The 67,321-nt window shown below is 42.8% G+C and overlaps 2 protein-coding genes across 2 annotated transcripts; one reads left to right on the top strand and one right to left on the bottom strand.

The window, feature by feature from the left end:
• Nucleotides 1-10,042: 10,042 nt before the first annotated feature.
• MAL (mal, T cell differentiation protein) lies at nt 10,043-15,351 on the top strand. Its single transcript, XM_051793118.1, has 4 exons — nt 10,043-10,493; nt 13,795-13,962; nt 14,145-14,270; nt 14,471-15,351. Exons 1-4 carry the CDS (start codon nt 10,407-10,409, stop codon nt 14,543-14,545), a joined length of 456 nt encoding a protein of 151 aa, XP_051649078.1. The 5' UTR covers nt 10,043-10,406; the 3' UTR covers nt 14,546-15,351.
• A 5,924-nt stretch (nt 15,352-21,275) lies between these two features.
• On the bottom strand, nt 21,276-64,712 carry MRPS5 (mitochondrial ribosomal protein S5). Its single transcript, XM_051793116.1, has 11 exons — nt 64,604-64,712; nt 58,684-58,821; nt 50,954-51,079; nt 50,434-50,667; nt 45,445-45,479; nt 35,203-35,293; nt 32,473-32,519; nt 31,511-31,568; nt 29,644-29,706; nt 23,000-23,136; nt 21,276-21,871 (listed from the first exon to the last, which is right to left on the bottom strand). Exons 1-11 carry the CDS (start codon nt 64,668-64,670, stop codon nt 21,647-21,649), a joined length of 1,221 nt encoding a protein of 406 aa, XP_051649076.1. The 5' UTR covers nt 64,671-64,712; the 3' UTR covers nt 21,276-21,646.
• Nucleotides 64,713-67,321: the final 2,609 nt, after the last annotated feature.

Below are 67,321 nucleotides of genomic sequence, written 5' to 3'. Positions count from 1 at the left end.
CCTGGAGGAGAGGTTCAGCAGCTGCAGCCCAAGGCTCATGTCCCATGCCAGTCTCTAAGGATGGCCCTAGTGCCAGTGCCTTGGGATGCCTGAGTGTGGAAGGTGAGTCTGCCCTCAGGCACGGCCGTGGAAGTCAGTCGGGATGATAGACTGGCCCTGGAGCTGCCCAGTGTTGCTGTGAGGCTGGGCAGTCAATAGAAAGCCGCTGTGGCCACTTTTCCTGAAGCCTTTGGCCAACCCACGTGCAGTTGTGCCCACAGCATCCCCGCTTTTAGCACCCTGGCCGGTGCGGGAGCCTCGCTGAGGAGGCCCAGGCGTTGTGGTGCTGCTGCTCCTGTGCACAGCCTGCTGCTGTTGTCTGTGGCGCGGAGCCGCTTGGGCAGCAGCGACTGCGCAGCCCTGCCCGAGGAGCCCCGCGTCCTCTCCGTGCTGGCAGCAGCTCTGCGGGCCCAGAGCTCTGGGTCAGCGGGCTCTGGGCCACAGCTCTGTGGCCTGGGCAGGCGCGGGGGCCCGGGCTGACCCAGAGCCCTGCCTGTGCCCCTGCCCCTCGCCGGCAGCACCCAGCGGACGTGCCCCAGCAGGGCCCCCTTGCCCTCCTTGTCCCCAGCCAGGGATATTTGCTGTTATTATTCATTTTCTTATCGCTCTTTCCAGTAAATTGTTCTTATCAGTCTCTGATCTTTGGCTTTTGTGCCTCCTCTCTGGCAGGGAGGGCAGGAAATGGAGGGAGGGAGAGAGAATGCAACAGTGTGGTTTGGAGTCCTGGTGAGAGAACTGAATTGGGGAGTGCCATTCCTAAACCACGACACTGCTTTCCTCCCCTTCTCTGCTCTGTTCTGCCCAAAGAAGTGAGGGCAAGACCTTCCCTATCCAGAGGACCCTTTGCTGCCCATGGTTCCTCCAGGGTCCTGGTGTGATGGGGCAGCTCTGCCAGGAGCTGATGGTGGGGAGAAGGAAGAGTTAAGCGAATCCCAGCCTCATCCATATCCAAGGTAAACCCTGCAGGTACCCTGGTCCCAGGAAAAATACAGAGCACAGGGGCCTGTTCCGTTCTTCCGTCTTGTGCTAGCGTGGCATAAGGATGAAGGCAGTCCCCCAGCATTGTGGTTTAGGAATTGTATTCCCCAATTCAGTGTTCCTACTGAACCACTCCTAACCGTGAGCCGCATGCTCACTCTCCCTTCCCACTCACCCTGTGGAGGGATGGAGAGGAGAATTGGAGGCACAAAGATCAGGAGCTGAGATAAGAACAATTTACTGGAAACAGCAGTAGAATAGGAAAAACAAGTAACAGTTAAAATATCAATAAGAGAGGGAACCAGCGCTATCTGCTATCTGGCTGCTCCAACTGCCACACTCAATGAACTGGAAGAGAGCCCTTCCCCCATCCCTGGAAAATGATGTGAGGTGGTTATATACCACCTGTATCCTAGCCATGCCCCTTCCTGGCTCCTGCAAAAATTAACCCTGTCCTGATCACAACTATGAAATTATACACCTCTTATTCTATACCATTTATGTCATGCCCAGATCCTACACCTTTCAGCTATATATGTGTGTTTGTGTATATATATATATATATATATATGTATATATAAAAGCACAGGTATCATTTCCATATTTCCATAGTCAATATCTGTCCCTCCAGGATGTCTCTTGGGTTCACCAAATCCGTAACTGTGGGTTCTATCCATCCTAGATGTCTTCCAGGGCAGGAGGGCTGCTGTGCTGCGGGGTGGTTGCAAGCTGCATCAGGAGCTCCTGACTGGTGTATCTGGAGCAGTCCATCCTCCTTGTCCATGGTACTTGTGGCATACAGTGTCAGTGTCATTCAGCAAACAATATTATATGTACAATTCAACATTACAGACTGTTCTCAGCCAAAAATCAAATCCCCATGAGGTACACATCACAATTCCCCATCCCTCTGCATTGCCCATCGAGTGCATCCAAGTCCTTGAGCAAAAACAATCCCATGGATAGGGTTGCCTTTGCTTGACCCAGGACTAATCCAAACCATCTTCCCTAACATATTCTTTATAGGCACCACCGGGACTTTATCCCCTTCTACGGTACATAAGGGGGCTGACTGGTCAGGGCCAGTTCGATTGGTAGAGCCTCTGGTGTTAGGTAACCAGGTGCCTTCGCTAAATATAGATCCCAATGTTCGAAGGTCCCACCACCCATTGCTTTCAGTGTGATTTTCAGCAGTCCATTGTACCCTTCAACTTTCCCAGAGGCTGGTGCATGATAGGGAATATGATACACCCACTCAGTCATCCCATGCTCCCTGGCCCAGGTGCCTATGAGGCAGTTTTTGAAATGAGTCCCATTGTCTGATTCAATTCTTTCTGGGGTGCTGTGTCACCACAGGACTTGCTGGTCAAGGCCCAGGATGGTGTCCCAGACAGTGGTGTAAGGCACAGGCTATGTCTCCAGCCATCCAATGGTTGTTTCCACCATTGTCAGCACGTAGCTCTTACCTTCCAGGTTTGCAGGAGTGTGATGTAATCAATGTGCCAGGCCTCCCCAAATTTATATTTTGACCGTTATTCCCCATACCACAGGGGCTTAACCTGCTTGGCCTGCTTGATGGCAGCACATGTTTCACAGTTATGGATAACCTGGGAGGTAGTGTCCATGGTTAAGTCCACCCCTCGATCATGAACCTGCCTCTTTGTTGCATCTCACCCCTGATGACCAGAGGCATCACAGGCACACTGAGCCAGAAATAATTCACCCTTGTGCTGCCAGTCCAGATCTACCTGAGACACTTCGATCTTGGCAGCTTGATCTACCTGACCATTATTGCAATGCTCCTCAGTAACCCGACTCTCAGGTACGTGTGCATCTACATGATGGTCTTTCACAGTCAACTTCTCTACTCGGGCAGTGATGTCTTGCCTCAGTTCAGCAGCCCAGATGGGTTTACAGCTGTGATGCCAATTGGTCTTTTTCCATTGGTCCAGCCACCCCCAGAGAGTGTTTGCTACCATCCACAAGTCAGTGTAGAAGTAGAGTGTTGGCCATTTCTCTTGTTTGGTGATCTCTAAAGCCAGTGGGATGGCCTTCAGCTCTGCAACCTGACTTGATCCCCCTTGTCCCTTGATAACTTCTGTGATTCACCATGTAGAGCTCTATATGGCAGCTTTCCATTTCGAATGTGTCCCTACAATAGGGCAGGAACTGTTAGTAAAGTGAGCATATTGCTTTTCATTTTGGGGTAGCTGATTATATGGTGGGGCCTCCTCAGCATGTGTCATCTTCTCCTCTAATGATGATGATGATGATAGTCCAAAATTTTCACCTTTGGGCCAGTTTGTGATGACTTCCAAGATCCCTGGGCTGTTGGGATTTCCTATCCAAGCTTGCTGTGTGATTAGACTGATCCACTTACTCTACGTGGCATCAGTCGCATGATGTGTCGACGGGACTTCTCCTTTGAACATCCAGCCCAGCACTGGCAGTCAGGGTGCCAGGAGGAGCTGTGCTTTGGTGCCAATCACTTCTGAAGCAGCTTGAACTCCTTCATAAGCACGAGGTTGGTGTGGTATTGCTAACGTTGCACTATTATGGTAGTGATCAGCAGTAGGTAGTGACCTGTTGTTCTTCGACCCACAGCAGTCCAACAGCAGAAGGGTCCTCTGAGAGGCCAGGTGAGGTATTCAGCTAATATCCTGTCTTCCCAGCAGTTATCCCAAAAGCCTAGTGATGCCCTTTTGGGTCCTTGAAATACCTGCTCCTGAGGTAATCTATGCCAAGGATGCACGGGCCTTCTGGGTCAGTCACAGTGGGGTGTTTTTACTGTTCATTCCCAGTCAGGCTCACCTTCAGCTTCCAGTACAGTCAGCTGTTGGGATCCCTGTCACCTCAGAAATAGAGATGGATTCTGACCCTACATATCTTGATGGCATCAGGGTACATTGTGCACCAATGTCAACTAAAGCCTTATACTCCTGTGGATCTGATGTGCCAGGCCATTGGATCCACACAGTCCAGTAGACCTGGTTGTCCCTTTCCCCCACCTGGTTGTAGGCAGGGCGCCTTTAGTCCTTGTCATAGTATTCGTTGCTCACTTCTTTTAACTATGAACTGGAGGTCCCTTCAAGAGGATCAGAAGTGTCTGAGCTGATCCTCAAGGATATGATTCTGGGTTCATTGTCTGGGCTCAGCTCCCACTGAACATTTTAAATTTGGGATGGTTTAGTGCCGTGTGCATTTAATGATTTTGCAGGTACCCATCGCCATCTGGTGGAGGCGTTGAAAGACGACACTGGGAGGGTGAAAGCCGAGAACTGTTTTTTGTCCTGGTGACTTTTGCGTGTGTTCTGTTGGTGGAGATGTCCATTTTGGGATCTCGGTTATGCAACAGTGAAGCTACACATACTTGGGAAGGAAAGTTAATATCTCTAGCGTTGAGGGTGCACTTTATGGGCATTTTACTGTATGCTATAGAAAGGGAAAGTGCAGCTTGGGCTCTTTCTTTTGGAGCTGGAGTCTGAGAGAGTGACAGAATGTGATGGTATGTGCAGCTGAGACGGAAAGCACACAGCACCAGTGTGTTTGGTGCAGTCTGGGAGGTGAGAGTTGAAGTGGAGCCAGCAGCAGCTTTCTCACCTGAGGCCTTTTTGTGAGTGAGCTTTTTGCAGCATGTTTTCAGTTTTGGAGCTGGGCTCTGCAGTAGTGAAAGAATGAGATAGTACATACAATTGAGAAGGAATAAAAAAGACAGTGTTGGGCATCACCTTCCCCCTGGACCCTGTAAACTGCACAAAACACATTGGTGCCATGCTTTTTCCTTTTTAGAAAGTGCAGCCTCACTCTTTTGCTCTCTTGCCAAGCCCAGCTTTTAATCCAGCCACAAAAGGTGATGTCAATCCCTTGGTTTTGGGAAGGCAAGAACCTAGTCCCAGTTTAGGTGGTTCAAATAATACACTGCTCGAGAAGTTAGGCAAAGGCCAGCAACAGCTTTAGTCCTGTCACCTTTCTTGTGGGAGCAATCCCTGGATGCATTCCAATTTTGAGTTAGAATCCCAATTTCAGAGATAGACTACAGCAAATTCTGACAGTACTTCAGTTTTGACATGGAAAGCACCTGGTGCAGATGACAGGGTGGCCAGCGGAGGTAAAGACCAGGAACAGCTTTCTCTCTCCTGGCACCTTTTGTGTGGGACCAATCTCTGAATGTATTTAGTTTCAGACCCTGGATCAAATTATACAGCTGGCTCTCCTAAAGTGTATGGCAACACATTTATTTTGGCAAGACAAGCAGGTATCCCCAGTGCTGGAGGTGGAAGTGATAGGCTGTCAAGAGGAGGTAAAGGCCAACAATAGCTTTCTGTCATGGTAACTTTTGTGTGACAGCCATCCCCGGACATATTCAAATTCTGGATCTGGAATCCAATTTTTTGCAAGTGGCTCATGAAAGTGGATGACAGTGCCTTTCCTTGGTAAAGGCAAGCATCTAGTTCCAGTGTTAGTGGTGCAAATGACAGCATACCCAGAAGAGGTAATAGCCACAAACACAGGGGCTAAGTGCTTGCCAAAACAAATGTACTGCCATTCTTTTCTGAAGCTCAGCTCTGAAATTTGGATCTGGGCTTTTAAACTGATTACATCCAGTGTTTGCTCAAGCACAAAAGGAGGCACCACAGAAAGCTGCTGTTGGCCTTTATCTCCTCTGGGCACTCTGTCATCTGAACCACGAAACACGGAGGCTGACTGCTTTCCTTTCCAAAATACATGTGTTTCCATAATTTTCAGGAGCCCACCTCAGAAATTTGGATAATACCTCCAAAACTGAATACATCTGGAAATTCACATACTTTCACAATCACATAGATTTTGTATCTAAACTAAAAATATCCAGCAAAAGTCTTGGTCACGATAGGTGCCAGCTGAGAAAGCTCTTGCTATCCCTGGAGCTTTGCACTTTCCTTCTCAGTTGCATGTAGCATCACATTCTCTGTGTCCCACAGAGCTCAACTTGAAAACTTAAAACTTCTATCAACTGCTCCCACAAAAAATGTCCTATTACAAAAAAGACAGTGCTGGGCATCACCTTCCCCCTGCAGCCTTTAAACTGCACAACACTGGTGCCATGATTCTTTCTTTTCTGTTCTATGCACCCTCACATTTTTGCTCTCTCACAAAGCCCAGCACTGTGATTTTAGCAGGGCCACAAAATGTGTTAGGAGAGAAAAGTTACTGGATTTCACATTCACAGTGACATTCACAGCAACTGCACCATACACAGTGAGGCAATCAACTTTCCTTTCCATGTCCTATCACATTCTTTCACACTCCTAGAGATCCTGTACCTAAACTGAAAATATCCAGCAAAAAAATCTCAGTCACAACAGATGTTGCCTGAGAAAGCTCTTGCTAGCTCAACCTTTAGCTCGTACCCCTTGAATTACACCACACACCCTGGAGCTATGAGCTTTCCCTTTCAGCTCCCTCAGCCATCATATTCTTTCAGTCTTGCAGAGCCCTGCTCCCAAACTTAAAACAGCCAGCAACTGCTTACATACAGATGATCTTAGAACAAAAATTCAGCACTGGCCCTCACCCTCCCTTTGCAGCCTGTAAACTGCACCAGACACAGGTCTTCGCTCTTTCCTTTTAGATGTACGTACCCTCCAATTCTTCCACTCTCGCAAAATCTATATCCAAAACTTAAAAAAATTCAGTGGCTGCTCCCACAGAAAAGGTCATAGAAGAAAGAGCCAGTGCTGGACTACACCTTTTTTTTTTGCAGCCTATAAACTGCACCACTGTCAACACTGAGACTATTCACTTTCCTTTCTTTTACTCTCACAGAGTCAGGATCCAAAACCGAAGCCCTCCACAAAATGCTCTCCCACTGAAGGTGCCCAGACAAACAGATGTTGGTTTTTACCTTCCCACTGCCACCATTCAGAACTCTACCATATGGTGCTGTGTACTTGCTAAACAATTAAATGGACCTCGACACTATCCAAGAAACGCAATGTGCAGATCCGAAGTTGAAAATTTCTAGACACTACTGGCAAACAAAATGTGCCAGAACAAAAAGAAATACATTTATTTTGGAAGGCAAGCGGCTATCCCCATTGTCTGTGGTGCAGATAATAGGCCACTGAGGAGAGGTAAAGGCCAGCAACAGCTTTCTTTCATAGCACTTTTTGTGAGGGAGCAATCCACTTTCAGGAGCCCATCACCAAAATTTGGATATTGCCTCCAGTATTGAATATGTCCACCAGGGATTGCTCTAACACAAAAGTTCTCAGGAAAGAAAGCTATTGCTGGTTTTTACCTCCTGGGAGCAGCAGCAGCACCACCAATGGGGCTAGATGCTTTCCTTAACAAATAAAGGCACTGTCATTGTCTTTCTGGATCCCACCTCCAGTATTTGGATAACAGTTCCAAAACTGGATATGCCCAGAGATCTCTGTCAGACAAAACTTTCCAGGACAGAAAGCTCTTACTGCCCTATACGTCCCTAGGAAACCCTGTCATCTGCACTACCAACACCGGGTTTGGCTCTTTTCTTCCTCAGGAAAGATAATGTTATCCTTTTTTTTTTCCAGGGGGTTGATTCCAAATTTCAGTGGTGGGCTCCTGAAGGAAAATGACAGGGCATTAACATAGGAATGAAAAGCACCTCATTCCAGTGTTCCAGGTGCAGATGACAGGTTGACCATGAGAGGTAAATGCCAGCTGGAGCTTTCTCTCCTGGCACCTTAAGCATTCAAGTAATCCCTGAACCTACCCAGTTTCTGTTCTTGGCTCCTCTATGGAGAAGAACATGAAACAAAACAGGAGAAGCCACGTGTCAGGGACTGAATGGATGCTTCATACAGAGTCCGTCAGAGAAACCCACCCAATGAGTCACAAGGGTTAGAAAGGCTTTACAGGTGTAATTGTGCCTTTATAAATCTCGATTGCTTTATTTACATTGATGATGACGATGATTAGATAAAAATGTAAAAAGATAAAAATGCAAAGTGGCAAAAAGGCAAAAGACTTTTATCAGAATCATTTGCTACACAAACTACTAATATAGTGCACTATTTATTCAATCAATAATGTCATAGATAGCTTAATAAGTATCAAACTTATTGATGTTACTCAGCCATACCACTGACTGTGGACAAATTTTCACTCAGCCTTGAGAAGTATCCCTGAGGAGTGTCCCCACCTGAGGGAAGGATCTCCATGTACCTAAGGAATGTATGACGGAAATCCCCGCTGGTAAAAAAGTGGGACCGGTCTTTTATAGTATGAAGAGATTGACTGTGAGTCCTACAACCTTTAGATTCTGTGTTGTCCTGCCTGCTCAGCATTTGAATTAGATGTTACCAGCTCTTCGGTTTCTTCTGCTCAAAGGTTCTGTCTCTCACTTTCCTACCACGTCCCTGGTGATGCCCACCTCAGTCGGGAAGAACACTCGAGAGATGGGTCTAATTTAAGAGAGTTGGGTCAAGCTACTCTCAGCATTCTTCGACACTAAAAATAGTGTTACTTTTCTTAATCCATCACCAATAATTTGTAAATAACACAAAGAATGGATTCCTCAGAGCTTACTCATCTCTCCTGAACTGAACAGCACCGGTGCCCTTGCCTCTCATAACACAGTTGCTCATTCCTCAGGCACACCACTGCCAGTCCTGTGCTCCCAGGACCAGGAGAGCTACATAGCTTCATCTCTGCCCATTACAGACACAGCTAGACCCCCTCTGGAGCTGTCTCTCTGCAACTCTGCATCCTGCATTCCCCACTGCTTTCTGCTCTCCCTGTTTGCTGACTGGTTTGTAGGTCTGCTTCATATGTCAGTTTTTATACAGATGCCATCTTATGGCACATGGAATCTCACTAGAGAGGCGGAAAATCAGGTAGATGCAGCAAAAACACTCTCTCATCTTTGAAGAAGTCATGAAGGTCAGAATGGACTCTGCCTTTAAATGAGAAAAGGTCTCCAGAAGCAAAGAAACATGAAATTATCCACTTAAATGTTCCTGCTTCAATGGACTACTTGGGAGGGAGGGGGAAAAAAAAAAGAAAAAAGAGGAGAGCTCAAGGTCTGGATAAGAGGTATCCATCACAGCCCGTCACTGTCCCACCAACACTGTGGCTCTGTGCTTGCTCTAACACCTAACCCTCACCCCTCACCCTCATCAGAGCCCAGGTCCAAACCCCCACCATTAGGGTTCCCATACAGAAGAGGCAAGGAATTAAAGCTCTTGGAGGCTCCCACCTTCCCTTGGCAACCCCTTCACAGCCACACCAACACTGGGGCTCTGTCCTTGGTCTACCACCCAGTCCTCCCCCAGCCCCTCAGGCCTCTTGGAGCGTACCTGGAGCCTGTCTGGCATGTCCTGCAAAGGCTGCCCAGAGACTTTGCTCATTGCCCTTGCAAGGCCTGGCAACAATGACTGAACCCCCCAGTTACAGCTGGAAGGAGGCATGCTGGAGGCTCTGGGCCAGAGCTGACAATGGTGGTTATCACAGCTGCACGTGCCAGGAGTGTGGGGTTGGAAACAAGGCAGTCCTACCTCCTGTTCTGGACTCTGCACCAAAGGCTTTTGCATGGAAGGAGCCGTGAAAGGGCAAGTGCCATATACTGGGCCTGGCTGAAATGGGCACCTCTTCCAGGGGTCACTGGTCCGCAGCGACATGCACTGCTACACTGCTCCCTTTCTTTTCCTGATGTTTCATGGTTTTGGCCTTAGTTTCTGGAGTAAACGTTCCATATTAAGGAGAAGAGGAATGACTTGCTCCCATGGACCACAGACTAAAAAGAAGAAAAAAAAAAAAGCCTTGTGAAGTCTCATTACTTTAGGCCATTTGTGTTACCTTGGCATATCCAATCTCCTCCTGAGGCAGTGGAAGTGGCTCACCCTGCAGTTTGGTTGTCCTTGTCTTGCGATGCATCTCCACCTGTGAGACACTTCTTGGCCCCAGTGTTTCCTGTAGCTGCCATGTCCTTGTGGCTGCTGCTGTGGTCAGCTTGTATGCACGAGGGACAAGGTGACTTACTGTGCACACAAAAGGGGACAAGAGGCTGTCCAGGCGCATGGGTACAAATCTTTCCCATTGCCCTCAGATGTCAGCCAGTGCCACTCACCACCGCCCAGGGACTTGCCTTGCATGTTCAACTTGTGCAGAGAGGACTCTGCTCCAAATGCCTCAGGGCTGCCCCCATCTCCTGAAAACCTGCCATGTGACTCCTGTCAGCCAAGGTCACAGGGTTTGGCCACACCTGTGCCACTCACAGCCGTCTTCATCTGTCAGCAGGAAGAAAAGAGGAGAGAGCAGGAAGACGGGTAGAAAAGGAGGAAGAGAGAGGGATAGAGAGAGAGGCGAGGAGGCTGCATTTAGCATTTGGACAGAGTGGCTGACAGTCACCGTGGGAGAGGCTTGCAATGTCCTCAGCAACTTCCACCAGCTCTTTGCCCAGTGGCCTGGCTGTCCTGACGACTTTCCCAGATGTGCTCTTCATTCCTGAAATCGTGAGTGCTGACTTTTCTCTGGGGGAGGGCAGTTGCTGCTCGTGGGGCACCCAGCACATGTCGTGCTGCAGGTGTCTGAGGGATTAGACTTGACCCACAGCATGTTGGGCTCGGGACCAGCACCAGCCCCTGACGTCTAGTTAACCCCCCACAGAAAGCTACAAGGCCTGAGGCAGGGTTCTGAAGCTCTCCTTTAGACTGCAAGGGGGTTTTTCTGATGCATCTGAAAGCCTTTTGTAATTTCCCCCCTAAAAAAAGTTGAGGAGGTTGTTGGTTTGTTTAAACTAGGTTGACAAATTGAGCCAGTTATTTAATTAGAAGATGATTTTAGCAGATAATACAGACAAAGGATAAACCGCTTGCTTAAAGCAGGGAATTAAGGCTAGTTGAGGCAATTGTTTGCAGCAGCAAAGAGCCTGGTCTACTGAAGGTGTCCTGCTCAGCTGCAACATTCCTGAGATGGAGGTGCAGAGTGCTGGGCCTGGGTGTGTGGGTGGGCCAAGGGTGAGCAAACACCTTGTAACTTCTTTCCATATTGTAAATTCATTGAGCAGGAGATTATAATCTTAATGGATTTGGCGCAAGTGATTAAAAGCAGTTGCTGTGACCAGTGACTAAAAGAAATCTTCAAGGATAACCTTTTTCCTTTGTCCTCTGCCCCAGTCATGAAACCTGCTCTTCTCACGAGAGTTTGAGAGGCTTTTTCCAAAGCCTGAGCACTCTCATCCAGCACTGAAGGCTTTGGCTTCAGATGATTTAATGCTAAAAACTTCAGTTTTCCTATCTGGGACCAAATTCTTTCCTGTCACACAACTGGGTCCACACTCCTGGGATTTACAGCATTTACTTCATTCTCCCAGTTATAGCAATCCAGCAAAGAGGATGTAGAGAAAGGCTTTGCTTCAGCTCCTCCAGTTATGCTCTGGAGACTTGGTCTCTGTGCCTGGGCTCTGAGATCAAGGTCCAGGTTTCCGGTAGGGAAGGTTGAGGGAGGGTTTTAAGTCCCTGTGGATGTTTTGGCTGGGTGGACACTTGCCACCCAGCCCTGCCACTGAGCTGCGTTAGTCCTGATGCTGGGCTTGCTGTTGGTCTCAGCGTGCTTATTCCCCTTGAACTGTTTGTTTGTAATCCCTGACTCCAGGGGATCTGGCAAGGCAGCTTGCTTAAATAAGCACCCTATCCTTTGGTTTGGGTAAGATCTGGAAATGTGCATCCTGAAGGCTCAGGAACCACCCAGGAAGGAGGAATGCTGCATAACTGGATTTCTCCATCTCCAAGATGTGTATAACTCTATGCTATGCAGCTGTATGAGCTCTGCTGTGTACAAAGGAGGTGGCTGCCTTGAATCACAAAAGGATAAAGAGTTTCTCATTCCTTAGTGGAACCTGAGGTTGCCTACAATGAGTTAATATGGTAATTATGAAACAAAACAAAAGAAAAATAAAAAAATTGACATTTCAAATGCTAAGACAGTTGTGAAATTTCCAGAAGATCCTGCCTGCAGCTCAGATGATTGCCACATCTGCATGTGCTGATTAAGAACTACCATTTTTATTCTGTGAGGCTCAGTTTACTTCTTGTAATCTACTTTATTTGAAGAATTTTTGGCATAAATGGATAGCCAGACCTATGCGGAAAAGCTGAAACAAGCTGAAAACAGATATGTTTTCTTGGTAAAAGGCTTTTCGAAAGACAAGTTTTTTCTTAGACTGCTGTCCCCAACCTGCTGTGGGTTATTACTGAAAGCCTCTCAATGCTTCCCTCATTTTTACGAGTCTGCCGAACAGCAGCACCATAAAACCAACGTCAATAATCAAACCATGTCAAACATACTTGCCTGAGTGAGTAAGCACATCCTGCACAAAGGAGAGATGGTGAGTGGTAGGAAGTGATAAGTGATACTTCTTCCCCGAACTTCCTATCTCACCCAATTTGTGTTTGATTTTAACGGAGCAAATATAAGGTTTTCCCCAGGATCTTTAGCTACAGTAGACTCATTATGTCACCACATGAGTTATTAAAGGGACTGTATTAGTGTTCAAGTGTCAGTCTTTGGTTGTTACAAGAAGCACCAAACCATCAGCACTTTGGAAGACCTATTTTCACTCAGCTGTTTGCAACGTCTCAGTCATATAATGGATTTAATGTATCAATTTGCATAATGGAACCTTCCTACAAATGTGGAGTGACACAAATGATGTGACATTTTCTGGGCATAATAAATCAGAAACTTTCTTTCCACTTGCAAAATGTCTCCAAGGAAATAGAAATGCCACAGTTAGTATGAGTTGGCATTTGGATGCTGACAAAGGCTGGCCTGGGACACACTGGCAGTCAGAATGGAGTCAGCAAGGCTCTCCTACCTCTGAAGATTTGCCTGCAAATCCAAGACAGCTGGTGATGAGGGAGAGGTCCCCACAGCAGCACACTGTGGGTTCAGCTGAGGAGCTCCTCATCACAGACTCAACTTTGCAGAGGTTCAAGGAACAACTCGCCTGATCTGTAGCACAGAAAAGCTACTGAGAGCATTTTAGTGCAAAGGCACCACTTGCAGTCCAGACATTCCACAACATTGAACATCATGCTCTCATCCTCTTGTGTAGGAGTCTGCTGGTGGAGAAAGGATGGAGCCTAGACCCTGCTGTCTTTGTGTTCCCCACCTCACCAGAAAACCCATGGCAAACTCCCAAGGCTGGCTTAGAAGGCTGGGGCCCCACCTGCTCCCACACCAGCAGTTGGTACCTCTGGTGTAGCCAACGAAGGATGACCCAAACAGCTGGAGCAGCAATACAAGCTCTCCTTTCCAGAAGGAGCTGTGAGCCTCAAGCTTATTTCCCCTATCTCAGAGCTTAAAACTGGCCATATTACCTCTCAAACATGTTGTCTCTTCTCTGTGGCCTTTGTGAGGACCACATGTCTGTGCTGTTTGTGCAGATGAACTGGGCTTGACACTGCTCCTGTCAGGGATCTGACACACTGGGTGTGAAGCAAACATGCCTTTCTGAAATCAGCCTCCCTGTTCATCAAAACCAGCCTTCAGAAGTGTCTGAACCAGCCCTCTGAGCACACTGATGTAGGGAGGATGTGAATGGCAGTGACACCAGGAGGCAGGGCTACAGAGAGGATTTTTTTTGGGTCAAGATCAGTGGCAGGTGCTCCCAGATAAATATCCAGTTTCAAGTGGAGGCTAGGAAGAACTATTGCCATGTGCAGTGCTAGTGCCAGAGGCATGCATGGCACTCTCTGCTCTGGATCAGTCACTTTATCCCATGCTCATCCTATCTCCCACTTTCACTTGCAGATCTTTGGAGGCCTTGTCTGGATCCTGGTGGCATCCTCAAAGGTCCCAATACCCATGCTGCAAGGCTGGGTGATGTTTGTCTCTGTGTTCTGCTTCGTCATGTCCACTACCCTCATGTGCCTCTACTTCTGTGGGGCCCACGGGGGCAGCAGCTCCTGGGTCACCTTGGTAAGTGGATGTAACAAACCTCTGGGCCTCTCCCTCCCTGGAAGACAATTGTCTCCTGCAAAGGAGAGTGCTGCTACTGCACTCCAAATCACAGGCTGGGGCTTGCTTGCACGGGTTCCCTTTTTCCCCCCTTTGCAATGTGATCCCTCCTTGGAAATGACGGCGTGACCCTTGTTTTTTAGGATGCCATTTGCCAGGGGACAGCATCTCTGTTCTACCTCAGTGCCGCTGTGTTGGAAGCCTCCGCGACTTATGTTGCCGCCGGCTCGTTCACAGCAGAGATCTATAGGGAGAACATTGCTGCTGTGGTGAGTGCCTGGCAAGCAGGGGAAAGGAAGGTCAGGAGGTAACTGTGCAGTGGCCTCAAGTGCAAATCCTAAACGAGTCACAGTCCTACTATGCACTAATGTGTCCAAACATGCAAGAGTCACCATGAGGTGTTTGCTCAGTGCTGAAACTCCTGCCATGCAACAGGAAGTCAACTGGCTGATGTGTTTTTCTGTCACAGGTATTTGCATTCGTAGCTACCCTGGTTTACGTGATCCACAAGGTGTTCTCGCTCCTGCGATGGAAATCATCCTGAGAGCCTCCCCTCGGAAGTGTGTCCTGTGGTCATCTCAAGAACAGTGATTGCAGTTTCCAGGCTGGCTTTGGGTTTTGGGTTTTTTAATGTAAATACTATAAACGAGTGGCTTTTTGTGTGGGATCTTGGCAAAGAAGACAAGGAGCCTGCCAGAGAAAGGTATATCCTGGCACAGTCTGTTTCCCTTCAGTCTCTTCTGGGCTGGGTACAGTCTGATGCTGATAAATGGGGCCCAAAATAAAAAAAAAACATAGTATAGTTGGATTCAAAGTACTAAAATCTCCCCGAACTGTTCCTTTATGCCTCCAGGGTTTTTATTGCAATCAGGGGAAACTGGACAACCAGCACTAAGGATCATGAGTATGAAACTCTGTCATTTTCATTGCTACCTGTCCATTTAACTCTGTGTCTTTCCCTAAACCTGCTGTACCAAATTAATATTTTCATGCAGTTCCTGAAAATGCCTTCATTGACTTGTGATGAGAAATGGGGACAATATTTAACTTGCCTTGGGAGCAATATGAATTGTTGCAGCCCCTGAAGGGTACTGCTGAATTTTGAGGAATTGGGTAATACTGAATAATTGAAATAATGCCAGGAATTACCACTGTATTTGATCCCCCTACAAAATACAACTTTGGAAGGTGTGCAGTAGACTGTAGGAGAATTGTATGGATGATTAGAATGACATCTCGAATAAGCAATCAATTCTTGTCTTTGGTGAATGGCTACTCTTTCTTACAGTAGCACTATGTCGCTAATAAAGATGGGTTTGCTGTGATTTTGAAAATAGATGAGTCATTTCTGCTGTTTTTCCCTTTGCTGCACACAGAGACACAGCCCTGTACAGCCTCAGGAGCACTGCCCTGTAACAGGGCAATCAACGCCTAACAAGGAGGCAGAAACTTGGGACACAAATGAGAGGGTTTTTCTGCCAAGGGGAGCCTGAGGGGCCCAGGTTAACTCAGGTTAATCTCAGTGAGTGTTAACTTGAGTGTGCTGGTTTTGGCTGGGATGTTTTTCTTCACAGGGGCTAGTACAGGGCTGTTTTGCATTTGTGCTGGAAACAGCGTTCAGGGATGTTTTTGTTATTGCTGAGCAGTGTCACAGTGTTTAGGCCTTTTATGCTTCTCACCCCACCCCACCAGCGAGGAGGCTGGGGGTGCACAAGGAGCTGGGAGCGGACACAGCTGGGACAGCTGACCCGGACTGAGCAAAGGGATATTCCATGCCATATGGCATCATGCCCCATATATAAAGCTGGGGGAAGATGGGACATTTGGAGTTGTGGCATTTGTCTTCTCAAATAACGTGTGATGGAGCCCTGCTTCCCTCCAGATGGCCTGCCCATGGGAAGTGAATGAATTCCTTGTCTGGCTTTGCTTGTGTGCAGGGCTTTTGCTTTACTTACTAAACCATCAGTATCTTAATCCATGAGTTTTCTAACTTTTACCCTGGCGATTCTCTCCCCAATCCCATTCCATCCCACTGTGGGGAATGAGCGAGTGGCTCTCTGGAGCTTGGTTGCTGGCGTTAAACTGTGACAATGAATTAATTTAAATGGAGTTTAGACTTAGGAAGGGATCTTTTCACATGTTAGAGGTGCCTCATAAGCAATGTACCAAATTATCCTTTCCAGATTGTGGGGCTAAAAATGTTTCCATTTTGAGTCTGAAGTTCCTGGATAATAACAAGGACGGGAGAACAAAAGGGAAATAAAAGTTGACTTGGAGGCACCTCTGTTGCTTCAGATCTGGGGGAACTTTTGACCTGTGACCACAGGTTTGGGTTGAAGTTTTTAATTGCAACGTAAGGAAAACATTTAATTGTTGGGGTTTTTTATTGCTGCAAACCAGCCTGACTTGTTTTGCCTCTGTTACTGTGACAACAGCAAACTCATTGCAACAGAGGTGGAAAAAGAAATCCCTTTTCAGAGCAGGGAGGGAACTTGCAGCCACTTTGGACAATGGCACATGGTTCTGAAGTTAAACATCTACCCTTTGAAACTGGTTTCAACATCACATCATCATGGGGTGTGTGACGGGGTGTTGGTGGCCAGGTTTGCCCTCGTTCTGTTAATGCCCCGAATTTAACATTGAAACACAAGGATGTTTTCTGCTTGGGTCTGTTTACAAAGGCAGACATTTGCAGTCATACTCTGCACTCTGGGATCATGTATCTCTGTCTTCCTCGCTTGCTCTGCCAGCACCTCTGCAACAAGCAGTGTTGCCTGTCCCTTCATATCCATGTCCCTTGTGGCCATCACATTTACAGCCTATGTCTTGGCAGGGCTCCCATTTCTCCTCCCCATTCTTTCTGCCTTTGCTTCTCCCTTCCCTGCCACACACCAGTTCACCACAGTCTGCACTAACTCACCTGCTCCACCGTTTCTTTCTGTCCCCACCCAGTTTGCTGAGATACCTCCCCCACAGTATTATCCTAACCTTGCCGAAAACCAGCACTGGAGAAAAAAACAGCCGTGTGCTGCTGGCATGGGCGTGTTATCAGCTCAGTGCTGCTCCGGAGAGGGCTGTGACAAGGTCGTGGACATGGCATTGGGAAGGACGCTCTTTGACCCCAGTGTGACCTGGGCCATATTTTTTCCTGGAGAGGGCTGGGCAGGTAGAAGGGCCAAAATCACGAAGGGTCAAGAATGAACAACAAAGTGGTGTTGAAACTTTGAAACCCTCCCGGTGTGACTCTTAACTTCAATCCCATGCAGCTTGCAGGGTGGATGAGTGTCCCTGTTTGGCACAGGGCTGCTGTGCCCCCAGTGCAGGACACTGACACAGTGAGGTGTGGTTTTGTTGCATCAGGCTGCTCAGTTGAACCTCATTTGCAGCAATATGCACGTTCCCTGCATGGCAGGAAGAAGAGAAAAAAGAAAAATGAAAAAAAAAGAAGTCTCTGCTGCCCATCATGCCCAGCTTTCCTATCATCTCAATACAGCCATGAAGACTGCCATGCCCTGAACCTGGGCAACCCAAGGTAGCTGTCTGGAAAATGGCACACTTCAGTGATTCTGGAAGGGAAAAATGCTGCCCAGAGCTCAGAGAATCTCCCAGGACCTACAGACCACCTACCACATGTGCACCACATCCCTTCACCCTGAGGACAGCATTGGCCTGAGAATTTGCTGTCACTCCACTGGCAACATTGGGCGTGATAAACACTGCAGGCTAACAAGCCTTTTCCCTTGGAGATACTTCCATGGAGTCAATTCCAAATTGGCCTGGCTCCCCAGGATGCGAGATGGCTGGCTCTGTGGAATGCTGTTTGCACACCTGGCCCTTGCAGTTTGCTGACCACAGGCACTTGCAGTCCTTGCCTACAGAGCTGCTTCCAGCCTGGCCCAATATATGGGGCTGCTCTATCCCACCCTCTGCATTTGCTTAGGCATTTCCAGATCTCTCCAGACTGGTATCTCATCTTCAACATTCTCATCCTCCCCATGCCTGGGATTCCATTGCAGATGTCGATAGATGGAGCAGCCCATTTAAAAAACCACAAATCTGCCTTTTTTTCCCCCCCCGAGCATTTACAAGTCCCATTCCCACTGTTAAAACAGTGGGTCTATTGTGTCCCCACAGCAACCACCAGGTTTCAACTGGTAGTGTAACTGGAGTTTCCCTCTGCTCTTCTCCAGCTTCCTCAGCATGCCAAGGAGGTCTGCAGGCATCCAGAGAACACGCTAGTTAAAACAATCTACCTACCTGAAGGCAGGCAAAACCTTAGTTCCTGTTAAAAACAAATTACAGACCTATTCATTAACTGTGCCCAGATTGTAATCTGGTTGCTCTTGCTTAATTAAGCGGCTTGACCGCGATGTTAACTGCTCCCCAAATATTTGTATATTGGATACCTGCCCTCCAGCAATGCAATGAGTTAGTAGAACTTCCATCTTCTCCTGAACTGCAGAAGAATAATTTGATTTTTCTGAGAGCAAAGAAACTTAATAGAAACTTATGGCCAGCTCCATGGAAAATGCAGGAGTTTCTTATTTTACAGTCAGCCTTATTTGAGAGCAATGAGCAGCCTGTATGCTGGGTAAAACATCTATACGAGCATCTATATTAATGTGAACAAACTTGCGAAAACAGTAAACCCACAAAAGATTACTTCTTTGTAGGGAACTAAGCTCTAACTGGGTCTGTGGCAGTGTGATTCACTGCCAGCTCAGCCTGCCTCTCCGTCTCCTGACTCAGTTATAGTTCCTTCCACACCTCTGGTCTCTATACTGAGACCATGGCCCTCCTGCTCCCTGGTCTCCCTTATGCCAACAGGATCAAGCAATGAAACCCCATTTGCTGTGAGGGATGGAAATGCCTTATTTCCGATTCAGGGAAGTGCTCAAACATGAATTATTGTCCTGTGTGTCTGAGAAGAACCCTAAATGTCCTCCAGGGAGCAGAGACAAGGCGGAGGATTCCTGAAGACCCTCGTGGGATCAGATGCAAGTGTAGCTAGTGTGCAGACTTTGGGGAAAGAGGGAGACTTGTGGTTACTACATAACCATAAGTTCAGTAAAGGTAAATGGCATTCATCCTACTGCTTCCTTATCTTACAGCACACATCTACTAGCCCACAAAGTGGACCTGAAAGTCTTGTGTGGATTCTTTTGGAGACACCAGCTGTAAATCAGTCAGACATTTCCAAGTGCTTTGGCTGACGGAGAAAAGAGCCAATGGGAACAATGTTTCTCCTGCATTAGCAGTGAGAACAGAAATTACTGAGTGACCAAGAGGCGTTCAAGGGAGATGTCTGTTTGCCAACCTCTACACAAGAAAGACACACGGGGACCTTTGTGCCAAGTGACAGCCCGTGTGCCTCACGAGCTGGGAAAATGTGGTGTGAGATCTCAGTTTGGCTTGCACAAGGAACAGTGTTCAGGCCCAGGTTGGCTGGGGAGAGCTGGACTTTACAACTTGCTCTGTGCTGGGTGCTGTTATCTAAGGACCTGTCCCTACAGCTTGTCTTTCTTGTGTGATCCCAAGATCACACGAGAGCCTGCTGAATGCTGCCACCTCATCCCATTATGCATAGTTGGAGACACTGACATCAACCTACATCCCTAATTTTTGTGCAGCAGTGGCCTTGCAGGATCTCCTGTAGCACCTTCATCATCCTTAGGCCAGAATACTGGGGGCTTTTCCATACGCACTGGGTGAGGAAATGTAAGAACAGCGTGCAAGGAAGCAGAAGGACATCTCCAAACATGGATGCAATCACCTGCTACTGAGACACACCTGATTTCCGATTCTGAGAAGAGAGAAAATGCTGGCATGATCCATCTGCTCACTGCAGGAAGCAAACGACATAGAGCTGATCCAGTCAGTCACTTTAGGCTCACTACTCAAACTGAGGTTGTTTTGGGTCAGCAGCTGAGCCAACTCCCTTCAGCTCTCTGTTTCTGCAAGGACACAGGCAAACTGAAGGTCATCTAAATACAGCAAAGGTTCGATTCCTTTAGTCCAGTTTTTTAATCTTTGATTTTGCTCAGCTGCAAGGTGCAAGCTAAATGTGAGCATGCATTCTTTAACAGTAGTTTGATAATCTGCTTACAAGAAAGTTTTCAAACTGAAGACTGGGCAATTCTACTGGAATTGTATTTAGATTGAGCTGGCAAACAGGAATAAAGCCTTCAGCCAACTGCTCAGCAGACATATCCTTAGAATTAGAATTTTCCTTAGGAGAGTGAAATAAAACTCATTTAAATTCACCCTGCCTGTTTGTATATACACAATTGCTGTCTTTAGAAACCTGCACTGAAACGAACATAAAATATTGTCTTTAACATCAGAACTTCAAATGTAAATTCCCAGGTTGGTCTTGAAGGATTCTAAAGGTATTTCTCCTGTACTAACAAAAGAAGCAGCATCTTTTGGCATACAGAGAAATGCCATGACAAGCACTCACAGATTGGGAGGCACAGAATTTAACCCCAACTTGTTTTATAGCTTGGATTGCTCTAATACTTTGTGAGAAGACATTGTTTGGGCTTAGTTCCACTGTTTCTTTTGCCATACCCAAGACAAAAACATGGAGCTGCCAGGTAGAGCATTGTGTCCTGTCATGTGGATGCAGAGCCTGTTTATCTTCTGGTGTGACTTGAGTGATGGATCCCCTCCAACCAGTGAGCTAATCTAACCTCTAGTAAATACTTGTGTGTGCTGCAGTTGGAGGTCCTCTACCTGAAGGGGATTATTCCATCTCCAGTCAGAGAATGGTGCGTATCACGGACTTGCTCCTTCTCCTTTAATCCTCTGACAGCTGTAGCACTTTCTGAGTTCTGGGTAGGATCCCAGACTTTTCTGTGCTCAGTACCAAACTGGTAGAAAATGAAGCACACGTTGCAGAGGAAAACACCATAAGAAAGGCCGGACTGCACATTTTGGACTGGACTTCCAAAGCCAGTCAAAATACCGCAATATTCCACAGGAGACTGCGGGGTGGTGGCTGTCCTCAGTTATTTGGGCTCTGCTTCATTTGGGGAACTCCCCCACTTGCATGAATAGCGTTTGCACAACTCTAGCTGTTGCCCACCATCATCACCTTGTCCCCCTTACCCACCACCAGAAGGCATGCAGCTTATATTTTCTGATTTCCCAGTTCTCCCACCGTAATGAGTGAGCCCAGGGACTGAGATAAGAGGCTGCATACATGAATTCCCACAACTGCTGCTTGCTTCAAGATTTTGGGAAAAAAAAAAAAAAAGACCCCAACAAACCCACATGAAACCCACTCTGATGATTCTTTATTGCTTTCACAATCTTGTACTTTCAGTAGTTTCCCAAGAGCTTGTGGAAGAATCATGGGAGCTCTTGACTAAAAATCACCTTCTGGAATCAAGTAAATACATGCTTGAAGACTAAGACATGTTCACTAACTGTTTCCATCTGAATATTCCCAGTCAAACAGTGGTCAGAAGAACTGTAGGAAAGCAAACAGTGTTACTGAATGGTAGAATGGCAGCAGCAATATGAATGGCATGAGAGAGCTACTGCTGCCCTCCTCTGAAACGTAAGCCAAGACAACGTGTCTGTTTGAGCTGGGCTTTCCCAGTTGCACCTCTGAGCTGAAGAGACAGAGGGACTGAAGCTTTTAACATGCTGTCCTTCTGACATTTGCCCAGGGAGATTTCTTCATTCCCTGAGCTTCTTTGACCTCGCTCCACTCCAGCTTTGTGTCGGGAACCTCATCTTCAGGCTCAGGATCCTCACGGACAGTCCCCTCAGGCAGAGCCACGACGATGGGCAGAGGGCCCTGCTCCTCACGGAACTCCACTACATACAGACCCTTCTGGTTTGCCAACTGCTGGTGAGTCTCCTGGGATTAGGAGAGAGAAAAGGCAACCAAAACAATGATGCACAGTGTTGGTTTACTTCAGGTCAAACTCTGCATGGCATATGAGGCAGGGGAAAAAAATCATTTACTAATAAACAGTTTAAACACTGCATAAATTAAATGACTTGCCAGGCTCACCTACATGGGCAAAAATTCAGATAGCTAGACTGCAGATATACTAACTAGCACTACACTGTCATTCTAGAGGAACGTGCTTCTGGGAAGGATCTGTCCAGAAAAGACACATCTTGCTAATAAGCTGCATGTTGACTTCTCAAAGACAATGCATTGAAAACACAGGCCAGACTTCCTGTCTGATTAACTTCATAACCTCATAACCTCTCATAACCCAAGCTATGAGATCTGTAACTATCTCCTTAGGCAAAGAGGATCATAATCCCCTCACCTTCTGAGGCTAAACTGATCAAGTTGGCTAGGACAGGGTGACAGATTTGACAACTAGAGCTATGCAGGGTTATCTTTAGAATGTAAGCAGCTAAATTTTGGCAGCTACCAAAACTATGAACAAATGAGATAACCAGGAATTTCCAAAGGAGTGACTCATTCTAAGTGTTCAAAGGAAGTCAGATGAAATGCTGCATGTTGGATCTTTTCCATTGACTACAGGCAGCTGGCTCAGACAGAGACATCTCCATTATGAGCACTTAGAGCTGAGGAAATGACACCAGCTCCCTGACTTATTTGAGAGATCTTAATTATACGAGCAATAGAAGCTGTGACATTCACTCCTTGGGCAATGAAAACTTAGGATACAGACAAACAGGCAGCAGCAACCAAAGCTGGTCCACAACTTCCTCTACCATGATTTATCAACTGTCACAAAAAAAATACAACAAATGAAAGTCCAGAAATTCAGATGTCTCCTGCAGGCACTTGGCTGTGGAACAGACAGTTACATATATCTATTTCTGACTGGAAAACTTCATAAAACTGCTGAGGAATTATGTCCTTGCTGATTTTGTTCACTCTTTGGAAAATTACTTAATTTAAAGCCTAGATATAAACTGTTTGACCACAAATTATTGCAACATCAATCCCCTTCTGTTCCCTGATAGATAGAATGGATAGAACCACTGAGTGTGCACCTACCTGTTGGGTCAAGCCTTTAAAGAAAGCTCTGGTAATGTTAATCAAGTTTTTGGATCCAGTAACCTTGGCATACATGTCTTTAATGCCAATTAGTTTGCACATGGTGATAATAGCTCGGTGGCAACGAAGACCATACCCTGGGGAAAAAACCCCATGTAAATTAGCATTATCTGATTATTTGTAAGCCTCCAACTCACTAAGAAAGAAGACAAGAGCACTAAAACATCTGCTTTGTTATTTTTGTTACCTTGCATGTTAGAACACATTGTATGTTAAAAATGGCAAAACCATTCTGGGAAGATCATTCTTCCCAGTCTTTGCAGACATGCCAACTCAAAGATCAGAGGGGTTTTTATACTACCTTGCTTAACATACTGCAAAACCAAATTAAAATGTCACCACCTATAAACATAAAGCCAGTAAAAATGCAACCTGAAGAATTATCTAATGACACAGGTTTGGATAGAATTCCTTAGAAGTACCACTGGCATCTTTAGAACAACCTTCCACAAACATACCCCCCACCCTGCGAACATTCACCAAACAAAAGGCAATTTCTTTCTCCTACTCAGCAGAAAAATAACACTATAATACTTCCCAAAACTACCACTACCAAAACTAGCAGAGAAGCAAAGCAACAAGTTTACATAAAAGAGTATTAAAAAGAAGCCACTAGAAGGGGAGAGGATCTAAATGCAACTGGACCCTGATGAAGACTGTCTCTTCTAAAAACCAACACCTACAGAAACTCCAACACCACTTCCTTTGCAATTTCTGGTGAGCAAGTGCTGCACTCCTAATGAAGGTAAATCCTGGTTCATATACATGATGGAGGGATTTAAACTGCTGTCCTTTGGGCTTCCTTCCAGAAGGACCCTGCAGTAGAAGACATGTCAGTATCTCACGCTCCCAGGGAGACTGCTGCTGGATGAGAGGCCTACAGTGCCTTCCTAGAGCCTGAGATTGTGCTCAAGATCTCTTTCAGACGCAGAGCTGGCAGGGAAACTGGGGAAGTAAGGAGGGCAATAATGCTGCAGTAGAGAAGTCTGGTCTCAAAACAGAGCTGCTGGGAAAGAGAGTGAGCACCCACTGACACTGGTGCCTCTTGCTGCTCACAGGCCTTTTGGTAGCCAAATAAAACCGACGACATTTTTATTTTATTTGGCTCTTGGTGTGCAAAGCTTTGAGCAGTGAAAATCAGTCTGAACCTGCCTGCAAACTGAGGAAGGCATCACTGCACCCACTTATACCAAATTTACACTTTGATCTCCAAAATGTGAACCTTTTACTTGCCTCCCGACTCAGAAACAGCAATTCACCAACTTCACAGTCTATGCTAAATAAAACAGCCATTAGCCACAAAAATAGTGATGCTTTTCCCTTTCAGCTGAAAAAACCTAGCAAAATACTATGTACTGTCAAGAGAGTAAGACTGCACTCTGCACACTACTGTGCAGAGGCATCACTTCTCTTTTCCTGGCCCAGCAACTGGCATGAATTACACTTTTTTATTATATTAGTGGCACAAAGTGAAGGAGAGACAAACATATTTCAAAATCCACAAACACAACAGATGTTTGCACATCATCTGCATCCATCTCCATTACAGAGATGGAGATTATATAAACTCCAATGCATAGTTGTAGGACACTGGCATTAACTGCAAATGGTTTCCTTACACTTGCCAGATTTTAATGGATGAATTATTTTTTCGAGGAGTCTGATTTTGCTCTCTTGTTCCCCAGAGCCATTGTTTCACATGGCCTAGCACTAGTAATCTTTAAAAATTGATTTGTGATACGTCTAATGTATGTTACTTAAAAGGTAAAAACCTCTGCAGGATGATCTTGCTGCTGAGTAAAGGAGGCAAAAAAAAAATCTATTCCAGTGTTGCATGTTTTATTGTGTCGCTATATCCATTTTTCTTTGAACCTATAATCAGAAAAGAAATTATAACCATCCAAAGCCATTTGTTCTGCCATTTGAGAAAATACTGTTTCCTGTGCTACAAAACAAAGTCAAGTTTTAGACACAATTACATGTGAATTACTTCTGAAAGGCTGTGAGAGTTTCATTTTCAGTGACTGAAAGCATTTAATTTCTGGCATTTTTATTGCTGCTTTTCTCCCATCTTATCTCAATTAAGTTTCTGCAGATTATTAATACATGAAACTCAGAAGCCAGCAGACTAATCCATTAGTCTCTGGACGAAATTTATTCCAAACACAAAAGCAAAGGATTCCAGCTGTGGAGAGAAAATTGGGCTCAGCCATGTTGAACCTGCACGCTGCTGTACTGAGGTTTAATTCAACAAGCCCAATATAAGAGAACAAGCCAGTTCAGATGTAACACATTTTCTCACACTGAAAAAGATACAAAGGTAAGCAAAAGAAGTATTTAAAATGCATCCTTCCTATAAACTAACACAGCCTGTTAAAGGCAATCTACAACAGATTTTCTGGGTAATAACTAGGGATAGTTTGGAAAACAGAACATCCACTTTAAATCCACACTAAGGAACTATGAGTGAATCTCACATTCACATGTTCACGTTACATTACTTTTTAATTTGGATTTTTACTTGTCTAATCCTACCTGTATGATGGAGGGATTTCTCCACTTTGCAGGGATTAGGAATAAATTCAAGAAAGGAACATCTGACCATAGCAGTGACTTCGCCTTTTCTACTAAAACATTAGGTTTTGCTGTGAGCATTTGCTGAGATAGCACCAGGGGGAACCTTGAGGCCTTTTTGCTTCAGATACGGGAAGCACCACACTTGCAAGCCCTCACCACAATGGGGGATTTCAACCACAGGGACACTTGCTGGGTAAGGAACACAGCTGGGCTGCAAGCAATCCAGGGGCCCTGAAGTGTATAGAGCACAACTTCCTGGCCCAGGTATTGGACAAACCAACCAGAGGTGAGGTGTTACTGGATCTGGTGCTCACCAATGTGGATGAGCTGATTAGAGGGATTCAGACCTGGGACAGCCTGGGCTGTAGTGACCATGCCTTGGTGGACTGAGTCACCTCAGTGTGTGGGCCTGGTGTGGAGCAAGGTCAGGATCCTGAATTTTTGAAGAGCGACCTTCCAGATGATTAAAGAGTTGGCGAATGAGACCCCCTAGGAAACTGTCCTTAGGGACAAAGGAGCTGACCAGAGCTGACAACAATTTCAGGACACTTTTCTTGGAGTGCAAGAGCTCTCCATCCCGGTGTGTACCAAATTAGGCAAGGCAGGTTGGAAAATGGCACAGGTGAGCAAGGTTTTGCTTCTCAAACAGAGGAGTAAGAAGGAAACGCATGACTAGTGGAAGCAGGGACGGGTGACCTGGGGAGAATACAGGGTTTAGGAAAGCCAAGGCACAGATGGAAAAGGACTTGGCAAGGGATGTGAAGAATAACAAGAAGGGATTCTGTTAAGTACAAAGGCCAGATGAGAAAGGCCAAGGAAAGTATTATCTCCTGTGATAAGCCAGAAGGGAGAACTGGAGACAATGGGATATGGAGAAGACTGAGATACTCAATGAGTTCTTTGCCTCAGTCTTCACTTCCATGAGGGCATCAATGGTACTGCCAGGAGCAAGCTGGAGAGTATCAGAAGTGACTGTAGAGCTCTGGGGGTGATAGCTGGGGCATGGGGACCCAGGCAGTGTTCTCCTCAACTCTGCTGAGAAAGGGAAAGGGTATAAGGAGGAGGGCAATGATAACGCAGGTCAACAATAGTCATGAAGGTGGTGCCAGCAACACGGTTCTGTTTTCTATGACAACTGGACCTTGCTGAGGATCAGTGTGTGCTTGGGAGAGATGGGATCTACCTTGCTAAGCAGGACAAAGGTATCTTTGCCAGTAGGGTGGCTGATCTGTAAGGACAGCTTTACACAAGGGACAGAGTTATCAGCATCCCTCTGAGGGTGGGACAGAGAGCGCCGATAAACAAAGGGTTTGGAGTGATGTGAGCAAAAGGGAAAGCAAAAATCATCATAAGGGCTTTGAGTAGGGTCACTGCCAGCATTTGCACTTAAGCAAGGAAGTGTCTGCAAGGTAGTGTTATGGAAAAGTGCTTTCTGGGAAATCAGCACAGTAAGGGCCTCTGTTCACTAATGCATGCAGCACTGAGAATAAATGTGAGGAACTGAGATATCTGTGTGCAGCTGTGCATCTAATGGTCTAGTTGAAATCAGAGAGTTGTGGCAGAGGGCTAAAAGGAATGGAGTGCTACAGTGGAGGGATACAGCCTCTTTCAAAAGGAGAGACTGTGAATACAAAGAGGTGGAGTTGCCCTTTCTGTGAGAAAACAGCTGGAATATGTGGAGATCTGCTCTACTCTGGGGATGGATAATCCCAAGTGAGAGCTTATGGGTAAATTTATGGTTAAAAAGCAGACCAATACGGGCAACATTGTAGGGCATGTCAGATTGCTAGAGGACACCTGATCAGGAAGAACAAGTGGATGAGGCCTTCTACAGACATAAGGGCATTGTGTTCACAGGCCCTGATTTTCACAATGACCCCAAGAGATTCTGGTGAAACAACACAGAAGGGAATATGCAATACAGGAAATACCTGGCATGCATTGATGACAACTTCCTCCTTCCTACAACTGTAGGACAGTCAGCCTCACTTAGATGCATCTTCATAAATTATCTCAGTAGTGGGGCACAGTGTAATCTTGGCAAGTTTGCTGTTGATACAACACTGGGAGGAGTGGAGATACACCAGGTCTCGTGCTGCCACCCAGAGGAATCTTGACAGGCTGGAGAAATGGGCTGACAGGAACTTCATGACATTCAACAAGAGCAAGTGCAAAGCCCTGCACCTGGGGAGGAACCACATGCACCAACACATCCTGGGGGCTGAACAGATGGAAAGCAGCGTGGCAGAAAAGGGCTCGGGAGCTCCTGGTGGCCACCAAGTTGACCATGAGCCAGCCACGTGTCCTTGCAGCAAAAAAGGCCAATGGTATCCTGGGCTGTTAGGACTGTTGCCAGTGGGTTGGGGGAGGAGATCCTTCCCCTCTACTCAGCACAAGTGAGACACACCTGGAGCACTGTGTCCAGTTCTGGGCTCCCCATCACAAGAGAGATGTTGACATATTGGATAGAGTCCAGTAAAGTGGTAGGAAGATGATTAAGGGACTAAAGCACTTCTCATACTAGGAAAGGCTGAGAGTACCACAGTGGACTGAAAGTATTTTTAATGCAACTACTTCCAATGGATTAGCAGCTGTAAGGGTATGTCAAAGTGGAGTGACAGGAACATCCAGGGACACAAACATGACTGACAAATGGTAAGGCAGTGATGAGAACCAAACCTGGTCAGCCACACTAACTGGTGAGAGCATGTTAAGAGTGTCAGAATGTTTATCCTAGTGAGGTTATCTGACTGCAGACCTTGTCAGTTAGGGAACTGAGGGGAAAAAAGGGAAACCAGAAACAAAATATACAGAGACACAGATCTGAAAAATACAAAGAGACAGTGACAAGAAACACACACCACTGCTAACTGATGAGCTATCAAGAAACTACAGATGCCACTTCCAGGAAGATCAGCCTGGACTTTGCAACCACCAAGACTGTAAACCCAGGGAGACCTGGACTGGGAAGGATGTGAGAATTGAGAGCACCATACAAACCCATGGTTGCAGCAGGGCCATGAGTCACAGCCCGTCTGCCTGGTGGTTGCTGTTGGAGAGGGTGGCTGAGGATCTGTATCTTCTCCAGTCCTGGTGAGTGTGAGGTGTGCCTGTGTTTTCATAAGCTAGACCAGCCCTCTAGGCCAGGGTATCCAGTGGGCAGGGGGTCTGTGCTCGCATACCTGGGGGGACTTGTGAGTGTGGAGTGCATGAGGGACAACTGTAGTGCATGAGGGACAACTGTCTGTGTGCATGTGTTGGCTGGTGAGCATCAAGCTCAGCCAGCTGGTGTAACAATCAGATAGATGGTCTTTCTGCTGGTATAGTGCATGACTCAGGGTAGATAATCCCTCTAGTTTCCACACTGGGAATTCTTGATTTTAGGACGAATAAAGCAGTAATGGTCTTGAGGAAGTAGCAGGCTGTATGCTGTCCTGGTTCCAGGAAGTCTGAGGCAATTAAAGGGGGACATCTGCCCACGTTATCCCAGTGTGGACTTAGGAGGGACAGGCACACAGATGCAGCCTTGCACTCTGATTCACATTTGAAGCACTCCCACCCCTGCACACTAAATTACCTCTGAATCTTGTCTTGGAAACAACAGTTAAAAAAAAAATTGTCACTGAAGAATAATCAAATGAGCCTATCAGTTCTCCAAAGCACGCATAGGGCATATGGTGGGAAGCAAAACCTGCTGGGTTCTTCTGGAAGGCCTTTGCATTCAACACCTATGCTAATTAGATTAGATTAGACTTCTCCACACCTAGGAACTACACTTAGGAACTGTAAAAGAAAACCACAAATAGAGCTCCCACCAGTGTAAGAGGAGCAAACCCTGATTTACAGTAGCAAAGCCATGTCATCAACAGTAGCTATTTCTAATGAAAAACTCATCAGTTTCAATATTTAAAACATGGTAGACTAGACACTGCACAAGTTTAACTTCATCAAATAAATACTAGTCAGTAATTAATAAAACTTCAAAATTTCCAGGCAGCTTTAGTTACCTTTGTTTTGCTTCTTCATGTGGATTTTGGTGGTTTTAAATTTCACTGTAATGTCATGGTAAACTGGAGGGGGAGAAAAAAAAGGCATTACAGCTAAATTCTTCCAGCTAGAAAAGTTTTAACTAGTACCTTTATTTTTCCAAACTGTGAATGGCAAGCTGGTTTTATTGTCCTCTGGCTTCTTTAAAGAGAAGGGTTAATCTAGGTAAATTTCTGGAATAGATTATGAATGTTGTCATATCTGTGAATACTATGTTATGATTGTGTACAAAACCACTTAAAAATATGCTGCATGCCTCCAATGAACCTCATTTAGTTTTAAAGTGAGCTCACATGATACAATTTGAACTTCCTTATACTCAGATTTTTTAATAATTCAGCTTTTAACCCCACAGACATCATCATTCTTGGATTTTCTGTACAGAATATTTACCCTTCCTGTCTTCCTGCTTTTCTCTGCTTCAGAAGGAACCCCAAACTCAGGTGGCTGTTATACACATCTGACTCAGTGACTCAGTCTCTGCGTAGTGGATTCTAGCACTGCAGTCACAGTGGATCACAGAGGACCTCTATGTTAAGTAGAATGGAAAGCATGGTAGAAACACCACCAGCTTTGAATCGAATCTCTGATCTGTTAGCGTGAAATAATAATGCTCAAGAACAGACTCATGAAAATGACTAGAGTTTTGTATTCATAAGTCAAAGTTCCATTATACTCAATATTTATCTACACAATGTCTTCGTTAAATACTCTTATACTCTGTAAGGTACTATCTTTCAAAATTTTTCTGAAATATAACTGAATATTTGGTATACAGGTACCACGTTTGACACCAGAGAAGACTTGAATTAAATTAAACTGAATTAACAAAAAACTACCAGGAAACATCAGACTGCCTCTCCAGTCTAGTTTCTCCCTGGCTGCTGGGCTTTGTCAGCATACATGGATTGAATCAACAGGGAATCATCTTCTCCGACATAGAAAGTGGAAAAGCACAGGAATTCACTGTAGGGAAAAATACCCTGACAGTATCTGACTTCCTTAACTCAAATGTGTCAGAAAAGATCTAATTGTGCTACTACCTCCTTCCCCCACTCCTATTTTTTGAAAAGACTGAAATATTACAGATTAAGTATCCAAATTTTAAGCACAGAATCATGGAATTGTTTGGGTAGGAAAGGACCTTTTAAAGGTCAGCTAGTCCAACCCTTCTACAATGAGCAGGGACATCTTCAACTGGATCAGGTTGTTCAGAGCCCCGTCCAACCTGACTTTGAATGTTTCCAGGGATGGGGCATCCACCACCTCTCTGTGAAACGTGTTCCAGTGGTTCACCACCCTCTTTGTAAGAAAAACAAACCCAAAAAACTTCCTCATATCTAGTCTGAATCCATCATCCTTTAGTTTAAAACCATTACGTCTTGTCCTCTCATAACAGACCCTGCTAAAAAGTTTGTCCCAATCTTTCATGGCAAAGGCAGGAGACTAGAAGGGATATAAACCTCTCAATATTTTAACACCACCTCTTATTATTTAATCTTAACCTTTCTGCACGGACCTTCCTAAAACAGTTGATTCAAACCTGAATGGAAGTAAAGAGCAAACCACATATTCTTTCCAGGTAATAGTGATCTATTTAACATAGGGATTGATGACTGTTCTCTTACATTACCACTGCCTAGTTAAAGCAGCCTGGGGCTCAGATTTCACACAGCATGCTGCAAAAGCAAAATAATGCATGAAGAATAATAATACAATGCATCAGATCAGAAAAAAAGTTACTTAACATTTTTTTATGCTTTGCAAGTAGTTGCAAAGAGTTCTTGTTGGTATATTCAGTACTTATATCAAAGGTATAATACTTACTTGTGTGGTTCTGATAAAGCTCTATAAAATGTAAGCAGTTTATTGCTTTATTCTTTGCCTAGGGAATAAAACCAGAAAACATTTTTTTTCCTTGATTTTTTTCTACTAAGCACTTGAAATTTACCATTGTTCAGTTAACTAGATAAATAAAATGCAAGAAAAAAAAACTTAAGAAGGGTTTGCCACATCTAAACTTTATGGAAATAAAAATGTTCTCTTTAAAGAACAGCTTTCTCCTAACAGATTTAACAATTTCTCAGTATAGCAACAACTTCATCAAACTTTGTGTATTTTAGCATTGCTACTTCATAGCTTGTGTTACAACAAACTAGATTAATGTAGATGGACAAGTAACATTCTGAAATCTAAGGGAGCCTTATTAAGGTCATTATGCATGTGTGAGAGAAAAATTCCTACACACTCACAGTATAAGCAGACTGTATGCTATACAGATATTGGAAATAAGTGACTGAGGAGGGGGATAGGTAATAACCATAGCAAAAGGAATAGAAAGAAAATAAAGGGATGCATTAGCAGAATTTCATTGCAGGGCAACTTCGCTATGTGTGACCAAAGAGCAACAGGGCTGGTGAAGGCTCTGGAGCACAGCTCTTACGAGGAGCAGCTGAGGGAGCTGGAGGTGCTTAGCCTGGAGAAAAGGAGGCTGAGGGGAGACCATATTGCTCTGTACAACTACACAAAAGGAGGCTGAAGTGGGATGGCAGTCAGTCTCTTTTCCCAAATAGCAAGTGATAGGATGAGAGGAAATTGCTTCAAGTTGTGCCAGGGGAGGTTCACATGGGAAAAAATTCTCCACTGAAGGGATTATCAAGCATTGAAACAGGCTGTCCAGTGAAGTGGTTGAGTTCTCATTCCTGGTTGAGTTCTCATCCCTGGAGGTATTTAAAAGGTGTGTAGACATGGCACTTAGGGACATGGCAAGAAATATTCAATCAACATACCTTCCGTAAAGCAGCCGCCCTGTCACTTGCTTTCCCCAGGGCAAAACCTGCAAGACAGAGAGTGTCATTTTATTGCTGAGAAACAGGTGATGCAGAAAAACAAAAAACCCAGAACTTCACAACCACATTTAGTATTTAAATTTCCACTCCATTGCACAGATCATACTCAGAAAATGGTTCAGAGAAAATCACAGAAACAAACAGTTTAGGAGCTATGAGTGCCTCAGATCTGGATGCCAACTGCTTGTTGTCAAATGAAAACAAATAAGGCTTAACTGATTTTTGTGTATTTGACCAAACCTGTTTCAAATAATTGAATAGTGGTGACTGCTTCAGACAAAAAAAAGTCCATTCTTCTGTTTAAAAAGAAAGAAGGGATTGAAGAAAAAAAAAAAGGAAGCTGATGCAGATATATTAACTATGTCTGTACAAACAGTAGCTTCAAGAACCTAGAAGCAAAGGAGACTATTGGTTTGCTGTTGGTGAAATAAAGAATATGAAAACTATGATTCTGTGAAAACCACGTTTAACACAGTCATGCATTGCAAAAAAACACATGCCTGTAGAACAGAGAATATATAGACTGCCAGTTTACAAACTGATACCTAATTCCGTCTGAACTCTCAGACCTACTCCTATTTACCAGGTCAACAGTGGTAGCACTGAAGAGATTTCACAGCAGTCAGCTCAAAGCAGGACATAACTGACTGTACAGAATGGAAAAGAGGATGTGACAACCATTTTTACAAACTCTGTAGAGTCTAACAATGTCAAGGTAGACTGAATTAAAACCATTTAACTTCAAATGAGCAAGTCTATCTTTTCTGGTCCTTTGATGTTTCTGTTGTGTCAGCTGGGGCTGTGGGTTACCTATACCCAAAAACCTTTAAAAAATAAAAAAAATCAACGGAATTGAACCCATTGGCCAACACTAACTCACTAATACATGCAGACATTACAGCAGAAATGGGCTCGAAAAGATCTAGGAAAGAAATACCATCCTGACTGTTGTGGTGCTACAAGCAAAAAGGATATGACCTCTAGCCTGGAGACTACTGTGGAAGAAGCAGTCAAGGGTAGTGTCTGCTATCAGCTGCCTCTTGAGACAGCTTTCCCTGTGCACACACCACGCACCCAGAGGTCTCCATCACTTTCTACCTTCTCCATAAGAAAATACAAGGAAACTCTGCTATTCTTTTAAATACACACACAGAGCACAACAGCAATTTATTAATGCTGTGAAGTCATGCAGTACATTAGAAAATCACAAAAATGTGTTCTCTTGACAACCTCAATTCAGTCATTCAGGACATATGGATTACAGCAATAACATGTTTCATGAAAAAGCTTTCCAAAGAAGAGGTAGAAGGAATTTTTTCAGGGTAACATATCTTTCTGCTAGAGAACCACACCTTCCTCCCTATATAAATTTTCCTCCACTCCAAGTTGCAATCAAAATTCAGCTCAAGAAACACGTGGATTTCAATCTTTCACATAAAAGATGTTCTACAAAACTCTGGTTGACTGGAAATACAGCTATCTTATTAAAGCTCCCACATAGATCCCATCATCAGAGATATCTATTCAGCTGATAATAAGAGGAGACTACATCCAAAAGGTGGGTGCTCTACATACATATCGAAAGCAGGATTTTCTTTACTAGAGGCACACAGCAATACAAATGCAATTTCCTGTACTCTGACCAATACAATACATGCCATATTCCTGCCTCCTGACATAGGTAGGAATTCTCTATCATTTAAATTATTTGGATTATTTCCTTCACAGCTATTTTTTTTAACTGATTCTTCATTTAATTCTGCACAGCTGTCTTATCTCTATGTCTGTTTGATGTCTAAAGGGAATTTTAATGTACACTGGTTTATATCCACAAGAGAATGCATGAAAACTATCTCCTTATGGAGAAAAACTTAGCACATTCAAGGGTGCTTCTTAAATAAAAATTATCCTGCAAAAACAATAATAACATCTCTAACTCCTGGTATTTGAAAACTGAGTGAAAGATAAACACTATATCCTCAATAACAGAGCTGAAAACATGCAAGAAACTCACTGCTGTACAGGGTGGCTGCATACAGCCTTCATGTTGGGATCCAGGGCTGGTTAATGCAAGCTATATGCTGCCCTGAGAGGGTTTGACTGTTTCTAGAGACAGCTTGGTCATCACTATGCTCCATACATAATTAGAGTCCTGTTACAAGGAAATCACAGCTACACTGAATGCCCCTGACTGGCATCAGTCTTTGCTGAGAAAGGAAAGGAAAAGGGTCCCTTTTCACAGCTCATACTACAAGATTTTTCATAACCTTATGTTTCTTTTCATTTGTCCTATTTACTTTATGCCATAGACAGCATTTCTATGGCTAGATTTCAAATTGCCTGTTGAAGAGACCATTATGAAGAGCCATAATGGAGAAAGTCTACAAATGGGTCAGCTGCAGAGCACTAAGGTTTACCATGAGACCTGACTCAAAGGGCCCCAAGTATTCTATTTCTTTTTTTTTTAATACAAAACGAAGTGGATAATCTGATTATAAAGCTTACTTTTATAGATGAAACTCAAAATTCTTAGAGGTATTTCAATACTGTCCAGTAGAAAAAAGGGTAATTTTTTTTAAAGTATAAAAGTCCCTTTAAATCACCATGCCTCCTGAAGTGCTATTACAAACTGACAGATCTGGTATCTTTTCATACAGTAAACACACATACCTGTAGCCCCTTTACCATTTCCAATAGCCACTAAGGCACGTATTGATCTTCTTCTGCCTTCCTTTGCCTTCATACAAAATACATTTTTCACCTGAAGAAAAAACAACACAAAGCATCCTGTTATTGCACGGTCCAAATGTTTTGGGTTTGGGTTTTTTTTTAAAGAGAGTCAAGTTTACAAAAAAAAGGTATTAGAGGTCTGTAATAAATATCTATATGCTTTAGTGAATGGGTGTCATGTGCAGTGGGACACTGGCTTCAAAGTGTTAAATACAGAAAGGTTGCCAAAAAAGCCATACTCAAAGTTACCTCAGTGCAGTTTCATTAAAGTATCCCCTCTGTTGTGTTTAGCTGCACAACAGATAATGCTCTAATGCTGCTAGTTTTATGTGTGATTTCAAGCATGATAAAAAAAAATGGGGAAAAAAATGGAAAGTGACACTAACATCTAACTGCCCCCCTCATATTTTAACATATTTTAGAAGCACTCTTAGTAATTACTCGAGGTCTGTTGTTGCTTTACATGAACTAAAACTTGGGATTGAAATCTACTTGCAGACTGCAGAAGGCAGTCTCATTACTGAGATGACAGCTGCTGAAAAGAAGACTTTATTTAAGAGAGGGGAAGAAAAAAATATTATTTCATTCCTGGAACTAAAAATGTTTACAGAAACTCTGCAAGAAATTCAAGCAGCGATGCAGGAAAGCTCTTTTGTTTGGAGTGGGGGACACAGCTACAACTGGGGAGACAGCAGACTTCTGACTCTGCTACAGACTCCCCTGTGTGATGATAATACTAAATAAGTTTGCTGACGACACTGACTGAATTGGGAGGAGCTGTCGACTCCCTCGAGGGCAGAGAGGTCCTGCAGAGACCTTGACAAATCAGAGGGCTGGGCAGTCACCAACCATATGAACTTTAACAAGGGCAAGTGCTGGATTCTGCAGCTGGGACGGGGCAACCCTGGTTGTGTGTACAGACTGGGGAATGAGATGCTGGAGAGCAGCTGCAGGAAGGGACCTGGCAAGTTGAATATGAGTCAGCAGCGCCCTGGCAGCCAGGAGGGCCAACCATGTCCTGGGGAGCATTAGGCAAAGAATCGCCAGCTGGTCAAGGGAGGGGATTGTCCCACTCTGCTCTGCACTGAGGTGGCCTCACCTTGAATATTGAGTGCAGTTTTGGGTGCCACAATATAAAAAAGACATTAAGCTATTAGAGAGTGTCCAAAGGAGGGCCATGAGGATAGTGAAGGGCCTTGAAGGGAAGCCATGTGAGGAGTAGCTGAGGTCACTTGGTCTGTTCAGCCTGGAGGAGACTGAGGGGAGACCTCATTGCAGTCTTCAACATCTTCATGAAGGGAAGTGGAGGGACAGGTTCTTCACTCTGGACAGGACCAAGTGACAGGACTTGAGGAAATGGCATGAAGCTGAGTCAGGGGTGGTTTAGATTGGATATCAGGAAAAGGTCTTTCCCCCAGAGGGTGGTTTAGCACTGGAAGAGGCTCCCCAGGGAAGTGCTCATGGCACAAAATCTGCCAGAGTTTAAGAAGCATCTGGACAATGCTCTCAGGCACACGGTGTGATTCTTGAGGTGTCCTGTGCAGGGTCAGAAGTCAGATTCAATGTTCCTGATGGTCCCTTCCAATTCAGCATATTCTACGATTCTATAAGCAAGTCACTGCTTTATAGTCTCCCACCTTATATGCTCTAATATATCCCCTTGACGTAGAAAAAAGACAGATGTACAAGTGGGAGCGAGAGCACGTTCGGTGAAAAAGTAGAGTAACTTGACCTAAAGAATGCAGAATGTGATAAAAGGTAACTAAAATGGTGATATAGAAGGGAAGAGACTGGTTACATGTCAACCCAAACCAGCTTTGGACTGTCAGGGTTTAGAAATGTTTCCAAACTTTGTCCTCTGGTAAACTCAGATCATTTTAATGTGAAAACCCACACCTCTGAAGCTGAAGCTGCCTCCAAGTGAAGATCTCTATTCTCTGAACATGTGCAGTGAATTTAAAATGTGCTGTACCTTTAAATTCAGGTAAGAGACAGCTAAGCAAATAGCAGCTAAGCTAAGTATTGATGTAGATTCATCATAGAGAACTGTAAATAATCAAACTGTATAAATATGCTTGTATTTTTGGCCTTTGGTGTGCCAGCTTTACCCTCTAGCACTCAATTTGGAACAGAGGCATAAATAAATCAAATAGCTCAACTCTGTGTGTGCTTCTTGCACACCCGGTGAAAGAACCTGATTTTGGGACAACAATCTCAGATGTTTTGTCCATCTGTTCTAGTTTCCTTGGTTTTGTTTATATATTAAACTGTATGTTTATTTAAATATAGACATAGAGTTTATATACAGTATGTAATATAAGAACTACACACAAATTATAAAAATATAATATATAGTATTTATAAAAATAGATACATATAAAATAACATACTGGATATGCTTGACTGTGTTAATATCTCAGAATTACCAGTCAAAACACAGGATTTATTTCATAGTATTATTTCTCCTCTTCCTGTCAAATGCATCAGGTTCTACTTTCTTGAAGCCTCAATATGATTTCCATATCAGTGCTCCCTCCTTTTCTCTCCATCTAATTCTTCAGTAAGCTAGCCTGGGTTTAGTGTTATACATCTGAAACTGAACTATTATAAAGTACTTGGTCATGGCCTTAACATTCTTACTAAAATTCACAACACCCCCCCCCCCAACAAAAAAACCCACCCAAACCCAACAAACCTCCCAAAAATTCCAGTGCCTTCACTAGGTACGGATTAGGAATGGGTACTTCAGAAAATTTCCACCTTGCTTTCCTTAAAATAAAGATACTGTTTAATTCAAGGTGCGCACACATTCTACAGAGCACTTTGAAGAAATATCAGCTTTGCTAATTGCTTATTCCAAGCTATTTTTCTTTCTTCAATCTTACTGCTTACAAGAACAAGCTGAAAAACCAAGCCCCATAAGATGAAAGTGCCTGTGGAAAAAGGCTATTTACAGAAAATGCAAAATAATGATGAAAGAAAAGGGAGTAGAGCAGAGTGATGTCTCCAGGAGCATCAAGAGCATACTATTTTTGCTTTGCACATACTTTTATCTTCCATTGCCAATCTGAATAAGCAGTTGTACAAAAACAGAGTTGGCATGCATACTGTCAAAAATAAAGGACACGATGTTTGTAGAAACCTCTTCATGGATTATTCTTCTCCCTTTCCAGAATGTGGCAATAAAGACACATGCAATGAGCTTCTCCAGGAGCCTTCCTAACACTGCACTTGTCAGCTGTTTCTGAGCAGCTCTGTAGGAAAATGTGTTCAGCCACCCGTCATGATCAGTGCTATTGCATCTCTCCTGGAGTGCTGTGAAGGCCTTTCAAGCTTGATAATGTACACAGGCAGTCACAACTGCTGGAACAACACAGTCCCATGCCTCCTTATATAAAAAGAAGTAGTGCTCTTCTGGAGCGTGCTCAGCAATGCTTCATTTCTGTCTTGGGAAATAAAGCATCCTGCTACAGCCTATCATTAAACTGCACTGGAATTAATTAATGCAAAATGAACAATGTGCCACTTTTAAAACAACACGACCTCGGAAAAGTGACTGAAACTAAGACACAATTACCCCTATTTACTAGATTGCCACTCAAGCTATATTTAAAGCCAACTTTTGAAATTTGAAAAAAGATGCAACACATGCTCAACCTTAAACAAAATGTACCTCAAATTAACTGTCTCTTTGTATCCGTTATCCAGTGATGATACTGCAAATTCAGTTTTCTTTTGAGAACTGAGGGAAGAACATCACCTTTCAAAACCAAACTAAAACCACCTCAAATATTTATTAAGAGGACAAATGACAGTGTGGAAATAAGTCACAGCCAAAGACAAGCTGCTAAATGTTATTGTGATTTCAGCTGTTGCACTCTGTTAGAGAAAGGGTAAAAATCCAACACTTCCCTGGAGGTTTTGTTCTTGTAAAAGCAGAATGAATAACTGGCCAACCTCATTGTCCTTGGAAAGCCCTCCTTTCTAGAAATCATATTCTAGTCATGAGTTTTAAGAACCTGCTACCTCTAAGGCCACATTCTTGACACTGCTATGCTTTTGCTGCTGTTATGCAGAGAAGAGTGCCTGCATAGGCTGAATCCCCTCATGGCATAAGAACCTCTGGTCCCAATACTTCTGTAAGGTACAAGGTGAGATGAGATAAAATGAGAGCAGGATATAGTGGTGAAAGAAAAGCACTTCCATGCAAGGGAGCCTGGAGAGGCTCAGGGATACAGCTAAAAGATTTGAGAAACCAGTTACTCAGATCATGTCAGCCTTCTCTCCCCTACATCAAGGGCAGAGCAGATCTGTACCACTGTGGCAGAACATTTTCCAGTTGTAATGTTAACCTACCATACCTAAAAATCAGAAATTGCACAAGCTGGTGGGCAGAACTAGTCTTGCTGGCAAGTGAAAGTCTCTGAGTGTTCCAAACAGTTATTTCTTCCATACAGGCTGACAGGTAAAAGAGACAAAAAAATAATTAACCATTTAATCAACAGAACCAGTTGAAGGTAGCATTCCTAAACTCTACTGTTAAGGCAGGCCAAAATCTTTGAGAACTCCAAGAGTATCAGAACTAAATTCTAGTGCACAGCTCCAACCTCTCATTCTTTCCTGTGACAGGTTGCTTCAGGCACTATCTTAAAAACTGTCTGAAATTTTTATTGTCAGTCTAAAGACACTGTCAGTATCATCCAGAGAACAGAAAACTTCCCCGTAGTTCTAAAAGCAAAATCTAGAGCCTGCAAATCCCCCAAAAGAACATTTGAGGCAACATCTCATTAGAAGTAAATTGTTACTCAGACACTATCCTGTATACCATCTAATTTTTCAGTTAAATATGTCAAACAACAGATCTGAAACACTATAATTTCATGCAGCATTTCCTTTTCACAAGCCTTTTTTATTGCACCCTTCGCAAAAACAACAGCTAGAAAACAATTTCCAACGACTTACAAAAAGAAACAAGGGTTTCAGGCTGTGCTATTAAGAATATTCTTTTTGTCACAAGTAGCAAGTTTACCAAGATGAGCCAACAAGAGGTGCCATGCTGGACCCTCTGCTCACCAACAGGAAGGTGCTAGCGTGGAATGTAGTGATCCAAGGCAGCCTTGGATGCCAGGACCAGGAGATGGTGGAGTTGGAGATCCTCAGGGCAGTGAGGAGGGCACACAGCAACTCATTGCCCTGGACTTCAGGAGGGCAGACTCTTCAAGGACCTGCTTGGTAGAGTCCCCAGGGACAGAGCCCTGCAGAGCAGAGGGGCTCAAGAATGCTGGCTGAATTTCAAGGATCATCTACTCCAAGCTCAGGAGTAATGCATCCCGAGGAGGAGGAAATTCAGCAAAAATGTCAGGAGCTGCTGAGCTAACTCAGAGTAAAAAAAAGGTTTCAGCAGGTGGAAACAAGGACAGGTGGCCTGGGAGAAATTCAGGGAACTTGTACAGGAAGCTAGGAAAGGTTAAAGAAGCCAAGGTCAAGTTAGAGTTAAATCTGGCCAGGGATATCAAGGATAACAGGAACAGCTTCTATAGATATGCTGCAAGCGAAAGACTTGAGATAATGTGGGTCCTCTTGGGAAGGAAACAGGAGACAAAAGGCACAACTTTCACAAGTGGTAGCAGGCAATTTCAGTGTTGGACAAAACCCCCTCCAGCATCTGTCTTTTGCAAAGGGCATTATTTATAACTTCATCTTCTCCCCAAGAAAGCTCCCCTTCATGAAAGATTCAAAGGGCCACAAACCTCATGTTCTCTGCCTTCAGGCCTTACTGATCATTAAGTTGCACTTTCTGATTTTGATTGCACTACAAGGCAATTACTATCATAGCACAGGATATCATGTAGGCTACTTTTTTTGCTATGTTACCATGTTCATTCTGAAGAAAAATAAAAGAAAAATTCATCTGAGGGTGGATGACACATGAAATGAAGCTTTCCAGTGAAAATAAGAATGGCATATGTCAACTACACCTGTAAATTTTAATTTCCACATGGTTACACTATGTTAGACACCACTTAAGTACTACTACCAGTTCTGTTCAAAGAGATTTTTCTTATGTGAAATATATGAGCAAAACAGGAAATGTGCCTCCAGGCTGGCAAGGAAAGTAAGAAACAGGTAAGACAGGTCACCTACACTAAGTAATGCAATAGTCTATAGGAAAGCCAGAAACAAAACCAATCTTCAGTACCTACTGCTGTCCCTTAACACTCACTCAAGCTTGCTTTTGCTCTGTGACAACTTTAGTTCTAGTGTACATGAAAATTTGAACTTGCCTATAACCTATTCTACAGGCAGGGGAAAATCAAATTATATCCCTTCTATTTCTACGTTATAAGAAAACACTTTAATAAGCAATTTCTTTCTTTTAGCAAGGGAGCACAGGCTTTTCAGTACCATAAACACAACAGAAAGGGCCTGTTGTATCTTTGTTCATAAGTCAGACCTTTAAAAATGGCTTTTAATTTCTTGCTGTGAAGTATAGTTTCCCAGCAAACATTATTTTTATCTCCTGTACTACTGTGAATATAAAGATAATGGAAAACACATACAGAAATAGCAGCATGTCTGTCATCTATTTAAAACAAGAATGCTAAAAAAAGGTCTATTTATTTCAAAACTCATACTTGTTATCAGAAAATTATATGACTCAATTAACTTGGGCTCACTGCTGGCTTTGAATATAGAAGTTATTGCTGCTGCTGCTGCTATTTTTCTGCAAAACCAGTCCTCTTCCCCAGTTCAAATCTATGGCAATCTCATATAAGAGTAGACCCCCAGCCTGCTTCTAAAAGCTTTTTAATTATTCAAATATAATAAAGCATTGAAACAGACTTCTACAGCACATGGAAACATTGCATAGCAACTTACTCTGCTGTTTGCACATAATTATGACAGCACAGAATGGCAACTCAAGTATCCAAACTGACAGCCAGTTGTGACATGTCACAGTAACAAAACAACAGCCACTTTTCTTCACTGTGCCCTTTCAATTAACAGAAAGCACTGCCAACTGCAGGGCTCAGCAAGAAAAATCACTTCTTTCATGTACAGTGCCCATGCAATTCACTTCCTACAAACTGCCTTCCAACACAGATATGGCTAAAGGCCATGTGATCCAAAAGGTCTTTGCTATGTAAGTCAAAGCCCACAGTGCCCAGTCCACTCCAAAACCCCACTTAGATCTAAGTGGTTAATAGGTTACAGATTTTGTCTCCCCACCCCTCCTGACAGATTATCTAACTTGTTTTTAAAAAGCTCCAATGACAGACATCCCAATCCGTTCCAGTATTCAAATTACCATTCGCATCTCATGCTTTACATCTAAATTTCCCTTGCTTGTTATTTATACCCGTTGCTTTTTATCCTTTTTACAGTAGACATGTAAAACAGCTTATACTTTTCCCTTCTGCAGGATTTAAAAAAAAAAACAAAACTCATGACTTCTAATTACCCAAGCTGAGATTACAATACAGCATCACTGTTTTCCATATCTCTGAAGATACTAAAACCCAGTGCAACAAGCAAAGACTGTTGCTTGGATTAATCCAGAAAACACTCAAGCCACTGGATGGAATCCCAACTGATGGTTATCTCAGCAAAATGCAGAAAGATAATCAAGGACAAGGAAACCCATTTGCACATTTATCAGGACAGGAGAGAAGCCTCAGATGCTTTTCTGGAGTAAAGCTGCCAGTCAGATCAACTTCTGACTTGCCTGATTATTCTTTTAACTTTCAGACAAGGAGCTGTTGTAAATCAGGTTATTTTGTTTAAGGAACTGTTTCTCATAATCCCTCTCAGTTGAACAGACAGTGTAACTCCCTTTCCAATAGGTTATGCTTGCACACACTTTAAAAGAAATGAATGCTGCTCTCAGTTATATTAATTTTGTTCTTACTCTTGCACCCTGTACGCAGTATTTATTACTTACTCAAGGCCATTTAAAAGCTACTTTAAGTCTGGTAAAATCTTACCTACTCTGTCCACATATATTTCAATTAAGACAATTGATAGACTCCTATTATCACATCAAATATAACATTAATATTCTCAAATCTTGCCAAAAATAATTTCTGGATAAAACATTTCTTCATGGAAAGTACATCACCAAGGAATGACAAAACAAAAGGCAGTTGAGCATCATTCCAAAGACAGATGGCATGAACAATGAAAAGGAATGGAGATCTAAAACCAAAAACCATGAGAGATTTGGTTCACAGCTGATATTCAGAACTTCTGGTTCCACCCTTTGTCCTAAGCCTCTAAATAAGGCAACATGTAAGAGTATTATTATTAAAGGACACTATTTATTTCCCTAACGTGGAGTATCTGGGGTTTTTTTCAAAAGAGACAGTGATGGAAACTATATATTGATCTGTATCTTGCAAATCTTGCATCCTGCTCCTAAACCTACACAGCCCTGTGTTGCAATGAACCCTGAAAAACTGGCAGATAGAAGGACTCTGCTTTATACATTTGGTCCTGTTCTGGGCTGGGACATCTCACTCCCTCTTTGACAACAATTCCATTTAAATGGCAACCTTTTACTTTCTCTCCAAACCAAGTAAACACTCGATTTCACAGATCTTTAGGCAGCAGCTCTAATTTTGTTGTCAAGAGACAGGTTCACTTTTTTCTGTCTCAAATAGGGAGTTGTTTGACCACGTTCCAAGAAAAATGCAATCAGACATAAGTTCTGGAGAGAAAAATCAGTGTTTGCTTAGAGGTGTGCAGTGAATAAGAAAGTTGTTTCAAAGAGATGAAAATCTGAATATGAGATTTTAATATTTCCACAATGCAAACTCTTGACACAGAATAAGTGCATTCAATAATTAGGAACATGTTATTTCTTCTTAGTTTTGTCACATAAATGATTTAAAAAGGATTGAAGGAAAATCTGCTGTTCCAACAGTATATGACAGTGCATGGTAGTGGACAGACAGAATGTGATCCCTTCCAAAAAGGACATGACTAGTGAACTTGGTGGTGGAACACAAGACGGTTATCTCAGCTCTGAGTGAAACTAAAAGAAACTCAAACAAAGATGTTTTAAAGCAAGTACCTCATCTGGACACATGTGTAACAGTTAAGAGTTATACAGGCAATGTTTTGCAGAACTGTTTGGTAGTAAAGCTGTAGTAACGTGATAGTCATCTCTACTCACTTAAAACTGCACAAGTCAATGGACAGTCACTTTATTTTATAGTGATAAAAGGGTGTTAACATTCATATTAAACAAAGAGACCTGATCTGTCAGAATGGGTACTGATTCATGTTGATACCTTCGCTCTCAGATCATGGTCAGAAAGGACAGAAGCCTCCTTTACAAAGCAGCAGCTAGACTAGTCTAGTTTTTCAATAATAAAGTAGGTAAATATTAATTACAAATGAAGGTTTTGATAATAATCCTTAAAGGAACATAAATCTAATAGGCAATTTCACCTGTAGGTAAGTAAACAACAGAAGGTTACAGTAAATGGGGTTACATCAGGCTGGCAATCAGTCACTAGCAGGCTCAATTTTAGGGCCAGCACTCTTTAATGTTTTTATAAATGATTTGGATGCAGGATCATTAAATGTACATCAAATAAGTTTGCCAGTGATATGTTAGGAAAAGGTTCTTCATTGAGAGTGTATTCAGTCACTGGAACAGGCTTCCCACAGAAGTGGTCATGGCACCAAGCCTGCCAGAGCTCAAGGAGCATCTGGACGATGCTCTTAGTGAATGGTTTAGTTTTACCTTGTCCTGTGAAAAACCGGGAGTTAGACTAACTGATCCTTGACAAAAAGGCCTTAGGAATTCATTTAATTTAACTAGCAGAGTTATACAACTTCCTAATTGTAGTTTTGTCTGAAAAATAACCCAATCACTTTACTAGTTTCCCTACTGTAGCTGTATGCGAATAATTTTAATGTGAAAACTGTATCTGCAGGCATTTGCCATTTTACAGTTACACAAAATTACCTCTGAATAAGCTATTATTTGCTCAACAGAGAAAACAAGGCCCCAGTGGACAGAATGACAAGAGTATGTAATGCAGCTGAAACAGGATACCAGACTAAATCCTACTGCTATAACACTGACTTAACAAAGAATTGTTAAATAATTGCAAGGTCAATATAAAATATTGATAATTCTTTAAAGTCCTTGAAAAGATCTGCAATGCTTACCTCAATGACTCTTGCTTCAAAATCTTCAAAAGTTTCTGTTGGGAGAAAAACAGGGTGTTACATTTCCTTGTGTTACCTCCCTGTGACCACATCTCCCTGAAGCTGGTATAACTTAAAAAAGACAAACTTTTATGTAACTGTAATTTATAAAGTAATCTCACCAGTAAGTAGAAAAGGTAAGATAAAAATAATTTGAACAAGCATATCTAAAGTGAGCTTTATTAGTTGTTTCCTTCTAAAAAGGTTTTTTTACTTGACTCTGTTCAGTCTTTTAGAGCAAATTCTGTGAAAAAACAGCATACACCTCTTATTTGTAAAGCATATTTTTTGCCATTTCTTCAGTAAAATCAGGTTATGTGAAGGCAACTAGCTCTAAAAAATAATAAATCCTGTTAAGATAACCTCTCAGAAACTGTAATACTACTTGCTACAATTACAATTCAGCTCCTGTTAGAATGAAGAGATTACCATCATTAAATATGTTAGTTGTGCTCTACTGGGGACCCCAGTCTCCAATTGCAATCAATATTTCAGCTTTTAAAGTACCATCCATGCAGGGAAGTAAGATGGAACAGCCTCCCAAGTCTGCAGAACTTAAATAACCAGAGTAGCAGAGAGGAAGAAAAATACATTTTTTTTTAATGTGAAGCAAGACATACAAATTTAACTGCTTTGCTTGGACATCACACAGAAAGCAAAGTTTTCCTTAGAATATGTTGAATACTTTGATTACAAGCTAAACTATACATCCTCTCCACATTCAATCTGAAACTTTCTTTTGGAAATCACTTTAACCCCCCACTTACATTGAAGCATTTTTGTTAAATTGTATCTGATATTCTTCCTAATTCTTTCCAATCGCAGCAACACTATGAAAAATATCTATCCACAGTGTGTTATAAAAAGAGAATGCTTTGAGTTTTCACTAGCTGGCAGTAGACTTGCCTTCTTGTCTAAATACTGCTCTAAAACTGCAAATTACCCCCAAATTTCACACATACTGAGCAAAGGCTGTAAATTGTTAAAATCACCAAATGGGTCACTTCCTTTATAACCAAAGTATTACCCAATATTCTTCTTGATATTTTGAAGCTTGTATTAGACAATCAATCAATCCCTTTGATTCAAAGAAATCTGGGGTTTGGACTAGATGACCTTTAAAAAGTCCTTTCCAACACAACCTATTCCTTGATTCTATGATTTTATGAAATTGCAAGTACTTCTTGATACACGCTTTTATGAAATTCCAGGAAAAGGAAGAAAAGGATAAAATCAAACAATACATAACCACTTCAAATAACCAAGCATAACCTAGCCAGACTTTGTTTTTAATTCTCTTTCAAATCTGCCTGAAAAAAGCCTTTGCCACCAAAGACAATTATTGCATAATTTATTTTGTCTATTAGCAATTAAAGTGTTTTGCATTGTAAAAAAAAATGATCACTTCTATGTTTTATGTTCAAATCTTTTCACCACAGTGGTAATGAAACACTGAGCACGTTCAGGTGAATGTTAAATATTCAGCTCTAAGTGGTGAACATACCCTGTTCACTACACAGAAAGTGAGTTTCTGCTCTGCCATTGTAAGGGCAAAGAAGTAAAACGTTTTTCAAATGTCTTACAACATTTTAGGGAAGCAAAGAGCAAGCAAAGAGCTTTGGGTGTGACATGGGCATCTACGTGTACTACCTCCAGACAAGTCAAATGAGAGAGCACAAAACCAGGCAAAATGCAGCCCAGTCAGACCTTATTCACAGGTCATCACACAGTGCAAGAAAAGTCAGCAAGTTAGGCTTGGCTTTCAGCAGTCCCATCAGCATTTCTCAATACCCATTTTACAGAAGCAGGCAAGAACGCATCAAACAACGGACACTGCCAAAAAGATGCTGTTTTCTCTGAGTTTCTGTTTCAAAACCTGATTACCACATCTAAATATAAATTGCAATTATATTTGTTTCCTTTTAAGCAATTGAGAACATACTTAAAATTTATGTATACATTTCCCACAAGAATCCTGTTATCAGTTTGGTTGTGGAAATGTACTGACTTTGAAAACAGTGGACAGTGGAGTAAATTGCAACATCTTGGTGTAAGAAGCAGAATAGATAAGAGATCCTTACAAACTCCTGCTTTTCCAACTTATCTCATTAACAAGAGCATTTCAGTATAACACAGAAGACCAGTGCCAATTTGAGCAGTTAATACTTCTTTTATTTGGTGTAGTTACAGTGAGATTCTGGAGAAAAGCTAATAAATGTATAAGAGTATAGAACTGGGAATTCAGTCCTTCACCAAACACTGCTTTATCATTTACACATAACCTCCAAGATGATTATAAACATGATCATCTTGGCACCATTTTAGAGATCTGTTAGTCTACACCAAGTAGACTTTTAGCTCACAGCAGAGGATATGAAAGCCAACAGGCACTCTGTTCCCTCTCTGAAGCCTCTTCAGTTGCAAAAAAACATTGTAAACTTGTGAGAAATACAGTTTTATTTCTAAGTGAAAAACACTTTTCTTTCCCTACTCCTAGCTAGCACAATAAGTAAAGGTGTAGTGGAAGAAGAATCTCCTGAAAGAATTTAGCATATACAATCAGAATATGTCCCCCAGTGTTTTTCTATAACACACCGGTCATTTTCAACCAAATTTGTCAGAAGTTGAAGGCTAACAACATTGAGGTTTCAACAAACCTCTTGCACCTGTTTTCACTATAAAATACAAATGCTGATAGGGGAAAGCTGTATCGTATACTTAAGCTCCATCTGTTCTAGAGAATCTAATACCAGAATACTAGGAAGAGCTGAACTGCAGAATCTCAATCAGAACACATTTTTGCTTAGACAGCAGGAATCCAGTCATGCCATTGCCTCAGGTCAAAAGGATTCACTGGGTTTGGCAGTTTCAGGTCTGTTCCTCCTGTCACGTTGACTGTGCTTTGCATACAGCCAATGTCCCAATTTCTCTGCAAAATCATTAATTCTCTGAATAAAAAGACGCTGAAATAACTGTGGGGACCTGAAAATCCCCAATATTTTTAACAGATTGAAAGGGAATTGGTATATACTAATCAGGAACTGCTTTTTTCTCATGCACATTTATAATACAAGCTGACAATTTCATTTTCCTATTTTGATTGCAGTACCCTTTCCTCTTTTTGGCAGAACTTGACCTGACTAGAACAGCTTCCACGCAGCCAACTTTAATGCAAGTAATCTACATCAATAGTATCAGCCAAAAGCAAAATCAAGGAAAACACCAGAAGGCAAAATTCATAAATGCATAAACGTTGTTTGCAACAGCTGTCACTTCTTTTAGTGGAATAAACTATACACAGTCTTGTGTTCGCAGTATGGAACTAGAACCATGACATTTTCGTGACTTGCTATATATATTCCACCACTGACTTATGGGGAATTTGGAACAATTAATTAATTTCTCGGATTTTCTATTTTTACATTGAACGGTTCGGTGACAGCCCGCCAAGTCCATTGTCACATCACTGTCTTCCATGGAATATCTGCTTTCAAGGTAACAGAATGAAATGCAGGGAAGTAAATACAGGAAATCTTTCAGTTGTAGACTGCAGTATTATGTTGATATTAAAATGGAACGAATTGCTCGTAAAATTGAAGACAAGCAGAAAATATTCAAAGAGATTGGTGGGGAAGACCTCCTTAATTCCCAAGGTAAATCTGAGGGAAGCAGTGTATCTCAGACTCTATAGCAACAGACACCACAGACTCATGTATGAAGGAATGGAACAGAGAAGCAGCAGAGAGAAACAATGGCGTGAATTTTTAAAGCAGAAAGCTACAAAAATGCCACGGTGACTTCAATCCACATGCACAAAGGCACGAGATCACACTGGAAAGACAATGCTCTAACCACCCCGTGACTCGGTTCAAAGCACGTCAGGGTTTTTAATTAGCGCCCAGTAGAATGTAAACAGAAAACATTCACAGGCAGAAAGAAATTAGTTAACAAAGCACCAGGCAGGCTGCGGAGCACAGGTGACTGCAAGATGATCAGACAAGATAACTGTGATTCCATGCAAGTAATTTTCCATTTATGTTGACTTGCTGCAACGTAAGTTCCAAGGTGCAAGCTTGCACTGGGAGAACATATTCCTGGGCAAAGAGAGCTCTGAAAACATGAACAAGCTTAACACCTCAAACAACTGCAACAAGCCTGAAACAATAGTGCTAGAAAACATCAACTGACTGTCTTAGCTCATCTTGCTAAAAAAGCCTACAGAGAGACATCAGTAAGCATACAAGTTCTGCAATAAAAACTCAGCCCCACGGGAGTTAACAAGTCTTTTTTATGTTTAGTGTAAAAAGATCAGGCTTCTAAATGTTAAAACGACTACAGAATTTAGAGTAGTTTAAATAACAGCATTATAAAAAAAGTCTCCTCTCTGCTCTATGTAAAGAAGCTCTAGTTTCACTATGGCATTTAACCACTGGAGAAATAAATAAATAAATTTTGTAGTTATAATAGTTACTATTGTAGTTATTTATTATAGCTTCTTCTAAAAGCTACATTCAAACTACACAATCTTTAACCATATTTCATTATTTGAACTAGAATCAAAAAAAAAAAGCCTGATTTATCCCACAGGATCCTTTAAGAAACTATTAAAAAACCACAGCTACATTTCATACTCAGTACAATTGATGTTGAACACAGAAAAATATTTCCATAGTTCAAGACTCCTGTAACAGTCTATGACATAATACAGTATTCTGTAATACAGCATAACATCATACAGTCTATAACATACTACCACAGTGAAACTAAGAAGTGTTTTAACAAATTTCACTTGTGTTAACCTGTTCCTTGATTTAGCTTACTTATGTATGGGCATATAAAAGAGAAGTACAAAACTGATTTTCAATCACAGGAAAAGCCTGGATCTCACTTTCTCCAAGCCCCTTATCAGAAAGGTTAAGTAAAAGGAAGACAGATAATTGGTTTTCTTACCTCCATTAGGACCTGGGTCAGGAGGATCCAGAAGGACACCTCCCCAACACCTTCCACTCCATCCTCCCTCTCTTTTAACTTTTATTTTTCTTTTCTTCTCCCAGGTATCTCTCTGCTGAACAATTTCAGCCTGAATTCTGTCTCTTTCTTCTTTTTTTCGTTGAGTAACTGCCTGGACTTTCCCAGTTTGTATCACAGGAGCATTAAGACCAGGCCAGAGGAAACCCGAACGTCCTTAAAAATAACAGAGAATAATTATGTTTTATTCCAAATTAAGACTGAAACTCTGCACTCTGGGAAAAAGTAACAAAATGGTAAATTCTCGCATATTTCAAGTACATTTTATGATGCAGAATTTATAACATTAAATAATCATATAAAGATTTTTTGTTTAAAGGTAAAAATATCTCAAGCAGTTCTGATACCACAGAAAGGAACAGAAATTTGTCAATTTATTAAATCAAGAAACACTACACACAAAAAGGTCAAGATGTCTTCAGCTCCTTATTTGTGAATCTACCTTCACCAATCTCCTGGCCTCTGTTGAGATTCTTCCTCAGCTTTTTCTTCCTTCTCTTTCCTCTTCCTTTCTTTACTCCTGCACCAGTCTCTGCCAAAGCTCCTTTCCATAGCTGTTCAGCTGTCGCTGAAATAAAAAAATCTTCCATAAGTAATGTACAAGTACAGCTTACATTGGAAACCAAAGCTGAACAAAAAGTACCCCAAACTTCAAATTTGCTTGATCTTTGCTTTACTGGAACTTAAACTGTAGGATTACTGCTGTGCTACCAAAGTAATTTCCTACTATATGCATAGGTATTTGATGCAAAGATGTGCCTCTGCTCCTGACAATCCTGCGATCAGACAGGCCCACAGCCAAATGCACTTTTTTTACATGGATTTTCGACATTGATTTAAAGGTAAATATTCCTAACAAGTAACCAGTAAGGTCATTAAAAGAAGGTCATTCATTAGTAACTCAAGAGCAGCAATACCTGGAAGCACTTATCCAAGGACAACGATCAATGACAATCAGCTTGAATCAGCCCTAAAAATATCCAGGGGTAAGCCTGCTTTAAAAAGCCACAAAGCACAGAAAGTTAACCAAAACATAAATCTGCTGCTGTTCTCATGTTCTGAAAATACAACATCCCCCTTATTGTCTTATTTATACAAAATGCAAAACGAATGTAAGGCAGAAGGAATGTAAAACACTTCAAAGAGCCTCATCACAGAGCTCAGGCTTTGGTCAGGCCTCCTCACACAGCGGCCGTGTACAGGACCGTGTGCTGTCTCAGTGTTTCACCCAACACGAGAGCATGACTTAGGAAGCGTGTATTTAGTAGTTAACTTCAAACTACTATTCACCCAGCTGATGGAAATGCAGGACACCATGGGAACTTAGACAAAGTACACCAAAAGGAAGCTGATGATGTGAAAAGACACCACAGATGATTATTTCACAGAATCACAGAATGGGTCAGGCTGGAAGGGACCACAGTGGGTCATCTGGCCCAACCTCCCTGCTCAAGCAGGGTCATCCCAGAGCACATTGCACAGGATTGTGTCCAAACGGTTCTTGAATATCTTCAGTGAGGGAGACACCAGAACCTCTCTGGACAATCTGTTCCAGTACACAGTCACTGCACAGTAAAGAAGTTCTTCCTCATGTTCAGGTGGAACTTCCTGTGCATCAGTTTTTGCCCATTCCTCTTGTCCTGTTGTCTGGCACCACCAAGCAGAGCCTGGCTCCATCCTCTTGGCATCCTGCCTTCAGACACTGATAGACATTGATGGGGTCCCCTCTCAGTCATCTCTTCTTGAGACTGAACAGGCTCAAGTCCCTCAGCCTGTCCTCATATGAGGGATGCTCTAGTTCCTTGATCAACTCCTGCTCCAGGAGTTCCTTGTCTTTCTTGTCCCGAGGAGCCCAGAACTGGACACAGCACTCCAGATGTGGCCTGACCAGAGGGGCAGGATCACCTCCCTCGACCTGCTGGCAACGCTCTTCCTAATGCACTCCGGGATACGACTGGCATTCTTGGCCACGAGGGCACTGCTGGCTCATGGACAGCTTGTTGTCCACCAGGACTCCCAGGTCCTTATCCCTAGAGCTGTCTTCCAGCAGGACGGCCTCCAGCCTGTACTGGTGCTTGGAGTTATTCCTCCCCAGGAGCAGGACCCTGCACTTGCCCTTGTTGAATTTCAGGCAGTTCTGCTCTGCCCATCTCTCCAACCTGTCACGGTCCTTCTGAAGGGCTGCACAGCCCCTTGGGGGATTGACCACTCCTTCCAGCTTTGTGTCATCAGCAGACTTGCTGAGGAGGCATCTGGCCCTTCATCCAAGTCACTGATGAATAAGTTAAACAATATTGGGCCCAGTATAGAACCTTGGGGGACACCACTACTGACAGGTCTCCAACTAGACCCTGTGCCACTGATTATGACTCTCTGGGATCTGCCATTCAGCCAGTTCTCAACCTCACTGTGCACTCATCCAACCCACACTTGTTCAGTTTCCTATGGGGATGCTGTGAGAGACAGTATGGAAAGTCTGGTTGAAGTTGGGGTAGACAATACACACTGCTCTCCCTTCATCCATCCGGGTAGTTGTTTCATCATAGAAGGCAATTAGGCTGGTAATTTTTCATTCTGTTAGTCCAGACAAGAAGGTTTTCACCACAGAATACAGAAGTGTCACCATTGTTCTATTTGCAGATTAATGCTGTTACGTGTTTAACCTGGGGGAAATGTTACTATGACAGTTTAAATCTTGTCTTCTCTGATCTGTGTATTTAAAAGTAAAAAAAAAAAAAAAAAAAAAAAAAAAAAGGCAGTAAACACTTTTAACCAGAGGAATTAAAGTAACCACGCTCAAATTGCTGCAGTTTCCCATCAGCAGTTCATTCTTGTTCAATTAGTGCACTTGGGAGATCCTGTCCCACAGACTGGCAAATGCATTGGAACTGGAAAAGCTTTGCTATGCTGACAACATGGGGAGGTGTCAACAGGAGCTATCCAGGATGCCCAAAGGTACCACTAAGTGCCCAGGTTCATTTTTGTATTGACTAAGTTTGTTTAAGGTGTCAAGGTGGCCCTTCCAAGGGTATGATGAACACCTTTTCACTCAAAAATCCTTTTCAAAGTGGAAGCACAACTGACTCCTTTTTGAGAATCCAAAGCTCAGTACACCAGAAAGCAAGTACACACAACTCTGCAAGTCAAGAAGCTACAAAACAGTATTCCTTCATGACAGCCAAGAGCAGTATGGCCTCCAAAGTCACTACATACCCAAGTAACATACTGTACAAATAGTACAACTAGGCAAAATATTTAATACAGATTTCAGTTGTATTGCAGACAAGTGAAAATCTGTGTATTATAGACAAGTAGAAATGCCCATGGATAACAGCAATGTTTATCACACTTCTTATATGCTGTGAGGCAAGAGTTGAATTTGCTCCTGGTAGGCTTTAGCTCTCAAAAAAAGAATTTTTTGTCCTTTTTGAGAATTACATGCCCTTTTTGAGACATTCAAGTGAAACCTAATGTCCAGAGGTTTATAAGTAAAAAAAAAAAATATCCCACAAACAGCAGCTGTATCAAATGGCTTGAAACCAGTGTCTGAAATGTCAGGCACTGAAAAACCTTCCAGCTGATTATGACTAACTGATGCATGAGCTAAATGCAGGGGATGGGAGGGGGAAGCCAACAAAAAAACCCACCAAAAACCCCAAAACTTATATAGAAAAGCATTACCTCCTTACCATCAATTTTTTTCAGGAAAAAAAGGTAAGGTAAGTAGGTAAGGCATGATTCAGTAATTCCACATTCTTAAGTGAACTATGTGACTGTTCCATGACGTGGAAGGCTGATCATCAATCCTGTTAAGCTTCTTAGCTTATTCAGAAAGCACTGTGTGACTAGCAATTATTTTTTTTTAAATTATAATCCTGCTAGCCTGGAAATATGGAAATACAATAAAGGTATTTACATTTTTCTTTGCAAGGTTATTTTTAAGCTGGAACAGTTCCCCAGTCTGCAGTTTGTGTGGCCTGACAAAGGGTCATAACAGCTACAAAGGAGGCTGCAGAGGGGCAGCAACAAGCGGTTGAGAGAAAAGAACAAGCTCTTGAGCTGGTAATACAATCAAAAAAAATTCTGCACTTCGAGCTGCACTCTAAATTCATTTACAATAAGATCACTTTAATTACAACAGAGGAAATTAGCAGAGGTCACAGAGTAAGGAGATTGCCTTGTACCAAAGGAGACTAGGCAATGCCAACAGATACAGCAAGAAGAGGTCAGACCGAGTCAAGTTTTGGCCTCAAGCACTGCACAAATTCTGACAAAATTAGAATCAGACGAAAACATCACATTTGGTACCAAAGTGCAGTTCATCTAATCAGTCTATAATAATATCATCATGTGTTCGGAAAGCAGCTGAATTTAATGAAACACATCAGAAGCCTACAGGCTACAGAGCTGAGTTCTTTATAAGATGGCAGATATCACACTGATTTTAAGACGAAGTGACAAGAATGGAATATGAAAGGGATAGGCTGTCATCAAGAAGATTACAATGGTGGGGACATTGCTTTTGACAGACAGACAACACAGCAATGGAGAAAAATAAAAATCTGACTATAAGAAAGGTCAATCTGACTTGGCAGCAAAGCACCAAGGTGATTAGAGAGCATATACATAGGCAGGAGAAACGTCTTGAAGTGGAGGAAATAACTCCAACCAGACGTGAGGATCACTGTACTGCTTTTCACATTTACAGAAATGTTCCAAAATGAAGACAGTACAGTAGATGTGCAGTCTCCTAGTGATTTATGGCCTTACTTTATTTTGCCTTTGTAAAATAGGATGCATGCAATGCATTCCTCGAGGGCTAAAATAGAAACCATCATAAAAGCCACGACACATTCCTAGTCAGTTACCAAAAAGCACATAGCTACTAAGGGGGGGGGGGAAGTGTCATATATAAGATTTTACTTAAGAAAGAGATCCATTACTGAATTTAGCTGAAAGCATGCTTTATGCCAGCTGATCACTACCAACCACTAAGAGAGTCTGTATGACATCACTCAATTTTGCTTAATGTACACAAAATATATTTGTAATATTTTGAAAAGGATTTGGGTTTGTGTCTTTTTATACTATCCCTGAATATCAGGAATAAGCCAAGTGTTCACTTCAGATTAATATTAGATCACACCTGAGTAATTCACAAGTACTACCAAAAGACTTGCTATAAACCATATCAGAAAACAGTACTGAAGCTAAAAGCAGGTTTCTTTTGTCTCCTGAAAGATGAGTTCCCAGTTTGCTTAGAATACAAAGAAAGACAAAGAGCAATAAGTTGGAAAACTGAAAGGAGTAAAAGGAGAAGAAAGAATCAATTTTGTAAAACAGCTAAGTAAGCAGTTGTATAATTGTAACTCCCCACATCCTTAATGCTAAACCAGCAAAACTCTTCTTACAATACTGATAATGACAAGAGGTAACTCAATAATTATTTATCTGCAATGTTCATGCTTAAAGAAAAATTCTTTAAAAACTGAAAAAATACGTATTTTTTTCATTCTGATCCTCAAGTTAGATTTAGCAGTCAAAATGAACAATTTAATCCAAAGAAAACTCACATAGGACTATGAAAACATGAAATGTAATTAAGGAGCAGCCTTTCAGGAATTGATGTTTCTGAGAAAGAACACAGAGAATTATACTAAGCACAACTGCTTCCAGTACTCAAAGCATCTAGAGATAAAAACACGTTACTAGAGTACAATTTTATATTGTTGGTCTAAATGATTCTCCCTTGATTGTTAAAATATGGTTTTATAACCTCTGAAAAATCATCATCTTCTTTATCCTGTATTCTAACCTAAGAGGAAACATCACCCAACAACAGAGAAATTAGGTTCTTCTTTTCAAGGCCAGGTTGGATGTGGCTCTGAGCAGCCTGGTCTAGTGGAAGGTGTCCCTGGCCACAGCAGTGGTGTTGGAATGAGATGATCTTTGAGGTCCCTTCCAACCCAAACCATTCAATGGTTCTGTGATTGCTTCCCAGGGGTAGTTAATGGAATTAATACTGTGAGTAGGAGAGCATAATTTTTATATAGCCCCAGTATCAAATAAAGTTCTTTATTCTCACATACAATTGGATACATAGGGGATGTTGAGAAAATTATGCTGGCTGGTTTAGATGACTGGGGTCAAAGATAACTCCCAGTGCTGGGAGACAGCCAAACCAATAAATGAAAACTGAACTGCTTCCCATAACGAGGATGGTGAAAAGGGGAAAGGAGGGAGGGACAGAAGCCTGGAATAAGAAGATCATTTTAAATTATTTCATTACAAACTCACTGAAATATGTCATAGGACAAGAATAAATCCCTGTGTATGTCTTTGTGTCAGAATTGGAGGAGACAACTATCTGGATAAGGCTCACAGATTGCCTAGGATAATTGCAATTCCTCCTATTTAAATGAATTCCTTCTATTTAAACCAGTTAAAATATTAAAAATAATAGTTATGTTGAAGGTATAGGTGACCCTACTAACGAGAGCATAGTATTATTTTTAGAAGTAGGATGAAAGATAAATAAGCATTCACTAACAAGATAGAAAAGTACAGTCACCTTTCTCAGTCACAAAGCACTGTCATTTGGTTGACATTTCATTTGAAAACTGTCACATAAAACGGTCATATCTGCATTTTAAATGTTACCACTTCTAAAGCAACTGCACTGCTAGAGGATATGAGTGATTTATACTGTTTGTATCTACTTCATTTGAATTCTGAAGATTTTATATTTTACCTCTGTTAGAGAAACTGTTCTTAGAATAACTGTACTTTGAAATATAAACCCCTCCGTCTCCTGAATCTCATGGCTACTATCTCTGCTGAACACCTAAAGGAGGTACGCTTTAATTTTTCCAGGTTGTTACATCTTATTAGATAAGCCAATAGTTTTCAGTAGTAAAAATAACTTGTTTAAAAATAACTTAATTTTATTAAGTCAAGCAGCACAGATGCCATCACAACAAATATTTTTTAATTCAGTCATTACCAAGACATCTGGAAAAATTTCTGGTAAAACAGAGCTCATCTAGAGTTTGTGAATATGAACATAAACCTAATTAAGGAAACAATCTAGCCTACAAATTGTAATCACATTGCAATCATCTGTGGTGCCTAAATTTAAGATAAACAAAATATCAACAGTGCTTAGCTTCTTACATATTCTTATCTTGTTATTGCTTGTCTAAATGAGTTTTTCCTGCAGGTGGCATCCTTAGAAAACCTTTACCATGCAGAGCTTGTGGTTCACACTGCAGCCTTTTGCAAGTCTTTGGAGACCTCTCCACCTTCAGTTATTTGACATCAGTCAACAGTGAAAATTTACTGGATAAGAGTAACAGACAGGCAGCATGACTGTTTAAACCCCATTTCATTAGCAAATGTAAAGAAAAAAAATACAGTATTCTGTCACTCAGATGTTGAGAATAGGAAGACACCACCAGTTCTGAAATCCTGATTTTGCAAAGCTCTTAAATTCTATGCATCATGAACATTCAAAGAACTTAGACTCTCAAATTGTTGCATTTATCTCCTCCAGAGATTCTGTCCTTACTATTCCTTCTATTCCCCTGTGGGTAGGATAAGGAACCACAAAGCAGGTGAGATGGCCCCTCAGTTATCTCACTTCACAGTCCTGAGCGCAAATTGAAACAGTCATCATTTCTCAATTTTGTTAAGCATGGGTGTAATTCCTTTCAGGACTGGAAGAAAATACTGCAGTTGACCAGACAATTAGCAGGACATTATCAACAGTTTTTGTTTAACACATTATTGCATTTCAGTTATTTCATTTTTGAGACAGCACAGCTTGAACTGTACATCTTGCCTGTGGCTTAAAAATAATTTAGAAAATAAACACACAAGTATATTCACAATGAAGGACTAGGAAAGAGGGGTAGGTGCTTCCCCCTTCCATCCAATGACATATATTAGATGGATTCACTGTGACATAAAACAAACCCTTGCTTGCTATTAAAAGATAATAAACTGACTTTGTGCATGCACTTCTGTCAATACCTCTAGTTGCAACTATAATTTTAGGAGATAGAAAAAAAGTTACTATGCATAGATTTTTATGACTGTGTCTCTCCAAAGCAGTATTTTCTTTTCTTCTTCTTTTTATTACAGTTAATAATTTTTATGCAATTCGACACTTACTTGTATTGAAGAAACTGCTTCTTCTGCATTGCTCAACTGTCACATTCCAGGGGGCAGAGATGGAACACCGTGTCTGGAAAGTCCATGCCAGGCTAGAATAGGAACAGCAACTCCCTTTCACTGGCACAGAGGCAAACCCTGAGAACAAAGACAGAAAGGTATTTAGATATGTATGACATTTTCTTCCTCAAAACATTATTTTCTGCAAATATATGCACCAGAAGAAAAACCAGTAATTTTCAAAGGGAATCAGACTCGAACCTTTTGTATTGAAGTGCAAAGCAGAATGTGGGGGAAATATACTGCAATAGAAAATGTCACAAGGAGCAGAAGGCTAGAAGACTTCTATGCCAGCAAAAAGTAGAAATATTGTCCTACCAGCAAAATGTGCAACAATGTTCCCGGACATAAAAGTGATAAATAAACACATCATAAAATCACATATGTGCTACGAAAACCACATCGGAAATGGGCCCAATAAACCTGCTCAATATCTTCATGAATGGCCTCAGTGGTGGGGTAGAGTGTGTACCCACAGCAAGTTTGCTGATGACACAACACTGAGAGGAGTGGAAATACACCAGAGGGCCCTGCTGACTCTTGACAGGCTGGAGAAATGGGCTGGAATCTCATGACATTCAACAAGAGCAAGTACAAAGCCCTGCACCTGGGGAGGAACCACATGCACCAACACATCCTGGGTGCTGAACAACTGGAAAGCAGCGTGGCAGAAAAGGGCTCGAGGGCTCCTGGTGGCTACCAAGTTGACCATGAGCCAGCCACGTATCCTTGCAGCAAAAGAGGCCAACAGCATCCTAGGCTGTGTTAGGACTGTTGCCAGTGGGTTGAGGGAGGAGATCCTTCCTCTCTAAGCAGTGCCAGTGAGACACACCTGGAGTACTGTGTCCAGTTCTCCCATTACAAGAGAGACTTGGACATAGTGGAGAATTGGACATTAGGAAGAGTTCTTCACTGGGACAGGCTCCCCACAGAAGTGGTCGCAGCACCAAGCCTGCCAGAGTTCAAAGAGTGTCTGGATGATGCTCTCAGTCACATGATTGTTTTAGGGAATCCTTTGAGGAGCAGAGAGTTGGACTCGACAATCATTACGGGTTTCTTCCAACTTCAGATATTCCACAAGAAAGTCAAGCAAAGGGTCACAGAGATGATTAGGGACTGGATCATTTCTCATTAAGAGGAGAGTCTGAGAGAGCTGGGAACATTTAGTGTGGAGAAAAGCAGGCTCAGGAGAGACCTCACCTATGTATATAAATATGTGAAGGGAGGGTAAAAAGTAGACTGAGCCAGGCTCTTCTCATTAGTGTCCAGTGACAGGACAAGATGGGTGTAATTTAAAACCAGAAAATTCCATATGAACATATGAAACTTTTTTTTCAATTCTCTACTGAACATAGTCCTGGGTAACTTACTCTACCTGATCCTGTTCTGTGCAGGGAGGGTGAACTAGATGATCTCCAAGCTTCCAACCTCTACTACTCTGTGATTCTGTGAATTTGTGAACTTACTCTGGCATTCTGAAGGGAGAATGTACCTTCTCCATGGCCCTCCAGATTTGATTATTACAAGGATAGCCAATTACACATGCTGTTATCATCTCCAGAAGAGATTTACTTTAGTTTATCAAGGTTCTGCAGATAATGCAGAAAGTTTGCTATTCCACTAGCCAAAGGAAGCATGTTATAACTGCTAAGGCTCAGGTGCTTACCTGCAACAAGGAAAGCAAGATATACTTTCATTTATTCACCAGTACAGAGAGCTTGTTCTTCGGAAGTAGGGAATCCATATTTTTCCTACTGAAATCATCAATCAATCCAAAAAGCGTGCATACTCAATGAACTAAAATGGGCTATACTCTCTAGAAATCAATTATTCAACATTATTCAGAAGATTACAATAAAAATTTAAAACAAAAATCTACTTCTTCCTAAACTACATTTAAATTCGCTTCAGCTAGATTTTAAAACCAGAAAATAAGCATGACTTTTGTCATGTTCTGTTACATGTCATGAACATGAACATGAATATGTCATGTTCAGTATCAATAAAACAACAATCTTTTTGGAAATCAGGACAATAGCTCCCTCTAGGCCAATAACAATCAGTTCAGTTAACTGGGGTAATGTAGCAGAAAGTTCTAAAAAATTCCTCTCAAAATAGTCTTAAAATGTAAATTTATCATCCTTTATATTCACCATTTTATTGCCCATTCCCTCAATCTTCAGTAACCCTGCAGGCAATAAAATTCTGACAGAATGGCTGGGGCACAGAAGTAAAAGTCAAATGTCAGAAAAAGAAGCAGCCAAATAAACACTCTTGTGATAGAAGAAGGTCAGAAGACCTGATCTTGGCTTCACTGCAACCAGTGACAAATCTCCTAGGATACAACCATTTGTAAAGTGAGAGCAATTCCTACTTCTAAGACTTGCAGTGAAAGAACTCACTTCTGAGCTGGCAATCAAAACTGCATGGCTAGGAAAGCCCACAGGAGCTGTGTTGACCATATTCTGCACACTGGGAGAAAAACTGTTTTTGGAGTCTGAATGGAAGCAGGACAAGAGGGTAGAGGAAGACATGGCAAAAAAACCCCACTCAAACCCACGTGATTCCCAAAGTCTAATACACTGAATGCTGGTATTTAATAAAGTATACCAACACACTTCTGTACACATACTGCTCCCAAGAGAATAGACACTTTGAAAGGAGAGCATTTTAAATCACAGCACACATATCTACCTGAGCTAAGCATGGAACACCAAAGTAACCAAATCAAAAAGAGTTAGAGGATCCCACCTGAAAAGACACAGATGATTTTAATAAATAATTTAGGAGCAGTTGAAGCCTTTTATTTTTCCTGGTCTACCTGCAAGAAATTATTTGGGTTTTTTAAGGATATACTTGTGACTAGACAGTGAAAATGTTTCCCTCCACTAGGGAAACACCACTGGCCTGTTTTCCAGCCCCTCCCCCAGATATTGAGGCTTTAATTGCAGTTTGGCTACAGAATGGGTATCACTTCATTACAGACTGCCCAGACGAAAAGAGATCTGAAATTCATTAACTACTTAGATTTAGGGGTTTTTTTAGGACTGGAGGCAAGGAAGTTTTTAGAGGACTGTAGAAGCTTAAAAAAACCTAGAGGACTTTATTTTGCTTTTTTAAGGTGGGGAAGAAGGAATATGCTCTACTGAAAGCAAAGAACATGCCTAGCTTCCAGGTGTTCTAACAGAAAGCTTTAATATACTTTTACCAATGTGATCTGGTCTTTATTCCCACTTCAGTAGTTTTCCATGGAAAACATACAGGCATTCATGTAGTTCATTATGACTTTGTCTGTAACTTAAGTGTATACAATCCACTTAGGCTGTGTAGAGGATTGGGAGACAGGTTCACCAAGATTTATTAGCAGGGTGCATTGCTGTTGGCACTCAGTGACTCTCCAGTGCTGCAAATGATGTTCCCCATAAGAATTTCCCATTTTCATCAAGATCCCTGTAAACTCCTCACTGGACACAGCAGGCTGGTTGGCTGTTAAGCAGTATGAACACATACCCTAATGAATCAAAAACCTATAATCCAGAAGAAAGCAAAGGGAAGAAGAGATTTTTTTTCTGCTCCTGCCAGTTGTTACCCAGCAGAGCTCACCAAACACTACTGGGATTCACAGCTGCAAGATCTTAAGGACAACAGCATGGGAACAAGGGGAAAATACTGTCCCAAAGGCTCTGCAACAGTGCCAGGGCTGCTGGAGTGAATGGGGACAGAGCTGCTGAAAGGCAGAGTGAAGTCAGAAATAGAGGGCACTTAGCAATAAAAAGGCTCAGGTACCCCATGGCATTACATCAACTATACCTACACCACCTCAAGTTTGTCCAAACCTCAGTAGCATTCAGTGCTTAAACACACTGTATAATGGAAAAAACTTAGAAATTTTATCTTAAGAGAGCATGCAAGTAAGAAAAAAAAATCTCAGAAGTAACTACAGAACTCAGAAAATGCCACTCAGCAGCAGTTTTCAGTTGTACAGTATTATTTCCCATATATCAAAAAACAATTTCCCCAATTTTCTAACCAAAATTTTAGAAGAACAGATCCAAAGTCAACTCTGATCTTCAGCAGAAAAAAACATATGTTTTCCCTTCCTCTTAAGTACACTTTAACCTTTTCTGGGAAAAAAAAAAACCACAAAACACATATGAATTTTGAAAAGCAACTGAAGAGGATTAGAAACCAGAAAGACATGCTTACAGAATTGGAGGAAACAAACTTAGATTCCTATCAACTAAAAATGTCCAGGATGACATAAGAGGAGAAAGGTAGAAAGCGTGGGAAGAAAACAATATATGAATTACAAAGCAAACCACTTCATTATCTTAAGGCACATGTTGCTGCCCATGTTACTCTGATAGATGACTGATACAGGTTTCCAAACGCTCAGCTGGCCTGCCTCAAACCCTACAACGAGTAAGACTTACATGCTTAAACTCCACTTATGTTATGAAGTACCTTTTTACTGCATGTTTACTATATATGAAGAAAATATGGAAACTGCTATGTAATGACAGCAGCAACCTTGTCCTCTGACGATGATGTGAGTGTAAAGCTTGTTATTTTATGTGGTATTTATCACATTTCCTATCCTAAAGAAGAATAACACATGCAAGAGCAACTAGGTTGACACTACCTAACAAAATGCAAGTTTTAGAAAAACCTGACATTTATTCAGTTTTGCTTAGATGCAAAACTGAATTCTTCTCTAGCTCTTGTAGGCCCCTGAGTGATTGAACTGACAAGGGAACACGTGCAGCTGTGGTGTGTTCTGACCCAGGCACTCACAGGGCAGCCCCCACTGGGCTGTTTGTTGGCTTTGAGTTCATCCCTGGCCTTTAAAATGCTGTGCCACAGCAACCACTGCTAAAGGGTCACAGATGCAGCTGTGCTCAACACACCCCAAGACTCTTTTTCTACACTGGAATTGATGCAGTGGAAGGAAAATCAGTGCAAGGGCTTATCAAACTCAAGTACACTTTGCCAATGACCAGCTGCCTCGGAATCATGGGAACGCTTCTGATCTCCCTGGTCCCACAGCAGCCCTGCAGTGTAGCCCCGGAGTACGGAGTATGAGGCAGCAGGGGCTGCTCTCACCTGGTCACACCTCAGATCCATAGGAAGGCAGCAGGGACACAGCAAACCCCCTGTCCGTGATGCCGTGCATGTACACAGATGGATGGATGGATGTGCACATGGATGTATGGATATGCACATGGATGGATGTACACATGGATGTATACATGTATGCATGGATATATGGACGTGTACACGGATGGACGTACAGATGTGCTCGTGGACAGATGTACTCATGGATGTATGTAGTACACACAGATGTACATATATGCACATGGATGGATGAATACATGGATATATGGATGTACACACGGATGTATATATGTACACATGTATATATGGATGTGTACGCGGATGGATGGATGGAAGGATGTGCACATGGATGGATGTACACACACATGGACTTATGAATGAGCATATGGATGAACGTGCACCTGGATAGATGGATATGCACATGAATGTGCACATGGATGGATGGATGTGCACATGGACATACGGATGTATGTACGGATATATGTATATGCATACGGATGTATGTATGGATATATGCGTGTACGCATGGACGGATGGATGTGCACACGCAACGCGCCCCCCTCGATCTGCGGGGCACCGCTCGGGGCCCGGCCTCCTGCGGTGACCGCCCGGACCGGGCGTTGCCAGGGGACACGGGCCCGCGGGCGGTAACTGCTGCCCTCCCCGCCGCCCCCCCAGCCCCGCGCTCCCCCGTCACCCCATCACCGCTCCATCCCGCCTGCAGCACACCGCGGCCCCCCGTCACCTCTCCATCCCGCCCGCAGCGCTCCCCGGGCACACGCCCGCCCGGCCGCCACCACCGCCGCCGCCATATTGGCGCCGCCGCCGCTCCCGGCAGTGTACCGGGGTGCCCCGCTCGCTGCCTGATGAGAAAGCGCGGCCGGCGGGAGCGTGGCTGGGGATAAACCGGGGCGGGGAGGCAAAAACAAGGGCAGGCGCTCGGCTGAAGCCTTACGGGAGCTCTCCCACCACCCCGGCCCCTTCCCGCGGGCACCTGCGCCGCAGTGATCCAGCAGGCAGGCGGCGAACAGCCCCGAAGGGAAAGCCCGGCGGCGGCTCCGCGCGAGCGACCCCGGAGCCGTCGGTGGGTTGTGCTGGAGCGGGGAGAGCTGGGAGGGCGGTTGTGTGAAAACTGCTTTTTCCTCAGTGGTCAGGGCACTACTGCGAGATTCTGATGGAAGGGAGGGCATTTAGTAATGCCTTTTTTTCCCGTAGGTTCTTTTGGGGGGGGGGGGGGGCGAGTGGCAAAGGATGGAGCTCTGGGGTTACAGTCGGTGGGCAGTGAGGTCTCTCTTTTAGAAGAGGTTTTTCTCAGGTGCTTCTTTTCCACCACCGTTGGTGTCTCACCGTTTGAAGTACGCCTTTAAAGGTTGTTAATGGCTTCATCTTCCTGTGCTTGGAATAAATGCCGGCATTTGAGAAGTGTTTAGGTTTCTGGTCTCACTACAGTAGTACTGTTGTTCACAAAAATTGTATTCAATATTTGGTGGTATTCCACAAATCAAACTCACCACATACCAAAACTTTTTACTATTTATTCATTTTAGTGAACAAAGCAATTAAGTGTTCATTTGCTACAAGTTACCCAGTTCTCTTATTAATTACTATTCTATCTTCTATTGGTTAATGATTTTCTTGTTTCTCAGGCTAATTAGTCCACATGCTTAGTGTTTCTGTTCTTTCAAGGTTGGTTTCTTGGGTCAGTCGTCTCTGAGTCGGTGGTCACAATTTGCCCCTGCCAGAATGACCTTTTACCCAATCAGAGCTGATTCAGCACAGTTGCGAGTTGGCTTTGTGAGTTTCTTCCTTATCTTGGGAGTTCTGCCAAATGTCCTCGTGGCCCATAAATTCTGCATTCCTTGTGTCCACTCTCAGTGGTACATCCTCCTTCCCAAGCTTTGTTAACCTCCCCCTAGGTCTGAGATCACTGAAGTACGTACAGCCCTAAACCTTAACAAGGCAATTCTACCAATAAGTAATTTATTTTTCTAGCACCTGGACATCACTTAGAGCTTGCTTGTTAGCTGCTCTCTGTTTCATGAATTAAATTTCCTTTCTTGTTGATTAGTCTTGAAAGTATACAAAGATCAAACATCAAAGAACATCCTTTCTTAAGGAAATGTTATATATTCCACATTTTAGAACAGTACCTCTTTCTATGCCTGTACAGCTCTGGAATTGTGTTTAGTTCACAACAAAGCTGAAATCTTAGTGACTGTATTTTTGCACCATTAAACATAGACTGTGATAAAAACCTATACCTCTGTCCTTCTGATTTTGAAAGGCTTTGTTGGAAGATCTTGCATCAGTGTGTTCACCACTTTCCTGAGCTTTCTGGAACGAATCACAGAATTACAGAATCATTTAGGTTGGAGAAGACCTCCGAGATCAAGTCCAACCTTTGACTGATCACCACCTTGTCAACTAGACCATGGCACTGAGTGCCACATCCAGTCATTTCCTGAACACCTCAAGGGATGATGACTCTGCCACCTCCCTGAGCAGTCCATTTCAATGTTTAACAATCCTTTCCCTGAAGAAATTGCTCCTGATGTCCAGCCTGAAACTCCCCTCATGCAGCTTGAGGCTGAGTCTTCCCATCCTGTCACAGGTTGCCTGGGAGAAAAGACCAACCCCCGCTTTGCAACAACCTCCTGTCAGGCAGGTGTAGAGAGTGATAAGGTCTCCCTGACCCTCCTTTTCTGCAGGCTAAACACCCCCAGCCGCTCCTTGTAGGACTTGTGCTCCAGACCTTCACCAGCTTCACTGACCTTCTCTGGACTCGCTCCAGCACCTCAGTGTCCTTCCTAAATTGAGGGGCCCAGAACTGGACACAGCACTCGAGGCTTGGCCTCACCAGTGCCCAGTATAGGGAACGAATCACTTCCCTGGTCCTGCTGGCCACACTGTTCCTGATACACGTCAGGATGCCATTGGCCTTCTTGGCCACCTGGGCACACACTGGCCCATATTTAGCTATTGTTGACCAGCACCCCCAGGTCCTTTTCTGTGGGCCAGCTTTCCAGCCACTCTGCCCCCAGCCTGTAGCACTGCATGGAGTTGATGTGGCCAAAGTGTAGGACCTGGCACTTGGCCTTATTGAAACTCATACCATTGGCCTTGGCCCATCAATTCAGCCTGTCCAGATCCCTCTGCAGAGCCTTCCTGCCCTCCAGCAGATCAGCACTCCCCCCCAACTTAGTGTTATCTGTGAATTTACTGAGGATGCACTTGATCCTTCCATCCAGTTCATCAGTAAAGATAATAAACAGGACTGGGCCCAACACTGATCCCTGGGGGACACCACCAGTGACGAGATGCCAACTGGATGCAGCACCATTCACCACCACTCTCTGGGTCTGGCCATCCAGTCAGTTCTTAACCCAGCAAAGGGTGCACCTGTACAAGCCACGGGCTGCACCTTCTCCAGGCGAATACTGTGAGAGACACTATCAAAGGCGTT

The sequence above is a fragment of the Manacus candei genome, unplaced genomic scaffold, assembly GCF_025592945.1.
Source record: "Manacus candei isolate 608988 ecotype Guabito, Panama unplaced genomic scaffold, ASM2559294v1 h1tg000035l, whole genome shotgun sequence".
In the NCBI taxonomy this organism is placed as follows: domain Eukaryota; kingdom Metazoa; phylum Chordata; class Aves; order Passeriformes; family Pipridae; genus Manacus; species Manacus candei.
The sequence above is the reverse complement of the archived record's forward strand: the minus strand, read 5'-3'. Positions and strand labels throughout refer to the sequence as shown.

Excerpts from the sequence above, each read along its gene's own strand:
- MAL (XM_051793118.1), top strand. The coding sequence starts at position 10,407 with ATGTCCTCAGCAACTTCCACCAGCTCTTTGCCCAGTGGCCTGGCTGTC. Across the intron at positions 13,963-14,144 it reads GCAGCTCCTGGGTCACCTTG|GATGCCATTTGCCAGGGGAC; the intron begins GTAAGTGGATGT and ends CTTGTTTTTTAG. Across the intron at positions 14,271-14,470 it reads GGGAGAACATTGCTGCTGTG|GTATTTGCATTCGTAGCTAC; the intron begins GTGAGTGCCTGG and ends TTTCTGTCACAG.
- MRPS5 (XM_051793116.1), bottom strand. The coding sequence starts at position 64,670 with ATGGCGGCGGCGGTGGTGGCGGCCGGGCGGGCGTGTGCCCGGGGAGCG. Across the intron at positions 50,668-50,953 it reads AGGCCAGGAGATTGGTGAAG|GACGTTCGGGTTTCCTCTGG; the intron begins GTAGATTCACAA and ends GTTATTTTTAAG. Across the intron at positions 29,707-31,510 it reads GCTTTATCAGAACCACACAA|TTTACCATGACATTACAGTG; the intron begins GTAAGTATTATA and ends CTCCCCCTCCAG.